Consider the following 58,457-nt stretch of genomic DNA (forward strand, 5'->3'; position numbering starts at 1 on the left):
TTCTCTCTTTAAAAACTTTATGGTAATTTCTCTAACTAAACTTGGATATAGTTTCTAATCTCTAAATTTTAATATGCTTTCTTTAAAGCTTAAAATTTGAAATAATTTCTCTCTAAATGTTTTGAGATATTTCTCTCTAAAAAATTTTAAGTAATTCTTCTTTCTAAAATTTATTGTAGTTTCTCTCTCTAAAATTTTAAGATAGTTTTTCTCTCTAAAATTTTAATATATTTTTTCTCTGTAAAATTTAATATTTGAGAGTGTCTTTCTTTGAAATTTTAATATGGTCTTCTTAAAACTTTAATTTTGAGATAGTTTCTCTTTTTAAAAATTTAAGATAGTTTCTCTCTCTAAAAAGTTTTGTATATATTTCTTTCTCTAAAAAAATTTATCTACTCTTTCTCTCTAAAATTTGATATAGTTTCCCTCTCTAAAATTTTAATATGTTTTCTCTCTTTAAAATTTGATATAGTTTTTCTCTTTAAAATTTTAATATTTTTTTATTCTTCAGCAGTAAAATGGATCATTTCCATGAAAATTCCACTTATTTTGGTGAAATTGAGATTTCCAAAATTTAAGCTTAAAATGAGTATTCAGGATTCCCACATAAATGTCAATTCTAAGCGAAGCAAACATGATTGGCTCAACTTTTTCAGAAAAAGTGACTCTTGGAAATCTGAATCCAATAAACCTAACGAGCCCTAAGAGAATATAGATAAAACAAGAGGAGATTTGAATAAAATGGCATAAAATTAAAGCATAAACTGAAAATTAATCTTAGTTTGGTTTTGATTCAGAAATTTTTGTTGGGCTTTTGTAAACCAATGCGATAAAAACATTTCTGGACAAACTTGACACAATTTGGTGAAACAATGAGACTAATCAATGATTTTCAACTTCAATTTCGAAAGGTTTCAAAATTTTAATTTCTTTATTTTTATTTGCAGTTGAAAAATGGTTGTATAGATAGGAAAAAGGGCTAAATCACTACATTTTGGCACTAATTATGAACTCTGAACCAAATAAATGAACGAATTTTTCTACAAGCATATTAAAAGCATAACAGTAGCCTATCTCCGCCATCCATTTACGAGGATAGATGGTGAACTAGTTGCACATTAACTATATATTATGTGCACAAGGTGCGTAATATTTTTTCCCTTCTTGAATAGGAACTGCTTTTCCTCATCAAATCTAAAAAGTTCCAAGTACTAGTGATTCCATTATGAAAAAAGTTTATATAAGGTTGCAATCTTAAAATGTAGAATTAAAGATGCACCTCAAACATCCATCGGAAAATGTTATTTTAATATTGAAAACCCTCTAATTGATTATCTCGACATCGAAGCGTGTATAAATATATATATATATATATATATATATAAGTAATGATCCTATAGGACCCTCCCCCAGCCATGTACTAGGTCTAATCTCCACCATCCATTGTTAGTAGGACAATATGGAGATTCGACCAATGATGATTTTAGCAAACTGGATTTATATATATATATATATATATATATATATAGAGGAAAAGATCATGTCAGTACACTAAAAAACAAATCTAGGCCGATTTGAATATTACAATTTATATTTTATATTTGAATTTCAATATTTTTTTATAAATTCAAATTACTTGAAATTTAGAGCGCTCATTTTCTTATCAAGGGGCACTTAATAAAAATATTAAAAATATTATTCGTAAAAACTAAATTAATCAAAATACTGTGATAAATTTTAGAGGTATTTTGATCATTTAATTTTTTATAAATTATTTTTTAAATATTTTTATTACTTTATCCTATTTTTAAAAAATACACGCTTAAAATTTTAAATACATTGAATTTATACAAAAAATAATCAAATACAAAATACAATCATAACTATTGGGCCAACCCATATTCAATCTAGACCATTGGGCATTTACTGTAGCTGTCAACCAACAAACCAACCTTAGACTTTTCCTAGAGGGATAGAGAATAAGACTAGATAATATGAAGAGGACTCTCTCATGGCTATCTCTTTTGGAGTAGGTGATGAAAAAGTGGATGGTGGAGTTCCTCAAAGTAATGCAAAGACTTCAATATGGTTGAGTAGCACCACAGATTCTCCTACGAAAGAGGAGAGCTTTGACAAACGGAAGGATTGTGCTCCTTACCTTCCTCTTGGGATATGAAATTCCTTCTTTAGGTCACCATACAAGAAACCGATTTCTGCATCTAATTATTTTCAAATTTAAATTAAAAATAACTACAGCTATAGGCGGCCCTCTAATAGTGAACATGCACACAATAAGAAAAGAATTTCATTTTGATCGATACCTAAATTTTGAATATAACCCTTTGTAACTTGTCAAGCTCATACCTATTCAATGACCTCATTGTAAATTTCCTTGTTCTTGAGGATTCACTTGCAACCAATTGTTCTTTCGTCAATCTCGTATTTGATTTGTTATATGGCTTCCATCTATTCCTCTATAGACCAGCTTATCGACTTAACATGCATCACATTAAAAAATTACCTCTCTCTCTCATTCGTTAGGCAGGTAAAAGACAAGACGTACTCATTGAGCCTCATAAAAGCCTTTTTAGGTCTTCCTAGACTTTTCAACTCAACACCACCAATATATTTCTCTAGATCACATACAATTTCAGGTTCTAGATATTAATCACCATCTAAGTCATGAATTTATTTTTACATCTAGCTTTTCTTTATACATCTAGCTCTTTAAATATCTAATTCATGAATGTATTTTTACATCTAGCTCTTCCTTCATACATCTAGCTCTTCCTTTAAAGTAATATCTCAGTTGACAACAATCATGGCAAATAGGATTCCATAATCTTTACCTATTTGTACCATTTGCATGGCCACACTAAATTTTCTTATGACTTTTACATCCAACTTTGTTCTATTCTCTTTTAACCAAAAACACAAAGGAAATTTACAACCTAACCCTTCCCCGCACCAAGATTTTAAAAAAAACCTCAAATACCCTCACAAATACAAAATTTACAATAACACCCGCACCCATGTTTAAAATCCATCCAAAAAGTAAATTTTGAAACCTTATGCAAATGACACCTATGTTTAAATCCCTCCAAAAGTAAATTTTAAAATTAAAAACATTATTTTGACATTTTGAATTAAATATAGGTGTACTCTAAAATCTTAAATATGCTTTTATTTGTTCATTTTGAATTAAATATAGGTGTACTCTAAAATCTTAAATATGCTTTTATTTGTTTTCAAACAAATTATTGTTACGATAAAGTATATTTGTGAGGGCATTTTGTGGTCAAAAGGTTCCATGAGGGAGTAAAAGAATGTGGTTTGCATAATGTATAACCTTAAACAATGAACGTAAGATGCACAACCAAACTTTGTCAGAAGAAACAATTTTGATCTCAAAAATTATTAAGATAGTCGGAGAATCTATTTCTATCTCTTAATTATAAATTTTAAACTCTAAAAGCAGTTCAAATCAAACAGATTTATTAACACATGAAAATCTTGAAAATAAACGATTTGGATAATGTGTTGCAAGATATACTATTTTTTAAGTTTAGAATTCTTTTTTTTTCCATATTCATCTCAACTTTGAGATAATCAATTAAATGATTTTCCAACATTAAAACAAAATTTTCCAATGAAATTTTGAAATACACTTTAATTCTACAATATAATGCATCAACCTTATATAAACCTTTTCATATAAAAGGTCATTCTATATTTTATGATCAATCTTGGAATAGGAAATTTTATGTGGATTGTTAAAAGGGTTAAACCTTTTAAATGAACAGACTCCCACACTGTTACAGGGGTTTAACCTAACCAAGCTTGGTCACCCAAGCGGTATCGCCAATGCTATCGGGATCACCAAGGAAGTCATCCATCCCCATCTAACTGCATTAGGCAATGTCAAAATAGGTTTGCCAGATGAGTGTATTTTACGGATGGCAGCACAAGCTCATCATCACCATCCATCTCAATGATGGCCGCTAGAGAGGAATGGTGGTCTCAAAGCAAAGAAACAATTCTTTGATGGAAAAATTTAAAATAAGAACTTTTATCCTTTGTACAAAGAAATCACAATTACGAGGGCCTTAAGATTTAAAATCAATCAATTACGTACATATGCCATTGATCAAGCTCAAAGTTTGAAAAAAAATTTCTCAATCTCTGCACACAATCTAGGCTTTAAGACTTAAAACCCTGATAGTTTAAAGTGATTGTAACCTCGTACCAAAGGAAAATGGCATGCAATCTCTTATTTAATTTAATGTTTGTCATCGAAAGCATGTAGTGGAGATGATTTATTAACAGGAAATATGATATGCATAGTACACCTCCCATTGCATTAGATTAGTTTTCCTGTTCTATTCTATACCATCTCAATATAACATTTCATCACCTTGTACAACCGTAACTTTAGATCTAAACTGAAAGCAGCTCAATAATAATAACTGAAACAATCAACAGAGAGGAGCTTCATTGCTCCCCGTAACTCCACTACATTACAAAGCAAACACCACATTCAAGAAGCTTGGATTTTCCTGTAGCATATATATCCATATGACCTTGCTATCAAACAAAAAGGAAATAGCGATATAACTTATGGAGCATATTATTTGCCTTGATACAAGAGAACGAGATCTAAAATCCTCGTTTGAAATTCCAGAATCAATGTCAGCTCATAGATTACCTAAATCCAACTTAAATGCTTGCCTCCTAGTGCTGTTGGCAATTTGAGCAAATCATTCTCTGCAAAACTATGATTTCAATAAACACAATGTATCTCCAATCCACTGAAAACTCTGGGTGCACCTGTGGGTGAAAGTATCCATACAAAGACCTTTGGCATAATTTTCTTTCCCGCACAAAATTTTAGCTAGAATCACGACACAGCTTTTCAGGCTTCCTCCACTGGTTTTTTCATCACTAAGTGTGAAAAACCCAACTTGGATCTAAAGACTTTTCATGAGTCACAAAAATACTTCAATCCATGGTATTAGGTAGCTATTTCTTGCCTTCTCAATTTGATCCTCTTGCCCTCATGGTCATGATGCTGTTGCCTTTTCACTTTGGATGGTTTCCTTTCCAAGGATGATGGATTGTTAGTATGATCCCCTACTGGTGCGTCACATGGTACGCCTGCAGTAGTGATCTCACCACCTACAATTCAATGATGTTAAACCCAATTCATCCCAGACTTATAGTTCATTCAAAGTAAAATTCAATTTGAAGACAAGAATGTTCAGATGAGATGGGGGAACATAGGTTGTCCTCTTCTTCCGACTTTAATAGATCAGCAAAGACAAAGAGAATCACAAAATAGGCAGCTTTAGAAATGCATAAAAGCAATGAAGCTCCACCGTAACCCCAATCAACAGCTGTAATCTAAACAAGATATACACAGTGCCTCCAATGCACTAGCTGATTATATGTGCATGTGTGCATGGGTTTTTCTATGGTTCATACCCCATAAATTTCTGTAGGTTACATTCAGAAAAAAGCAAAGTTTAAAAAAACGGATCGGTGAACCGGATCAGCCATCCAAAAATCGGGTCAGATTGGTGGATCAGCGATCTGGATCAAAGAAAAGGCCGGATCACCAGATTTGGGCTTAAAAAATTCTAAAAAATCGTTGAAGTTTCTTAAAAATCTAGTTTCTTTTTTGCCAAATAAATTGGGGCCATTAAATTGTAGATTTTCATTATTCCATCGAAAATAGGTAAATATCAGTAACTTGTTTCATGCCTTACTGTTTGTGGACCACATTCAAAATGAAGTTTAAAATGTGACTTATTGCAATAAAATAGATCTCTCTAACTCTAGTTTTATATATATATATATATATATATATATATATATATATATATATATATAATCTCCATTACCACGTGTGCTTATATAGATAAGGATCTTGCCTACTTATTTAGTATTTTTCCCTTTCTTAAATTTAGTTTATTGAATTACATATTCTTGGCCAAAGATAGCTAAAAATAACTAGAAACAGATAATCCAAATAGTACCAAACATTCAACAGAATTTTGTTATCCATATTTATTTTAGGTAAGATAGTCTATTTAGGATAAAATCAATTATCATCCAGGTCCTAAGAGAAGCTCTCAAATAATTAATATAGCATCAGAATTAGTTTTAAACATTAAACTTTTAGAGTTTGGTGGTACTTAACCAACATTTTCTGTCAAAAATATAATAAATTTGATTTTCAATGGAGATTTTTCATTAGAGATTTATCTAATAATTTATAAATCAATTGCAACTTTACATTTGCATACCAATTACTAGAAATCAAGGAATATCGAAAATGGAACAACTTTGGCTGCAACTTTTGATAGAATATTGTAAGTTAGAAGCTACCATGGTACATAGAACATCGGTTTTACATGTGTTTTTTCTATTTAATATAAAAATTTGGATTAATTTCATCAGTTGTTGTCATTTGTGCAAGGGCTGTGTGAAACTTCTTTGTATCCATCTGAATGATTTGTGCTATAATATACTTTTCCTTTCAAACGTTATGAGAGATGTTATTTTTATTGAGAGAGAGAGAGCTTTGTGAAAAATGGAAGACAGATAAGGGTAGAAATGGTAGACATTTAACTAAGTTACAAATTATCTTGAGTTAGTTGGGCAGTGGTTATTTGTCCCACATCGGGACGATAGGAACGGCATAGTGGGGGGCAAGTGTATAAAAGGGTCACGTCTCAATGGAGTGGGTATTCTCACGTCTCGCTTAAAGTGCTAAGGGTGGGCCCTTGCTACCCCCAGTTAAGTGAGTAATTATTAAAATAAAAAAATAGATATACAAATTAACAACGAAAAAAAATATAAAGGTGGGGTGGGTCGACCACTTCCATTTTGACAGAATCGGCGAACCAGCCCATTCTTTCAGAGAACCAGCCGGTTCAAGGGAGGAACCGAATCGATCTCAATGATTTCCGATCCAGATCGGTCAATTTCAATCCGGATCGTCATTTTTTAAAACACTAGAAAAAAATGTAAACTTTTAAATTTACCTAGTTGTCTATTTCTTTATTCCAATGCTATAAAATGAGTAAAGGCACTTTTGTTATAAAGAAGGGTATTATTAATATTTTCACTAAAAGACGAGCATAAATATGAAACGAAACTCTAAGTAATTTATTTCTACAAGTGCCCCTATCTTTTATTAAATATTTTAAAAATGCCCTCTAGAGATGACAAACATGCCCTTTGTCTTTTAGTGAAAATACCACCAATACCCTTCCTAATGACAAAAAATACTCCTTATTGCATACTCATCGAATAAAGAAAGGGGGTATTTTTACCATTCACACCTCTTTCTAAAGGTAACCTATAGGATTTGATGGGATGTGAACAATAGAAAAACCCTATATATATATATATATATATATATATATGTATGTATTGGAACAGGATTTATGTAGCCAACCCTTAATAAATGGACTAAGGCTTGAATGATGATGAGATAGGTGGTTATGCACAGGTATAGCCAATAGTACATGTAAATGTTTATAGGCAGAGCTGTTTATGAACATGCTGCATGAAGCAAGCCGCACATAAACAAATTCACCTATGTGAACCTCACAGAGAGTAGCATTCAGGCATTCAATTACAAGCATACGTTCATACAACTATGTGGAAATTAGGTTGAGGTCTTTCCAATGTAAAACTGTGTGTGCATGTCAAGCACACATATCACATATATGTGTCGTGCATATGACGAGTATAGTCATTGCATGTAGTGGAGAACAAGTTGCCAACAGGCAGGCATGCATAAAAGAGACAAGCCACACAGGCAAAACAGATAAAAGATACCATACAGAGAGGATAGCAGAAATGGAACAATTTCATGAAAATATCCAATGCCAAGTGCAGCAAATAAGAAACTAACCTGCATTGACCAGAGACTCCCTTGTGGCAGTTGCATCAATTACAACACTAGTAAGATGCTGTTTGAGGAAAACCTGCACAATGACATGGGTAGTAATAGTTTAGAAATATAAAATTATATACTGAAACACAAAGAAAATAATTCTGAGGAAAACATTTCAGGCTACACAAAAGAGAAAACAATAGTTATGAACCAAATATCAATGGAAAAAATAGATAAGAAAATTAGTATTACACAACGTTGGAATTATCAAGGATGCTAAAGAAAAAGAAATTTGACCTTTAGCAGGTTTTAATACACAAGGAAAATTACAGATGGCCCCATGTGGACGTATAAAGGCCAAAGAAGTTATTCCAAATACAACATCATGAAAGACAACTGAAGAAATGAGAATAAGAATACTGCTTGATAAGTGGTAGTCTTATAGCGGAGCAAGGCTGACTAGAAACTAGATTAAATTTCAGAATGCTTGGAAATATTTTTCACAAAGATGACACAGAGACCCAGAGAGAGGAAATTAACCTTTATTTCTATTATCTTCTTCTATTTTTTACTAGGAGATCCTCCATTGCAATAGTAATTGCAATATGGATACAACCCAAAAGCTAAATATAAATTTGTTTCAGTGGGCAAAACACCAATTCAGGAACATTTTATTGATACGAAATTTTTACAAAATAATCTTAATTCACCAAATGAACAATTTAAAAATAAAAAAATGAATGTGAGTTCTCAAAAACCTAGATCTAACTTGATTGCCATTCATTGTTGCAGCAGAATTCATTTGAACCATTTTTAGGGTGTGAATTTGTATTTTTTTGTAGACTGATCTCCGACATGAGTAAAGAACACTTGCAAGCTTTTTTTGGAGTTCAATAACCATAAGCAAGTTTTTTGCCCGTGTGAATAAGTGTTGAATTTGCTCCCGTGGGAGTAACAATATCCTTTCCTACAAAATATACACATGAAAGGGAGAAAATATGTCATTTACTTCAGTAGTTTGGAATATCTTTCTGAATTCTTTTCTATCTTAACATGTTTACTTAATTTTCAAGCAACAATATCCTACAAAAGGAAACTTTTTTCCTTTCTTATTTTCCTTTTCGTTCTTTTTTTTGAGAATAGAAAAAGAAGAGTAAAATTTTTGTAATAAAAACCCAGTCACTTATTAGTTACTTCACTTACCATACATAAATGTTTCTTTGTTTTTGGGTAGTTCACTAGGGAAGAGGTCCCCTACCTGTAGTAATGGAACTCAAGATGTCATGTTGTGGCACCCCACCACATTGACCACCTTGCCTTGTGCCCATTCCCACCATGCATAACTTAATGATAAGCTGCAAACCTACCTCTTTAAACTATTTTAGTTTTAGCTATCATAAATTGCACACAAATGTTAGGATTCCAGTAGTTATTATCCCGTGTGAAACATGCATAGTTCTTCATTTTCACTAAGCATGTATTAGTTCTAAATTATAAAAATTCTGCATAGTCCCATTGTCTCTCACGATCATTATATGAAACATCATATTTTATTTTACAAAGATTACCATACATAACCCTCCACTGAATCCACCATTTCGAATGAAACCTCCACTTTTTCTCTTTTCAAATCACCGAGTTCTTCAAATTAAACTTTCAGCAAACCCTTTACCATGTCCCCTCCAACTTCTCTTTTTCCTCTCGGAGCATACCCTTTTCAAACATTTTATTCCCTCCAGGTCCCCATGTCTTAACGACAAGCTGAAATTTTAGAGTATCTCTGTCAAACTTTCTAGAGCATAACCGGAAAATCACCAGTCAATGACAGGTGGGCAGTGTTCATTCTCTCTTTCTCTCTGTCAACCTCTCTCTATTCTCTCTCATTAACTGCTTCTTTGCAAACATTTTATTCCCTCCAGGTCCCAATGTCTCAACTGCTTCTTTGCATCTAAACAAACCCCCCCCCCCCCCCCCTCCCCAAAATAAAAGAAGAGAAAAAAAACCGTCAAAAAACAACTCCCCCCCCCCCCCCTTCCCCTTGAATCCGAGCTCTCTTTCTAATTGGAGCTTTCTCATGCTGTCCATGTCCCTTTTTCTCCCATAAATGGCTTCCTGTTTGCTCTCAAATCCCTGTTTAACTTCCCTCCCTATAATATTCTCTTCTCCAATGTTTTGTGGTCAAAAGCTGGTGATTCAGTGTTAACAGTGATAAAAGCACATGGCACATGGCTCTTATGAGATCATCATTAGTGCCATTGAAGAATTTTTTTAACTGAACTCACTGTAGATTCTAGGGTTTTGGAGGAATCCCACGACTATGGCACTTCAAATGGTAGAGTTGAGCAACATTCAGCCAGTCTCAAGTTAAGTATTGTGAAATTGAGTTCCAGTGAAAACGAAAACGGAAATAAAATTAAGAGGCATTTACATTCCAAAGTATCTCAAGATAGTAATCAGAGTCCACATGGCCTGCCCCTGCAAAGGTTACCACCATGTCTGCAGGCAATTTGGGGCTTCGTGTTGCAGGCCCTTATTAGTGGCATCAATGAAATCCAAAACCTGCAAATTCGCAATCCTAGTGAGAGAAACACTGAAAAGGGAGGCAATTCTAGAGAGAGAAACAGCAAGTATAGAGAGAGGCACCATCTCGAACCTGGCCCCTACGTCTATTCTCCCCATCCCCACTGTAGGCCCCTCCATTCTATAAACCCCCCTCCCTCCTCCCTCCCTGGGGCCATGTTTCCTCTTCGACTTCCCACACCATTTCCCTAATCCAAATCTTGACGTGCCTTTCCCCATCCATTTCATACCGCCCCTTCCCCTACAAAACTGCCTTTCTTCCCATACCCCTTAAATCCGAGACCCCCAATTCCTTCAATCCCCTCCCCAATCTCACTTCCACTCTTTATCTTCTAGGAAACTTTCTTTCCCCCTGCTCCAAACCAAACTTCCTTCACCACACCCCTGCCTATGGTGTTACCTGAAAACACCTTCCAGACGGAGCTTTATGCCCTGCTCCCTCCCAATCTGGTAGACAGTTCCATAGGTCTATTCACAAATTTCCTGTCACAAATACTCCTCCCCCATGAAGATCATCATCTGGAAAATTCGAGGTCTAGGACATGCCAACAAAAAGAAAGCAGCCAGAGCTTTGGCCCAAACTCGCAACCCTGACCTCGGATTAATTGAAACAAAATTGCCTAATCCCACCCTCTCCCAAATCCCGCAAGTTTGGGGGAGAAGACCTAATCAATGGGTCACTTTAGAAGCTTTAGGGGCGTCAGGAGGGATCTTGGTCGTCTAGGACACAACTACAGATGCACTTCAATGAAGCATTGCTGTTTCCTTCAGTATCACTTGCCTCTTCTCTAGGATAAAAGATCCAGAATTAAGCGGTTAAAAGCTAAAGACAAGGAAAACCTCTTTCTTCCACAAAATAGCAAGTCGTCATAAGAGGAAAAACGTGATCGCCTACATTCCTGGGGCGAATCGGACCTTTGATGACCCCCAACAAGTGAAGAGGATGGTGGCCAGATACTTCAAAGTTCAAATAGCTGTTCAGCCTAGGCCCCAAGCCTTCAATCTCCAACCTTAGCTTCAAATCCCTCTCAATAGCAGAAGAAAACTGGCTCAAAAGGCCCTTCTCAGTGGAAGAGATCAAGAAGGCAGTGGCAGATTTAGACCAAGACAAAGCACTGAACCCAATGGTTTCCCTATTGCAATTGTCAATAAACAACGGGAGGTCCTTGCCCTGGACTTGCTTAACTTTCTTCAATGAATTCTTCCACAACTGTAGTATTCATAAAGCAAAGAACGCAGCTTTCCTAGCCTTGGTCCCAAAGGTTGATGGATAACACCTGAGAGACTTCTTCCCTATTAGCCTGCTGAACAACCACTACAAAATACTAACTAAGGTCCTAGCCTTGTGACTCAAGGTAGTACTCAACATCATTTCTCACTCCCAGACAGCATTTGTAGCTAATAGACAGATCTGAACAGAATCCCCTTAGCAGCTTAGCTCATGAAACCATCCATTTCTTCCACCTCTCTACATTCCTGGTTTGGTTATCAAGTTAGACAGAGAAAAGGCATATTATCATATTAATTATTCTCGGTCGACTTGATGAAGTCCTGGCCGTACTGGCCTTTGGACAATGATGGTATTCCTGGATCCAAGGATGAAGTACCTCCCCATCATTCTCAGTCTTAATAAATGGGTTCCCAGAAGATTTCTTCAAGGCATCACAGAGGTTGCATCAAGGCATCCCCTATCCTCTTCACCATTGTTGCTGAAGTCTTCTCTCAATCCCTATCACACCTATTTGAGAGGCATATGCTATCTGGGTTCTGATCGTAGAGATGGGGGCCAGAAGCCTGTCACCTTGAATATGCAGATTTATCATTATCTTATGTGAAGCCATGCCAGAACAGTTGGACATTGTATGGCTGTTCCTCAGGTGCTTTGAAATCTCAACAGGAATATAGACAAACATGACCAAAACAAAGACTATGAAAATTGGTTGGACTGGACCTCTCAATAGTGAGGAACCTGGCTTCCAGATTGGGTTGTGGGTTTGAATCATTTCCTGCAAAATACCTGTGATTGCTTTTGTGTATAGTAAACCTAGGAAGACTTTGTGGGAACATATAGAGGAATGCTTCCACTAAAGGTTGGCATCATGGAAGTCTCGCTTCCTCTCCTTAGGGGCGTCTAACACTTCTCCAACATCCCCATTTTCCAATTGTTGTTCTCTCAGATGCCAGCTTCCATCTCCTCGGGACTCAAAAAACTGGTGTAGGATCCTTTGATCGGTGAAGAAGATAAACATAAGTTCCATTTGATTGCATGGACAAGGTGCGCAAACCCAGAATGTTTGGGGGCTCAGGTATTAGATGTCTGAAGCAGGTTTAACCTGTCCCACCTTGGGTTAGTGTTGGTGGAGATTTGCCAACCAAGAAAATACTTTTGAAGGGAACTTACGGCCTAGAGAGCTCAGGCTTGTTCCCAAACGCCCAACACAAGCCTCGGGAGCCTAGAAAAGCATAAGCTCACACATGGGAAATTTTCAAGAGACACATGACATTCTGTAATTGAAATGGAGATAAGAGTAGGTTTATGGAAGGACTTATGGTTAGGCAGTCAAACTCTGCCTGAAAGGTGGCCCGCACTTCTAATTGTTGCCCAAGGTCCTGACATCACAATCTCTAGGGTGGTGGAAAGGAATAAGGGAGCCCTCATATGGACTCTTACATTCAGGAGACCCCTCAGCAGTGCACAAGCAGAGAGTCTAGCCGAAATGCTCCTAGAATTCGAATACCACTTCCTTCCTTTGAAGAGCTGATAGGATTAGTTTGGGCACCCTCAGCCCCCAGGGACCTTTATTGGATCCTCATCCTTCAACGTCCTATCCTCTGAAACCATTAGGCCCCCAGACTCGAGCAAAGCTTGGGCCACATAAGGTTCAAGGCTTCCAATGGATTGCGCTGTTGTGTAAAACCCTTAAAGTGGATCTATTTCAGTGCAGCGGCATACAGTTAACTAACAAATGCATTATGTGCTGGATGGAGATGAAAACTTGGAGTAACTATGCTTGCACTGGGCAGTAGACTAGAGTAGTAGCCTCTAGTCTACAGTCCAAACTCCTTTAAGTAATTTGATTGGCTATGGGCCTTCCATGAGTCCATCACCCAACTATTCTAAGCTTTCCCATCCCGACCCTACCCCAAGATTGCCACATTATTATGGGGGGTCTCGGTGATGGCTACCATAAGATCTTTGTGGAAAGAGAGGAATAGATGCACTTTCCAAGGCACTAATACCTCCCTCTATAACCAATGGAACCAAATCAAGTCAAAAAGTATCCCCCAGGCAGAAGTAAGAGGGTGCTCGAGGATATATCCCTTCCAACCTTCCTCAGCAGTTCCAAACAATATTCTATTACCAATTCACCGAGGCAAGCAATTACTTCCTGTGGACCCCCCCCAAAACTAGGGACACTTGGGCTTAACGTAAATGGTGGCTCCTTGGGCAACCTGGGATGAGCTGGTATAAGGGTTATACTTAGAGACCATTTTGGAGAACTGCTACTCTCATTCTCACAATTCATGGGTATCATGGACTCCACCATAGCAGAGTCAAGAGCAATCCCAGAAGGCCTCAAAGGGTTTCTTTAAGCCCTTTCAGCATTATGGAGAATGTTTTAGTGGGAACAGTAGCAATGTCAGTGCATGAGCCCCTTTGAGGCCTCATTTGCATGGAAATGAGGGTGACATTGCACCACATCTGTACACATGCAAACCAGGCCGCAGATGCATTGGCAAAAGAAGGAAATGCCGGAGGCACAAATGAAACACATCATGCAAGCTGATACCACTTTCTTTCTTTTGTCCCTCTTTTTAATCTATTCCTCAAACTCTCCTCCATCCCCCATCTCTTTCTCAAACTTTCTCTCTGTACATTTCTGGTTACCTTCATTCAAATCCAATCCGATATAATCCATTACACTCCCACTTTCCTTGCTTTAACTCATCATTAAACAGTCACTCTCTACCATTAATCTCATTCCCTAAGTCTCATATCCCCATTTCTGACTCTACATCGCTCACTCTTATCCACCTGTTATGCTCTCCTCTCCATCTGTCAATATTATATCCTATACACTCTTTCACTCTCTCTTTATCCAACACTCCCAATCCCACTTCCAGCCCACCCTACACTCCCTTCTCTTCTAGACTATACTCTCTCTTTTTCGCCCAGTAGCTTCATCCAAGACATGCTCTCTCTCTCTCTCTCTCTCTCTCTCTCTCTCTCTCTCTCTCTCTCTCCCAATATCTTTGCCAATCCTCTGCTTCACTTACATCTTTCTCTAGGGCTCTCTCTCTAGATGTGGGCTGCCTACAACCTGCCCCAGACCTTTTGACACCATAGGGACCTCCATGGGATCCGCTCGAACAGGTAACAAGGGGCTAAGAAGATGATTCATTTAGATCTTACCTGCTCTCTCTCTCTCATGTGTTTGGATGTTGCAAAGTGTAAAACTGCAAATAAACCATTTGGTTAGCTTTTGGATGTTGTGAAGGGTGAACTTGTAAATAAAGCAGATTTTTTTCAATAAAAAAATCACTTCCCTTGTACTGTTATCAGTTATCCCAACATGCCTCATCATAATAATTTTATTCTATTTTATGAGATTATTCTTCCATAAACTACATTTCAAATGAAAATAATTATTTATTACTTAATTTTATTTAATTAATAAATAATTATTCTTTATTATTGTGTGCTCATATTTTTATTGAAATTTGTGGGATTACTTTTTTTTATTATGAAGATTTGTGGGATTATTACTTTATTAGATTTAAAAAATTACTTGTTAATTACAAGTTTGTAAAGAATGCGGGCATGGCCTAGGGAGCTTCATGCATCAATCCATCACTCCTGCTCTTGCCCCCGCTCCAAGCAACTATGATCATGAGCACCCATCATGTGGGTTGCCTTATGAGTTTTTTGTAAACAAACAATACAAATATTCTTATCATTACCCTTTCTCAGGGGAAAAAAAAGATTCGAGAGAAAAACAAAACAAACAGCCAACAAAGGGCACTTCCAAACAAACATAAAAGGCAGCCTGTTGAGACTTGAGAGACAGGTGATAAAGAGAGAGAAGGGAGGCAATTCTAGAGAGAAATAAAAAGACCAATCAGGAAAGAGGTAAATCTAAAGAAATAAAAACATAAGTGATAAAAATTCTAGATAGACAAAATGGGGCAAGAGAGGCAGAACCAAGATGGAGAAACAAATAGGGGGCAATTTCTAGTGATAAAAACAAAAAGACAAGCCAATAAGAAAGGGGAAAAGCATGAGAAACACCAAAGGGGGAATATTCTAGAGAGACAACAGGGGCACTAAGAATGGTTCACTCTATCTCTTTCTCTCTCTAGATAGGGAACTAAAAGGAAAGTTATATAAGAAACTGTTTAAGAGAAACAAAGTCAAGGGAACATGTTTTTGCTTGAATTTCTCTCTTTGTAGTTTTGGTTGTTTAAGGAATAAAAGACACAGGAAGAAGAAACTTAAAAAACCCAAATTATAGAACTAAATTTTTGTGTGAATGTCCTCTTCCGTTTCACTCTTACATTTTTGCAGTTACCAAAACATAAGAGAACATGACAAAAAAGCAAGTCAAGGAACTCAAGAACAATGCTGTCAGTGGAGATACGTCTTTCTATAGGTGTAAAAGGCAGCCTCTCATTTCTCGCCTTTGTTTGGCTCAGAGATTCCAGCCAAGTTCACTTGAATCTTTACATTCTGGCGAGGTTCCAGCCAATCTGAGGAGCCCAAGTATATTCTGCTGAAAAATTGATTTTCAGGCCAGATTCAAGGGTACTTTCAGCTTAGGACTTCTCGAGAAAAAGGTAGTTGTGAAGTTCTTATTTGGAGGAAAAAAAAGGCGGGGAGGGGAGTTGTATCAAAGCGGGTAGTTGAAGGTGTAATGAAAAGAAATATGCCCACTTGAAACAATGAAGGAGAGGTTTTGCATGAAATGTTGGACTTTGGAAGGGTTTATATGATATTTTCCCTTTATGTCATGCTTCACAAGTAACTTTCCACAAAGCAAATCAATGTCCAACAATTATCCGTTAGAAACTTAGAATTCAAACTCGGTGCTCGGGAACTACTCCCAGGAAATAAAGATGTACATGCTGGAGTTGCATAGATTTCTGCTCTTCTCTAAACAACCTTTTGAGATACTAAATGATCCATTTCATGGAAAAAATAATCAGAAATAACTATAATGAAGTTAAATTTTTCATATATTTATTATATTATTTTGCATTTTCTGCAGTAACTCCCACAAAATTTTGCAAGCCCAGGGATATTTTCTGAAGAAGGATCAGCCGCCATGAAGAAGGCCTTCCTTTAATATCTTTTCCCTCAACTGGCCAGAAGATTCATCACAAAACGGAGCAATCATCCATGGAAAAAGATCGATGCACTGGCCCTAAGTTGGCAACTACTTCATATATACAGGGGGATTTGGGTGGTTTAAACAACAAAAGTGAGGTAAAGTGAACAAACTAGCAACAAAGAATGAACTATAAGAAACTGTGTCATACCCTCACTCCTTTTTAAGTTTTTGCATGCTCAAAGCAGGTAACTAGCTTAAATATTATAACCAAAGTCGGGGACATGATGTTAAAAACAGTAAGCAAAAAGGCTTATTCCCAACACATGTACACAAGCACATGTCACATAGATATGCACCACAAAGAGAGAATGGAGAGAACAAAAGAGAACCTCAATATGGTAGATGTTTGATTATAATGAAACAAGATATCAAGGAGAAATAACTACGAAAGAAAATAACTCCAAGAGTTCATGAAAGCATTTTACAGCATAGCCATGAACTTGCTAAGAGAATAGCTTGTCATATCCAGATAAATGTGATCCCTAGATAATTTTCACGCACCGCAGAAAGAAGTTGCCTAGTCTTCACATCCCAAAAACGCATATAGCCATCCAATCCTAAAGATAAGAATATCTTGAATCAGTTAAGATAGAAAATTCCAAAATATGTTCTGCAGTATTCTTGGAGAACATATTTCAAATTTGAAACTTATAACTTTGAAATAAAAATGGAAGGAAGGTATGCAAAATGAAATTGATATGTAACAGAAGTTAGGAACTTTGACAAGTGCAATGCACATGCACCAAATCAGACATGATCACCAAATTGTCCATGAGCTGTGAAACTGGCTAAACATATACCAATCCACGTGTAACAATCAACAAAAAAACACATGCACATCACTTTCTACCTATTTTGACAACAAAATAATAAATCGCTATGCACAAGACGAATTAGAGAACATGGGGAAATAAACAGCCCAAACTATAAGAACCAGAGATGCAGAGACATAAAACATGTGATAAAATCCTCATGAAAGTGTTTCTGCCTTCGATTTCTTGTCCTATCACTCTGAGGAATAGACATATCCTCGGTTTAGATTTTGCCAAAAAACTAACAAATAAAAAGATTCATGGAATATTAACATTAGCCAACATGAATGCTAATTAGAGTGGCAAGTATGGCAGTGTTCAGCTCCCTCCCTCCGTCCAAGCAAATAAAACGTTTTAAGTGCAGGTATTAAACCCTAAGGCAAGGCCCTACTATTTATTTGGTGGATATGCTCATCTCTCCTCTGGTCCTGCTTATGACATTACTGATCCCTCTGCTTGTATAGCAGCTGGGGATATTGATGATGCTAATGTCAGAGCCAATGCACAGCAGCCAAAGCTCTTTGTGGATATGAATGTTATTCTGATCTTTACTGAAGTGCTTAGCCCTTTGCCTCATCATTGGCACCATACTTTCCTCTCAGGGTGGCCTCTCCAGCAGAATGAGGAGAGAGAAAACCATGGCTCTCTTTGCATCATATGTTACAATATTAGAACATCTGATTCCTCTGGAAAACGAAATAAAATGGTCCGCCAACCGTTGAACATTCAACTCCAATTTTCCCATTTTGTTTGTTGAATTAATTGAGAACCTTTATTCTTGCAACTTGACGAATTTTTGCTCTGTGGAATTTAGTCCTCCACTTGCAATCCTACATGGTAAGACAATTGAGGGCTTTGTACTAAAAGTAACTACAGTATCATTCATTTCTCAAGATTTCATAAAATAAACCATTATGCGTCTTGAACACCTGCTCTTCAAACTCACCGTGTAATTTCCTTGTTTACAGTCTGCTTGGCACGATGAGAGACCTCATACAAAGCCAACTGTGGTTGGAACCTCCACGAACAGCATTTTTACGAGAATACATCCCACCTTATTTCGTTAAAAGCTCGACTAAACTTGGATATAAAATGCATACATCACCATTAAAATATGCATCACGAGAATGTACTTGTGTACTATAACTATATGGAAAAAGATAGAGCTACATTTGTATATTGTTAGTATCAGGGTAGTTTAAAAGTTATGTATGTTTCTCAACCTTTTCATCCCATTATTTTTTGGAACAGAACTATGCACCATATGACCCTAATGCATTTGTATATAAATATAATGGTCTTCATATTGTTCTCAATGAAATTTTTTGACTTCTTCCAAAGATTAAGAGCACCAAAACTAAGTTCTACAAAACCCCCTTCTTTCTGATCTTCTGTCAGAAATTTTGAGTAAGGATTCCTTTAGGCATAAACGACGCCCCAGTAAACACATCATGAGAATAATCAAAGAAGTATATAAAATAAGTCCATGACTGTAGGCCCATGTGTCCGTTTATCCATGTGTCTAGACTTTCAGCATCTCACAGTACATGCATAACTACTTATGGATGCCACTCAACCAAATTCAAGCTCAAATAATAATGACCTTTCTAATTAAAACCAGCAAGACCATTCCTCCATCACAAGCAACAGCAACACACTGCGCTTAAAGATTGCAACCCAGTTAGGGCAAACCTCCAGGAGTGTCAAAAGTCATTCAAGCATTTGGAATTTCAAACAAACAAATGCATAGAGCATACCAGGCAGAAAATTTGAATTGTACAAGTAGCAGAAAAAATTGAAGCACGAAAACACATGTACATGGATGCATGCATACAAGTACGCGCATACACACACACACCCACCTCACACATACACACACACCACACACACACACACACACCCTCCTAATGAAATGATGGCACTCACCACAAGATGTAAGAACAGGTAGCTCAGGATGCCTTGCTATAGATTTTATGCTCCCAGAACACTTTCCATTAAAGGATCCAACGGATTTTCCTGTTATGCAACAGAGTTGAGTCCAAAATGAAGGATATGAGTCCAAAATGAAGGATACAGAACATATAAATCTTTGAGTAAGACTAGTAAACCATTACAAAGCTCAGGAATGCAAGAAAATGCACTACATTGACAGGAAAAGTCCAAAGCATACATAAAAGAAAGAGAATACATAGTAAACACGTGAAGAAGCGAACCCCAAACTCAATTGTCCAAAACTTAGCTTGTCATCTAGTTACCTCCACATGACTCTCACCCAAAACTCTCTATCTAGATGGAGTATTGTAGAGGGAGTCGTGCCGTGTGATCCTATGGCTACATATTTTTGTTACATAGGGAAATTTATAAAACTGAAAAATACATCAGTTACAGCTATGAGATAGTAATCTACAAGTTACGTTAGCAATCCTCTGTGAAGTAAGAATTGGTTACAAAAGTAGTGATTGTAAGAAATGTAAGCACAGAGAAGTAATACAAAAATCAACACTTCTTTTGAGCAAATGACTTACATGCCATGACACAGACACTATGGACCAGCTAAAAGAGTCGCTTAAAGTTTAAAGTATTTTACAGCACATAGCCTGATGTAGGAAGCATTACTTGTTCTTCTTTCTTTTTTTTTTTGTTTTTTTGGATAAGTAGAAGCAAGACATAAGCAGCAAATTTTTCCACCTGAAATAATAGTGGCAGATGGAATGGAGTTACAAGAGGAAGGCAACTATTTCCTTGGACATGAATGCTTGCTGATCAGTAATCAGGATGATTGAAAATTTTCAATAATTCAAGTCCACAACAGGATAGCACAACTTCAGCCGGCTATGTGTGACAGTGGGAATATACACCACCATCAGACACAAACATTGGGTTCTATAGTCACTGTAACCCACCAATAGGCATTATAATGATGGGGCATCAGCCTACTCATCACTCCAATATTAAGTACTCTAGTGAGTGGAATTAAGATCATCCACTCCACTGTTGCAAAGTAGGAAACATTTCAGGTCACAAAATCCATACAAGCGGGCATGACAAGGCCAAATGCTGGGGGGGGGGAAGAGAAAGAGAGAGAGAGGAACTGCAGATCCATGTGATGAAAATGGAGAGCAAATATCATTTATCACCTTAGATTTGGCCCAGAGTGCAAAATTGGAACTCAGGTTTACTTTTCTATGAGCTACACAAATTACCAGTCGGTCTCCGAGGTGTCAAGACTCAAGAAACAAAAATTAAAAGGAGTATTGAGTTCAGCAACAAAAATTTGGGAAACAAAGTTAAACCAGAAATTAAATCAGATTAAATATTGGATAAACAACAGGGAAATTTCCTTTATTCATATGAGGGATTGCTTCTTTTTTCTTTATGGCACCCAAAAGTACGGGTAAAAGGGCCTATTGTGATTCCGGTTTGCACTGGCTTGGTTGCAAGAGACGTCCCTTGTTTCTTTATTACCTAACTGGTGGACCTCCTTCTCACCTCACGTTAGGGGAAGAGCATGGTACAGGCTACAAACCAATATCCAGCTCCTAAAAAATTCCCTCAAAACCTGGAGCAAAGCCTCCCCGGCAATTACTCCAAAACCAAATCTCTCCTCTTGGACTCTATCCAGAGCCTTGACCTCATTGAAGAAACAAGAGCCTTAGATTCCTCGGAACTTGACCTCAGAGCTCAAACCAAACTAGACTACCTGGCTACCCTCAAAAAAGAAGAGATCTTTTGGCACCAGAGATCCCGAATCAAGTGGTTAAAAGTCAGAGACTCCAACACTGCTTTCTTCCACCGCATTGCCAACTGTCACGGAAGGGACAACTCTGTTCTGACTCTCAAAGTTAACAACCGTCTTCTGGACCAACCAGCACAAATCGAGCAAGCCATTCTAGTTTTTTTTCCAAACCTTATACTCTGCCCTGGCTGGCCCCAGGCTTAGAATGGCCGACCTTGATTTCCTGCCTCTCTCAAATGATTTAGCTGCCTCTTTAGAACTTCCTTTCTCCAAAGCCGAAATCTTACTAGCTATTAAAGCCCTTGCCAGTGACAAAGCCCTTGGACCTGACGGCTTTCCGATTGCACCCTTCCAAACTTTCTGGAGCACTTTTCGAAGAATTTTTCCATAGAGGGATCATCCATAAAGCTCTTAACACCACCTTTATTGCCCTAGTTCCCAAAGTACAAGGGGCAGAGGAGATCAAGGATTTTCGCCCTATCAGCCTTCTAAAGTCTTCTCACAAAATCCTTGCAAAGGTCCTAGCCTCTAGACTCAGGCTTGTCCTCCCCACTGTTATCTCTCCCTCTCAATCCGCCTTCATTCAAAACAGATAGATTAGGATGGGGTAGCCAACGAGTGCCTTCCCTCCAGACACTTAGCCAAGAAACCGGGACTCATTTTCAAAATTGACTGGGAAAAAGCTTACGACCACGTTGACTGGTCCATCTTGGACAAAACCATGGGGAGAATGGGTTTCAGTAATCGATGGAGGAATTGGATGAGAGGTTGTTACTCTCATCCCTATCTGTCCATCCTCATAAATGGGTCTCTAAAAGGATTCTTCCCTGCCAACAAGGGACTCTGACAAGGGGACCCTCTCTCCCCATTCCTCTTCGCCATTGCAACTAGATCCCTCCCACGCCTTTACCAGTCTGGTCTCCTCTCAGGCTTCTCTACCACTCCACAAGGCCCCATGGTATCACACCTGCAATACGCAGATGATACCCTCGTCTTCCTCGACACCTCCCGAGAAGAACTCGACACAATCAAACTCTTCCTCCTATACTTTCAAAAAACTACGTGGTTCAAGGTTAACATGCTGAAATCTAAAATGATGGGGGTAGCCACGCCAAAAAACAAAAGTTGTTGCGCTCATCTCCGAGAATGTTCAGTGGAAGACCTTCCTTCCACTTACCTGGGCCTCCCTCTGGGATTGGGGAAACCCAAAAAGAGACTCTGGTCTCGAGTCTTAGATAAGGTAGAGAGACGCCTGGCAACTTGGAAAGGTCGATACCTCTCTCCTGCATGAAGAATTACACTCATCAAAGCGACTATGGCATACATTCCAGTCTACTTCTTGTCCCTGTTTCATATGCCAGTACACGTGTCTAACCGCATAGAACAACTTATGCATAATTTTTTCTGGTCGGGACAGGCAAAGAAGATCAGGTCTCACCTAGTTGCCTGGGACATTGTTTGCCTACCTAGAAAGCAAGGGGTCTTGGCATTCGGACCCTCAGAAATCAAAACACTGCCCTCTTAGGCAAATGATGGTGGCAGCTAGCCACTCAACCAGATTCCCTTTGGGCCCAGGTGCTACGCAGCAAATACCGAATTCAAGATGATACGTGGGTGCCAGAGAGAATACAGAGACACAGGGCTTCAGGAGTGTGGCTGTCTTTAGCCTCTTCTCTGCCTCAGTTTAGAAGGCACCTTAGATTCCATGCCCGAGAAAGCCGTAGGGTCAACTTCTGGACTGATCTCTGGCTCAGTTGCTCCCCTTTGAGCAAGGCCTTCCCCACCCTTTTCTCTCTCACTTCCATAACTAACTCTTCAGTCACCAACGAATTGCCTCTCTCAGGGGGATGGAGAACCTGGACTCCCTCCTTTGGTAGAAACCTCTCGGAAGAAGAAAGCTCGCTTCTTCAACAACTTCTGGGTGTCCTTTCTTCCCACTTCCTCCTGCTTTCTGGGAGTGATAGTCTTGTCTAGTGCCTTTCCCCCTCTGGTCTTTTTACCGTAACCTCTTTCTACACGAATCTTACCCAATCCCCAACCTTTCCCCTTAACCCCACTTCTACCTCGTCAAGAGTATGGTCCACCATTTCCCCACCTAAAATTCAGTTTTTCAATTGGATCGCACGCTCTCAGAGAGCCCTCACAATCGACCGACTAAAAAAACATGGTCTCTCTACACCCAATAGATGCGCCCTCTATCTTTGTGAGGAGGAATCCAACCCTCACATTTTCATTTATTGCGTTTTCTCGCATAATCTCTGGTCACTCTTGCTTCAATTATTTGGTATCCAATGGGTCTCGCCACCCACGGTCCGAGCCTTGATCTCCTTTAACTTCAAGGCCCAGTGGCCTCTGGCTGGAAAAACCCTCTGAAAGGCCGCAGTGGCCACAACCATTTGGACCTTATGGCTTGAAAGGAACAACCGTATCTTCAACAATGCCCACCTTACCGTACAAGCTCTATTCCACAAGGTGGTCTCGCTAACGACCTTTTGGGCTTCCAATCACAAGACTTTCTCTGGCCTTTCTAAGAACACCCTTCTCTGCCGCTGGAAAAATGCCATCATCCACAAGCCCCCAAAACCCTCAAGAGCAAGCAACTGGAAGCCTCCACCTGAAGGCAGCATCAAGTTAAACTTTGATGGCTGCTCTTTGGGCGTGTTTGATAACATGAAGTTAGAAGAGGAAGAAGGAACTTTACCTATGACTGCTCATGTTATGTGTTTGATAACAAGTGGAAGATAATTTGAGAACTCCCCTTTACTGTTGAAGTTCCCACCTTTTAAGCTCAAGTACAGTTCCATGGTAAACCATGGAACTTGAAAAGGGAACTTTTTATTTTGTCCATGATATATATATATATATATATATATATATATAGATATTTATAATATTTTATTTATATAATATATATTTATAATATTATATAATAAAAATATATACAATGTATAATATATTATATATAATAAATATATTATATTATATTATATTATATTATATTATATTATATATTATATTATATTATATTATATTATATTATATTATATATTATATTATATTATATTATATATTATATATTACATTATTTATATTATATTATATTATATTTTATATTATATATTATTATATATATTATATATTATTATATATATAATACAATATATATATTATTATATTATAATATATACAATGTATAATATATTATAATATATTATATATAATAAAAATATATTATAATATATTATATTATTTTATGTAATATAAGATAATTTTATATATATATATATAAATATATACATATATATATTAAAAATAAATATAAAATACAGTATATCATATATTATAGTATGTTATAAATATTATATATTTTAAATTATTATCTATGTAAATATAAATATAAGATATTTACCATTTATCCCAGGAGTTATCAAACACAGAAACTATGAACTTCTTAACTTCCCAATGAGGTTATCAAACACAGAAACCATTAACATCTTAAGTAACTTCTAATTTACAGTTCTTCAGTAACTTCTAATTTCCAGTTCATGCTCTTGGTTCCTGTTATCAAACACGCCGTTTAGGTAACCGAAGCCCTTCAGGCGCTAGGGGGGCATTCTCCTCACCTTCTCTATGCACCTTGGGACCTTTGACTCGCAATATGCTGAAGCTTCGGCCCTTCATCTAGGGTTGAGATTTTGTGACCCGTCCTAGGGCAATCATTTGATTGTGGAAGGAGACTCCCTGAACACCATCTCTTGGGCCAGCGGTTTATTCCCCCCACCTTGGTATTTGTCTTCCATTTTTGATGAAATTACCCACCTTTGTAGGGATACGAGCATCTCATGGCAGCATATCTGGAGGACCTCCAACGATCTCGCCGACCTTTTGGCGAAGGAGGGAGCTAGCCTACACACGGACATCCAGGCCACGTCCAACTCCTTTTTTGTTATGGACCACAGCCTCTCAAGATAGCCCACCTTCTATCGCGCCAGCCACTGTTTTGGACCTTTCTTTTTTTCTCTTAATTTCTTTCTTTCTTTCTTCTCTCTATAAATCTTGACTGTAGGGCGAATCTTATAAGCCCATGTGCATGTAATCGACTGATGTATTTTTTACTGATTGCTACCCAGTGAGGGTGCCTACACTTTTTGTAATCCCGGACTCTCTTTAGTAATACAATTTTAACAATTGTCAAAAAAAAAGGGCCTATTGTGATTCAAAATAAATGTCGATGATGATACAGAAAGTAGTACAACAAATAAAAGATGAAAGTGGCGTGCACCATATTTCATGAATCATGAAAAATCAGAGATGAAATTGGATAATTGATATTCCTTTAAATTGAAATACAAAAGCCTCTCTGAAAATTCTGAAACACAATAATGTTCTTGAAAATCTAAGAGCTTTTAAGGAAGGATGAATCATTGAAGCTTCATTAGCACATGTTACAGGTAGTATCACTGTCCTCTTGTTTCAAAAGTCAAAACAAAGCAAATGGTTTCATGCATGGTCATCAAATTGGGAGTAAGTAAATCTAATCATATTTGCAGTTAATGCATGATTTGGAAACTTCAGAAACTAAAAATACTTAAAGGGATCAGGTTGGCATTTGAGAAGTATTATATTACATAAGCATGTCCTTAGTGTATATTGCTTTGCATATGTAATTATGAACATTAACGGGCCTACAAGACTTAACAATCATAAGCATCCAAAAGTTTCATGACTTCATTTCATGTCACAAGCTTAGTAATTTTTGCTGTTGCATGCATTTTAGCAGGTCCAATAAGGTGCTCTTATGGGTATAGAAAGGATCAGCATGGACAATTTGGCAAAGAGGTCCAGTTATTCTACATTATAGGAAGGACAATAGGGCTTCTTTAGGGGTGGGAATGAGTTGGGTTGACCAGTGGGCCCAACGGGTCAACCCGACCAGGTTCGGGTCTAGACCTAGACATTGGACCCAACAGGTCCGGACTGGGTCCACATGACCATGACCAAAACCAGGCAGGATCCGGGTCTGAGTCCAGCTTAAATCATGTCGAGAAGGGTTGAGCCCAGGTTTGAGTCAACCTGACCCGATCAACCCAGCATATATCAACATAAATACATATCACTAATGTTAAGTATAGCATAAAATAAATAATATAGTTTTATACATATTAGTTTTATTTACAGACCTGGACCCGGATACCCAACCTGGTGGATCGGGGTCCAATTAAACTTGGCCCGATAAGGGTAAGGGTCAAGCGTATACCTAGTCAAGTCAGGTCCAGGTCAGGATCGACCATGACCCAACCAACCCATTCCCACCTCTAGCCTTCTTCACCACCATCTCTGAAGCTTAACCCTGATGGTCGCAAAACCTAGAATACAGTGTGTCAGCGTCATCTAGGACCATAACAGTTTTCACTCGCAAGACAGAGAACAGCATGCTGCTGATCCCACTGCATTATCAGGGGTGCTACTTTCCTTCTGAGTAATTTCTAGTCATTCGAATGAAAGGGCCAAAAGGTAAATACTGTGTGTTTGGGCCACTCATATTGCCAACTCATAAGGTTTATTCAACTATTCAGGGGCGAATCTGGATGGACCAAGAAAGTCTATTCTCGACTAGCATTAAGCATGACTTAAAGAAAGACAAGTACTTTTTGTTGCGAGGACATTCGAGATTTAGCAGCTCTTTGAAGTGTTTTCCATTAAACCAAGGCTTGGAAATGGATAAGGGCAATTGTGGCCCAGTTCCTCACATAGTGCATAAAAAATAGTGGTCCATCCAAACTGGTCCTGAGAATTTAAATAAATAACAACTACTACATGTGGTGTCTCCATTACTGCATAGTAACAACATAAATTAAACTCAAAAGGAATTACTTACAAAAACAACTAACAACTACAAGTTCAGATTTCAGATTTCAGAAGCAAACAAAGTTCTAGAGAAAGAAACATAAGCAAATATCTCATATCCCAGCCATTCAATCTCAAACACACCAGAAAGCATTCACAAAAAGCAAGAAAAAACTACAACAAAAGGAACACAATGTTAATGCGGATGGAAATGGCATGGAACCGAACGAACTAGGAAAGCAGTATGGAGGCCCGAAGTTGAGCCACTGGTGGGATTGGCTTCCCTTTCACTCGACATGGCTCACAAACACAACCCTGCGTGAATCACACGAATTGGCCCGAGATTTTCTAATTGTCGGGGACCCGAAAGATGAGAGGGCTCAAGCCTCATTTGGGAGAGCAGTCAAAAACACCGGAGCTCAGGTGGAAGAGGGGTTCGAGGCGTGAGACCGGTTGCCTCACCTCGCCGCACAGAATCCTTCGGGATCATCGATTCGAAGGCGGGATCGAACTCAAACTATTAGACCGGTGCAGAAAAAGTCAAATGTTTTAGGGCTGCATTTTCTAGCCCACTCGCAACTGAACTATTCTATTCGAACATATCGGCAAGCCTAAGATCTGAGAGAATCTACGCTGTCTACGTATGCTAACAATAATATGACAAATTGTTGAACCTACGTTTGTTTGATAGCAGTCTGACATACGTCATAGCCATTGTCATTCGTCTATTAGGATGGGAAGAAATCGTGAGCCGGATCTGCAGTGCTCCTTATCCATGTGTACTGGTCCACATAATTCCCTTTTGGGTACAGTAAGATTCGAGCAAGATGGAACCTCCATCCTCCATCCTTTGTTTTTATGGCTGTGGGCCATAAATGTGGTAGAGAAGGCGAAGCCCAAGAATCTTGTGAGGGCAATTACCAAATGTAAAGGATTAACCTAATCCACACGAAGTACAATCAAACACAAGAATCTATATGGAAGTTTGTGAGGGCAATTACAAAATGTAAAGGATTACCCTAATCCACACGAAGTACAATCAAACACCAGAATCTATCTGGACACTGTTCGCATACATTGGGGTGAAAGCGACAAGGGAGAAGATATTCAAATGTCAAAAGAAAAATCAACAGGGGGAAGAGAAAGTCATTGCACTTATGATATCAAATAAGATCATCAGAAGTACCTGTGCGCATGTCAAAATTAGCAATATCTCCAGATCCAGTTCCTATATAGACAGTGTGGCCATCTGGATCCTTGGTAACGACTTTAATAGGGGACTCCCGAAAATCAAAAGCAATAACAGGTCTTCTTTGTGCGGAAATATCATAGAGTCGCACCTGAAATAGACAGAAGTTTAATGGAAGTATCAGCTATGTCAATTTAGCGGACAATATCAAGGAGAGGGCATAGCAGCAGTTACAACAATGATGACATACTGCAAGTTTGCAAGTTACCTGATGCTGGTTTGTGCCTGTCACAATTTTATGATGATCCTCATCATTAAGGAATGTTACAGCAGTAAACCATGTTGGAGTGAATAGGCCAATGCTGTTACGGCGAGGCTTCCAAGCAATCAAATAAGAAGTAATGAGTATCATATCTATTTATAAAAGGGAAAAGTTCCCATCCATATAAGCTGATCCAATGTCAAACTCTATAAACTCGGTAAGAAAGGCATAAGACAGATTATACTTACTGCCTTCGCAGTCCACATCTTATTACATGTCTCAAGATCCCAGACACCAAGTTCAACACCTTTACTGATAAAAAGAATAGTGAAATGGTCACTTTCCACATGATCACTCAGATGAAACGTCTCTACTGTAAACCAAAAGATGAGCTAGGCCAATAAAAACACACACTTGAAACCTGCATCAGCTTCATAGTAGGAATGATACAAAATAATTTTAACATTAACAAGTTAATAAACTGACCCTCCATATACGGCATACTTCTCATTTCCATCAACAGAGCAACATGCCACTTTGCCAGAACCACATACTCGCCAAGAGCTTGGGGTATCACTTGGAGTTGAATCCATTGCTGCATCGCTGATCTTAATGGACCTCAAACATGAGTTTCCGTTCTCAGTGCAAAAAAGAAGAGCACTTGACCTGTAAAGAGACGGAGATATCAGATGTAGAGGACTAAATGTTTCCCAGAAAAACACAAATTACGTTAAGTATTTCTAAATAAACAATGGAAACAATACATGAAATTATTTTAGAACTCATTGTAAGGGGGGTAACCAAGGAATTTTATGATATCAGACCAACACAGTGCAAAGCTCAATAACATACTTTTGCAACATAAATTTCTGAAGCTGGACACAGGAAGAATCACAAGACTTGAAACTCAACCCTACAATTCAGCCAGACAACACTTGAGCAACCAGTAATATGCATTCAAGGACTTTTAAAACTTTTAAGAATTATCTAGATAACTATTTGGGGCACCTCTTTAAGAAATTCTATTCAGGGATGAGGAATATTGGATGAAGTGATTCTCAATCCAACCTATAAGAACAAACTATACCTGTGAAGCTTGGATTGGCTGGAACAGGTCAAACTACTATATACATGAGTGTACCCAAAGCCCCAAGTTTGTCCCTCAGACCATTGGGAATTTATCAGGTGTCTTATTGAAGAACACACAAAGAAATAAAATTAAGCTTTTTCCTGTTTCCCAAAAACACAGATGCAAAGTGACAGGAACCTTCCAACCTAGATGTTGATCCTGCTCTGGGATCTCGCTCCAGCACTCCTGGATAGTGACCTCGGTCCACACTTTTTAGGGATGGCTCCTAGCCACTTGGAGGCACAACAAAAGTCCAAGAACATGATTTATTTGCATCTCAGTTGCATTGTACTCTCTTTCTCGCTTTTGAATGTTGTAAATTACAAATAAAGCAGCTTGTTGTATTTGGATTTCTTAATGTCTGAAGTTGTAAATAAAGCAGTTTTTTTTTAGGAAATATCATTAAAAAATCAAATCCCTTGTATGGTTATCGATAATATCGACATGCATCACCATAATATTTTTAGCATTGTTTTAGGATTATTGTTACATAAAATACACCTCAAAGGAATTTAAAATACTATTTATTAATTAAATAAAAATTTCTTTAATAAATAATTGATTTCATAGCCCATTTTGGTGTGCCCATTTTTTATTCTTTGGGATTATTAGATTTTTTATTTTTAACCAATTTATAATTTTTAAAAGTTTATTTAATAATTCAATAATTGCACAGAATGCGCTTCCAACCTAGGAAGCATCCTGTATGTGATGATCCATTGCTCCTGCTCCTGTTCCCGGTCCCCTCCAGCTCCAAGCAATTATGCACAGATGTAAATTAAGTTATAATACCAAGCTGAATGCATGTATCAAAGCTCAAATGAGCCACAAGCAATAAAACATCTGCCCACTTAAGGGATTCTCTGATAAAAGACATAATGTTTCTCTTTTATTTAAGATCGTAGGGTTTAACATTCGTGCGTAGAAAACTAGCAAGGGCAATAACCATTCCTTCCAGGGTTTGAAGTTTTTTGGTTTGCCATAGAAAGTTCACATCAATCACAATGTCCAAGCTTAAAATCCCAGCAAAATATGGAATAAATTAATATAAGATATATTGCACATGTTTGAAAGCCAATGCATGCTTGTATTCCATGAAGGAAATGGAGCACGGCAATAGGTATGACCCATCAAGGAAAAATCAAACCGGAATGGGTAACCGAACATGGGGCTAGAAGCAGTTCAACCGGCCTAACCGGACAAGTCCCAGGCAGACAAAAAAGTGTTAAAAAAATAATAATAATACAAAAAAAATCTTGTCAAATATGAAAAGTATATTTAAAGCATGATCAAACAAAGCACATCCAAATGAAGTTGAAAATTAATGAAAAAAATGGATTTTAAAGAATCGATTTGTGCCCAGACGTATTTTTGAAATTTTCCATAAAAGTGGCAAAATGTAAAAATAAGTATTAATGGCCAAAACAATTCCCAATCTTTGCCAAAATGATGAAAAACATTAAAAAATGCATTAAAAACAAAATCCCTTATTTTTTGGGATTTTATATATTTTTTAATTTTTTAAAATACCTAGCCGGTTCACTAAAACGAGCGGAAAACAGAACCAGCCAGTGGCCGGTTCCGATCTAACCGGGTCTAACCAAGCGCTTCAAATTCTGAACCACCCCATTTTTCCTACACTGGGTATGACAAAGGCCAATGCATTACCCTGCTTCTTTTCATTGACAAGTAAACTGCAAAAGAAAGCATAGGAAAGAAATAGATGAACTTCACATAGGAAAGAAATAGATGAACCTCAGAAGGCTAAGAGGGTCACACCTGTGACAGGTGATCAAAGAATCACCAACTCCAGGTTCTCTATAGCCTCCTAAGCCAAGATATCAGCAGCCCACCTGGAATCCCTCACAACAAAGGAAAAGGAACCAAGTGACTCGCACAACTTAGAGATCTCTCCATGAATCAACAGACAAGATCACGGGTAGGACATGAAATCCTGAGTCAGATTGAGGACAGACAGGCTTCTGTAATCGTGGTAATAAGTTGGAAGAGTCCATGGAAAAGACATCATTGTTACAGCTAGGAAATCACAAATCGGCCACCCATTGAATCGTCTCTTTGTACAATAATACATACGTGATTTTATGATTGCTGAGGTTTCCACACTTCACAAAACACAAAAGCAGACTGTGGTATGTTTTCTTATATCACAGTTGTAATCTGACAGCTGGGTGATATGTTTTCTCATACAGTCCCATAACTGCACCTGTCGAATACTTTCCTATTGAGTGTTCGTGCCTGCATGCACGTCTCTGTGCATGTGTATGTGCATCTGCGTGGAAAGAGAGGGAGAGAGAGACCTTGGTAGAGCGGTTGCATTCATTAGAAACCTTCTTATGCATTAGCACATCTACCGTTGATAGAGATATAGAGCTCCTTATTTGGTGTTTGCAGGTGTAATATGATAATAGAACATTTCAAAGATATGTAAACAAGTCATGTGATCATTAATGATATAGGTTATTTATTAATATGAAATGACTTAAGTTATAGAAGTTGCTGAGGAATCAGAATGCTCCTCCGTAGTGAGTCATTAGGCAAGTTATCGATACATTATGATTCAAAAGCAATAAGACATCCTGATTATGACACAAATTCAACAGTCAATGCTATAGGGGAGCACAAATTGCCTAGCACACATACTATTTCTTCGATGCAAGGAACATTGACCAGACAAGCCTAGGGCACAGAACTACAGATCATTGCCAGCACATTGGAGCAGGATTGACTTGTTGTCCAACACGTGGAAGCCACATCAATTTCCACCAAAGTGGGCTAGAACTTTAAACACCTTGCAAAAGTCTATGCCGAGTTTGGATGCATGTACAAGCACTACATAAAGCAAGCTTATACACATTTGCTGCGATTCTCCCTACCAAGTGCCAACATGAACAGAGTTCTGCCTATTTTTGGCCAAAAAGGGCACACATTCATGAAGCTAACATTTTCTAAAAAAGCAGCATTTTGCTTCCATCACTGATAAGCCCCTCTTGAGCAGCACCTTATTAGCACATTCATATGGTGCCTAGTAACAGTAATGTTATCAGCAACTAACTGAACTAGACCTTTTAACCATTGGGAGAAAACTTTCATCAATGCTTCACTGCTAGATATTATCCCAATCTCATGATAAACACCTAAACCTAATTATTTCATCATATAACAGATAACTAGAAGGGGGAGGTGAACCCTTCGATGTGATATTCTCTTTGGGACTTGGGAAGAGAGATTCAAAACTCTCCAAAGAAATTATTACCTAAATATCTTTTCAAATATTGCTGCCCCTAGCTTTCATTAGTGTCGCGGTTCATGTCGGAGTTTGTGGCCTTTAAAGGCCTGGACACTTGGTTTTTTGACAAAAGCTCTTCACATATTCCCGGTTTATTTTTATTTTTCTATTTTTGACAAGTAACTAAGTTGCATCAATGATGTCAAAATCTACAATTTATTTAGTGCGACAAAACACACCACCAAGAATAGGTCATTGCAAAATGGGTACAACAATGGCTACTAATCAGTAACAAGGGCTGGACTGGGGCTACGCAAAATTTGGGAAGTTTTAAAACATACAAAAGATGTGCAGTGCAGACCTAATACAGCGCCAATGAGGAGGGGCAATTCGTTTCACATGGAATGCTCTAAAAGGGCAAATGGAAGGCCCAAAAAGACATGGATGGAAGTAGTGAGAAGAGATATAGTGACTTGTGGTCTAATTGACGATATGAGCCTGGATAGAGCAGAATGGCGAAACAAGATTCATGTAGCCGCCACCATATGGAACAAAGGATTCTACCAGAAGCTAGTACCTGCAGAGAACAATGTTATTTGTAAAGTCTTCCTTTGTCAGGGGGATAACCCAAGATGGGCCAAAAAGGTTCAGAAAATATGCCCAAATGATGGCTGATTGGGGACACAGCAAAAAGAGGTAGGGGTAGGATTCCTCTTTGGTACCACACATGGCAAATCTACTGGATAGATGCAACCCTCTTTTTTTCACTTTGTCCACTGTTAAAACTATGCCCAAAATGGAAAGCCAAGAGAAGCTTGCACTTTAGCTGGGACTGAGGGGAACCAAGCTCTATTTTATGTCACAGGATTGGGGGTGAAGATTGTCAGGGTTTTGAAGAAAGAAGAGGCTGAAAAAATCCATTTGGGAATGGGGCCCAAACTATTCTGTCAGCACGCAAAAGGGGTAAGAAAAAAGCCTCTACCCGAGCAACAAGGGAAACAAACTGCTAGGCCTCAGTCTCCATGAAGTCTTAGCAGAGGAGAGATGACCAACTGTACTGTCAACCACTCAAGAAGCATAGTCAGCTATCAAAGCCTCCCTATTTATAGTAGTGTAGTAGAAAGCAAAGACGGATACATCAAGGGTTTGATCTCCAAGCCAGAGGTGCATCAAGAATCTAGTACAGTTCTCAGACTAGATTTGTACTCATGCATGCTATATTTGTATGTATGCAAGCATGTTATATTTATAGAACACTTTCAGAATGGGTGGAGTGCTAGACTACATTGATGAAAGAGGCTATGTAAGCCTACCCTACTTATATGAAAGAGGCATTATGGTAGGTGAGCCTACTTGGATAAAAGAGGTCACTTGAGATGAGCTTTACTTGGGTAAAAGAGACCATTAGATCAAGCATGAGTAGCCTCGCTCTACTTAGATGAAAGAGGCCTTTAGAGCTGAAATCTATTTGGGTGAAAGAAACCATCAGAGCCAGTTAGAGTTGTTCCCAATTCCTATCTAGGACCTAGTGGGCCCATCACTCTCGCTTTGGTGGCGGAGATATGTTTGGGACAGTCAAATCTAAATGTTTAGGATTTGAATTCTGAATAGAAATATAATTCTAATTATAGTTATGAGAATCAAATTAGAGACACAAGATTCTGCGTAAGGTTCTATGAACATTACTTAGAATTAGCAGAGTTTTTGGAGTCAGAATCCTCCTAGAGATAATAGTTCCATGATGGCTGGCGTAACGATGGATGGTAGAGATCAACCCTTTCACTCCATCAATCTCCTAATACAAGTACCCGGCTAACTCACTTTCTCTATGTTTTAGGCATGTTTCACACCCTAGGTGTTGCTGGTAACAGAAGTTTCCTATCTCTACTTAAATCTCTCAAACAATGAGCTAGAAGAACTCAAAATCCTATCTCTAACTCTCTCTTTAGCAAGAAAGCATGTATGACATAAAGGGTAAACTTTACAGTTTATAGAGAGATCTATATAGGTAGAAATAAAATAAGTGAACTAGCCTCCTGTAAGGTGTCCCATCAATCCAAGGGGATTGTATGGGCTATGCAAAGTCCTAGAAGTTGGTTCAAGGCAAATTTCTAGGTACTTGATCTGTGGAGTTTTCCTATTTCTGCAAAACCCGTTTGACGACAGGGCAACAACTTCTCTAGGGCCAAGGCATGTTCTTCCTTAATGGTTTTGTGGCTACTTTCTTGTGTTAAAATTTTAGGGCAGGCATGTGTAAGACCAAGATGTGGCAGGGGCTTTAATAGAAGTCGTGCAGCAAGTTTGCTGAAAACATTAACATTTGCATCCTGTATCACTTGGTCATTGCCCCTCATTTTGGGCTATCAAAAGCATGGATTTTAGGGTACACATATTTCCTATTTAAAATATCCAGCTTCATAGTCTTATTACCTTTGACACTGAAGATGTCACCCCGCCTTCCCCAAAAGAGAAAAAAGAAAAGAAAAGTTATATATGAAGAATATAAGATTGAAATAATTTAACAAAAGTATGCATGGCGAATGGAGAGAAAGGCGAAGGTACAAATGAGTGCATTATAAATATTGGAAAGGATGAACGTACGAACCTGAATAAATGCAAACCAACAATAGGATCGGATTCAAGCTTTAGGTCACTGAGCTTTCCCAGAGTACCACATTCACCAACTTCTGTTGAAGCACACTCCTTTCCATTATATGCATCAAGCACCTCAATCTGCTTTGTGCCCCCATAGCAAATTCGATCATATAAGTGCATTAACAAGTTGGGAAAGGTATCAGCATATCTACACTGAAGCAACTTTAAAAAATGTACAGAAAAAGTAGACGGATATACCTTACCAGTTTTTCTTGCAACAGCCAAAATCTGCACAAAAGTTTCCAAAATTTAAAAAATAACCAAGTGGAGCAAGAACATGTATTTTAGTAGAAAGAATGACAATAATCTTTTGCTACAATAAGCTAGTATGTATTCAATTATTTGGGAGCTTTACTAGCTTGCTAAGTAATCAATAGTTGCAATACAAATCAATAATAGCAACATAAATTCTATGAGATACAATAGCAACTCAGGCATATATCTGCATGAGAAAACAAGCAAATTGGCAAGCTTTTGACAAAAAGGACTTTTAAGTAGAAGACCACCAATAACATGTGCTACACTACATTGAAAGAATAACATATTCAGTTCTATTTATTCAATTTTAGTGAGTAATGTCTTAATTTACATAGGAATACATAATTTTCATACCAATTCTAGAAATTGCAAGTGCAAGCAGAGCATACATCCACGAGAAATAGAAAACAAATCCAAATGATCAAATTTTCATCATGTCGATGATATGTTGAAGCTGTGCGCTTGCAGTTCATTAAGCTATATATCATTTTTATTTTATTCAGGTAAATTATATTCTGGCTATCGTATTTTTACCAATAGTTCAAGGTCATCTATAGGGCTATGTTACATTGCAATTCTTTTATTCCTATACATGCAAAAGAACAAGTAAACCACCATAACCTGTAAAAATTTGAAGGAATCTTTCTAAAGTGGGTAAGTAAAATGCAAACCCGAAATTAATACTTAAGATAATAAAAAATATAAAAAAATTGGATTCAGCCATAATGCTTAGTCCAAGAAGTTTCTAAAGCGTTAAATATAATAATGAATATAAAATTAAAGCACTAGAGAGAGACGGAGAAAAAAAACCTTGATTTCTCAACACAGCAGATTTCTCCATATATCGGATTCAATTTGCTAATAAAACAGAAAAATAAATAAAAAATAAAAAATAATATATATATATATATATATATATATATATATATATATATATATATATGACCAAAATCATAGGGAGAAAGAAATTAGGGTTAGCAAATCAGTAACAAGTTACTTACTGGTTTAGAGTTATGAATGGAAAGGGAAGAGGCAAGCACAGAGAGACGAGGATCAGGCTCACCCCATCTCTCCACAACTTGGGGAGCTCCTCTTTCAGCACGACCTTCAACAACTGCAACAAAACCCAAACCCAGAAAAAAGTTGGAATACGATCCTGAAAAAAGTAAGAGAGAGAGGTTTTGGAGGTATTTAGTTTGGTGAAGGAACATACCTTTGACTAGGCCCAGAACATCGGTGGATAGAGCTCTGAGAGGAGGACAACCAGGGGACTCGACTGCACTGGTGCGGGGCATCCTTGCTTTCCTTCGCTGCCTCTGTGCGCAGAGACTCGATGATAACCAACCCTCAAAACCCCAGTACCTTCCAGCCTCTTCTTTTGCACTTAGGCAAGGGGTTTTGTCGCGGTCGATGTTTGAAAATCCGGATATCAAACCCGGAATGGTCACCCTAAATACCGATTAGGACAATTGAATCGGCCATCGGGATGGTTTGGATCCCACTTTTGAAAATTTTAAAAGAACACGTAGAATTTTTTAGAAGTACAGCTTTTTAGGCTTCCAAAAAATTAGTATTGTATAATATTTTTCAAAAATATGCAAGTACTAAGAATATGTCTCATGTCTAAGTGTTTATTGTCTACTACATTTATTTTATCATCAAATAGTGAATTTATAATAAATAAATAAATACTTTTGGAAATTAAGAAAAGATTGAACTATGAGAGCAAAATAAATATTTTTGAAACAGAAAAAATATTTTGAGGCATGGATGTGGACGAAGATATTGACATAAATAAAATATTTATTTAATCAACTTGGGATTCCAAATCAATTGGGGAAATAAACTAACAATTTATTTAATTAAGAAGTCTAAGTATATTGTAGAAGACAAATAGTGTAATAATATAATGATTAAATAAAGGGATTGTATATAATGGGACCATTTACCTTTGGAATAGGGAGGCCACAATTACTTACAAACATCCGATGTGAAGTTTGATAGCTTCCATGTGTCACAAAGTTTGAGAAAAAATCTTTTGAACTTTGAGCTTGATCAATAAAATAAATGTAGCCACCCAATTTCACATCTAATGATTATGATTATTGTAACCACCTTGTATCAAAAGTAAATGGTCTCATCATATACTTTCCCTTAAATAAAAATAAATATACGATAAACATTTGCAAGGTTTCTTTGAAGGTAGAGTTTGAAAAAGGGAAGAGGAGAGAGGAAAATTTTGAATTTGGAGAGAGAGAAGAGGGGGGAAGAGGGTGGTTTTGATAAGGGAGTAGCGGACTATTTGAGAAGGTGAGCGTAGTTAAAAGAGCTACAAGAGAAGAGGATTGCAAAGTCAGCAAGCTTGGGTAGAGCATGATGTAGGGGTGGTACAGATGTTTTTCGCTCTGGTTTCGATTGATCAAGAGCTGTGGAACAATGGTCTTTTTGTTGTTAAGAGCTGTGTGGTGGGTTCCTTTTCACTTCCCTCCAATGACTTATTTGGTCTTGGAGTTTGGGCCAATAGAAGGTAGCCTCTAAACTACATTATACAAGTGAAGATTATTAGAGAGAATACAGTTGCTTCTGTGCTTCATTCTGAAGTGGATGTTAGTCATGCGCTGCGTTTTAGATTCCCAAGAGTCCGAGGTAGACTCCTCTCCTTGGATCTAGGGAAACCATAAGATCACTCGTCCTCCTTGGATCTATGAAAACCATAAGATCACTCGTCCTTGGCTCAGAGAGTTTACTCCTGGGTGAGATTTTGGGATATTCCTTTTCATGTCTGGAAGCTATTGGTCATCAAGTGTTTAGCGAATAGTTATCGTAAGTATTGTGATCTGGATTGGAAGTCCTTTGTAGGTGTTAACCAATGCTCGGTCAGGGTTAAGGTCTGGATGGTGGTGGGCCAGCCTCTCCCTACAACTGTCCAGTTATGTGTGGGTATGGATATTTTTCTTATTAAAGTTTCGGCTAATGATAAGACTTCTATGTCCTCCTCGATGATGGATGGTCTGCATTCTAGGAATGTGGTAGATGGCAGGGAGGCTACCTTGCATCGTAATGGTGGGGTGACTGTGCAAAAGGGGGTTGAACCCAAATAGCCAATGGATGGGAATTCTGGTGGCCATCGTCAGAATCATCATTTCAAACATAAGATCACTAGTGGAAAATTTTTTAATTTACCGGTTACTAATTTGAAAAGGAGATCAGTGTCGATAGGTAAACTGTATGATTTTACTGGTAATTTTTCAAGAGATGTGCCTTTTAAGGAGACTTTGATTGCAAAAAAAAAAAAAAAGGGATTGGGCTCCACTAGTGATTCTTCTAAATTGGTAATTGTTGTGGTTTTTAGGGAGCATGAGGAGCCTTTATTTGGGGAGATTCCAGCTACTTTGAAAGGGAGTCAGTTGTCGTTGAAAGTTCAAATTTTGAATCGAAGGGAGCGGTCATTGATCTTAAGAATGGTAGTCATGCAGGTTCACCACACAGGGTGTTTGGATCCTGTAAATCTGGGGATGAGTTCGACAACGCTGACTGGCCACGTGGCTTAGGGTATTGATATTTATCTTGAATTCTTAAATACCTAATTTTAAGGGATTTGTTTCCTCTAATTTAGGTTTCTATTTATTTGGGTAAAGCCTATTATTTAAGATCTAAGTTTATGGATAAGTCCTACTTGGATTAGGATAGAGCATTAGGTCCACATGGATAGGGATAAAGTTCTTTGTTAATAAAGTTAGGAGAGTTGAGATTGGTTTGACGTACTTGTTTTGGGGTTTTATTCTCTTTATAAAAAGATGTTTTTCTAGAGAGAGAAAGTGCGTGTGGAAAAGTAGGCCATACGTATGTGCACTTTTGGGTTTGTCCTCACTTGTAGATAGAGAAAGTGCATAAAGAAAAATAGAGAGAAACTTTGGGGGTTTTTTACAGAGAGCGAAAATTGTAGAGAATATGGCATTGTGGAAGATTGAGTCTCTGGTTCTCTCAAGTAAATTGTCTTGTAATTTTTATTTTTATTTTTATCGTCTTCACCTGTGGATGTAGTCACAATTGTGACGAACCACCTAAATCCTAGTGTTCTTTTTTCTGTTATTTATTTTCTGCTTTATTTTTGTTGCTTGTTGCTTGTTTTTTATGTCAATTCTTTTTCTCATACTTTATTTGCCAAAAAATTAACCTATCGGGTTTAGAGCTTCTGCGCACAACAAGTGGTATCAGAGCCTGGTTTGGGGTTGTCGATATGGCAGTAAAAGTTTTGAATCCAAAATTCGAGGTAGAAAACTTTGATGGCAAAAATAATTTTGGAATTTGGCAAATTAATATTCAGGATATGCTAGTGCAACAAGGTTTACATAAAGCTCTGAAAGGCAAGTCGAAGAAACTAGAATCCATGTCTGATGAGGACTGGGAAGACTTAGATAAGAGGGCTATGAGCATTATTCAATTGTGCTTATCGCTCGAAGTGTTATTTAATATTGTCAATGACGATTCAGCATCAAATATTTGGTCGAAGCTTGAGAGTTTGTATATGACGAAGTCCCTCATAAATCGATTGTTTTTTAAGCAAAAATTGTACACCCTGCGGATGGATGAAGGTACAAATATCCATGAACACCTGAATTATTTTAATAAAATTATTTGCGAATTATTGAATATTAGTGTTAAGATGGATGATGAGGATAAGGCCATAATTCTATTATCATCACTCCCTCATTCATATGAATATCTAGTGACAACATTGCTCTATGGAAAAAATACCATAGAGATGGAGGATGTAATTTCGACTCTTCTCTCTAACAATTTGAGAAAGAGACAGTATAATGCTTAGCCACATGCAGATGGTCCAGTGGCTAGAGGGAGATCTGTTGAGAGAAGTGGAAAGAGACACGAAAAACAAGACTCGTCTAGATCCAAATCTAGATCAAGAAAAAGTAATATTTATTGTTATTACTACAAGAGAAAAATGGCATGTTAAGAATCATTGTTAGAAACTCATAGGGAAAGAAAGATGAACTTCTGAAGCAGTCAATACAGTCGATGGAAGCTCGATAAGTGGAACAAATAATATGTTGTCAGTCTCGACAAATTGCGACAACTTTAAAGACTCGTGGGTTCTTGATTCTGAACGTTCCTATCATATGTGCCCTCTTCGGGATTGGTTCGCCACATCTAAGAGCATTGATGGGGAATCAATTTGATGGGGAATGATGCAACTTGCAAGACCATTGGTGTTGGGATAATTACTATTAAAAGGTATGATGGAGTTATTAGAACCTTGGCTGATGTGAGATACGTTTTAGATTTGAAGAAAAATCTTATTTATTTGGGTACTTTAGACTCCAATGGCTGCAAATTTGCTAGAGAATGTGGAGTTTTAAAGATTTTTAAAGGTGCTCTGGTTGTGCTAAAAGGCAAGAAGATCAAATTGAATTTATAAGTGCTGCTTGGGAATACTATTATAGATAGAGCAACAATTTCTGCATCTAATGATTGTGATTCTAACTTGACTTAGTTGTAGTATATGCGATTGGGCCATATGGGTGAAAAAGGTTTAGTATAACTTAACAAACACAAATTGATCAATGATGTGAAGAAGTGCAAGTTGGACTTCTGTGAGCACTATATTTATGGTAAGCAGTGTAGGATACAGTTTCGCACGTCAGAACATACCACAAAAGGTATTCTTGACTATATTCATTCAGATATTTGGGGCCCTGCATCGGTTGTGTCAAAAGGTGGATCCCTATATTTTGTTTCTTTCATAGATGATTTCTCTAAGAATGTGTGGATTTACACATTAAAGAAAAATACAGATATATTTAACACATTCAAGCAGTGGAAAGCAATGGTTGAAAGGCAGACTAGAAATAATGTCAAGTGCTTGAGGACTGATAATGCTAGAGAGTACACTTCAACGGAGTTTGTGAATTTTTGCAAGAGTGAAGGAATTGTTCATCACTTGACCACTCCAAAGACGCCGCAACATAATGGAGTTGCTGAGCGCATGAATATGACACTTCTAGAGAAGGCCCACAACATGTTGAGTAATGCTGGTTTGTCAAATGACTTTTGGGCTGAGGCGATCAATACGATGTATTACCTCGTCAACAGGTCACCATCTACAATAATAGATTACAAAACACTATAAGAGGTATGGTCCGATAAACCTGCTGTTTATTCTCATTTAAGAATTTTTTGTTGTCCTCTTTATGTTTATATGAATGATGATAAGCTAAGTCCAAGGTCAAAGAAGTGCATTTTCCTTGGTTATGCGAATGGGTTAAGGGTTATAGAATGTGGTGCCCAAATCTTAAATCGTCTAAGTTTATTGTCAGATGTGATGTTAAGTATGATGAATCTGTCATGTTAATAAAGCACATTCAAAGTGGTGCAGTTGAGGTGGAGTTGACAACTTCATAAAATACTCCAAATTATGTGCTAGAAATTCCCTGTGAGAGAGTGAAGGAAAATGTTGACCATGAGGAGGTCATTGAACTACTCCACTTGAGGAAGAGCCTCAGTTTGGAAAGGGAAAGAGAATAAAAAAGCCAGTTGTGAGGTACGGTTTTGAGGACATGGTGGCTTATGCATTGGCTGCCACAAGCCAAGAGCCATCAACTTTTAAGGAAGCTATACATGATAATGATAGTATCAGGCGCAGTGAAGCCATGGATGAAGAAATATAATCTCTTCAAAAGAATCATACTTGAGATCTTGTAAAGTTGCCTAAAGGAAAGAGAGCCATTTATTGTAAATGAGTTTATAAAAAGAAAGATGGGTCACTTGAGACTGGTAGTGATCGATTTAAGGCACGTTAGGTTGCAAAGGCTATGCGTAGAAAGAAGGTATTAACTATAATGAGATTTTCTCCCCTGATGTGAAGCACACTTATATTCGGGTTTTATTAGCCAATGTTGCATTGTTTGATTTGGAGTTAAAGTAGCTTGATGCCAAGACTGCATTCCTTCATGGAGAGTTAGAAGAACAGATTTATATGACTCAGTTAGAAGGGTTTGTTGTTAAAGGAAATGATGACCATATCTGCACGTTGAAGAAGTCGTTATACGGCCTAAAGCAGTCTCTTAGGCAGTGGTACAAACGTTTTGATACATTCATGATTGTACACGGGTATGTCAGAAGTAAGAATGACAATTGTGTATATTTTATTAAATTTACCGAGGGTTCGTTCATCTATTTATTGATTTTATGTGGATGATATGCTTATTGCTGCAAATAATTCTTTAGAAATCTGTAAATTGAAAACTCAGCTTGCTAGAGAATTTGAAATGGAAGATTTTCAAAGATTTAGGTTCAGCAAAGAAAATTTTGGGTATGGAGATTCGTAGAGATCGAAAGTTGGGTAAATTATGGCTATCTCAGAAGGAGTATATTGAGAAGGTCATCACTAGATTCGGGATAAAAAATTCAAAGCCCGTGGGTACTCATCTTGCTGCAAATTTCATATTGTTGGCAGCATTATCTCCAAGTTCAGATGCTGAAAAGAAATACATGTCACGTGTTCCCTATGCAAGTGCAGTTAGAAGTCTTATGTATGCAATGGTTTGCACTTGTCCAGATATTTCTCATGCCATTAGTGTTGTTAGCAAGTATATGGTTAATCCAGGAAAAGAGTATTAGCATGCGGTGAAATGAATTATGCGTTATCTAAAGGGTACATCAAATGTAGGTCTGATATTTGATAGAGATAGCAAGTTTGGTGACAAGGTTGTTGGTTATGTTGATGCTGACTTTACAGGTGAATTAGACTGTAGGATATCTACTACAGGTTATGTGCTTACACTTGTAGGAGCTCCAATCAGTTGGAGGTTGATGCTACAAACTATTGTTGCCTTGTTTATGACTGAAGCAGAATACATGATTGTTACTGAGGCAGTAAAAGAGGCCATTTGCCTTAGATGGCTTCTAAGCGATTTGGGCTTACGACAGGATGTGACTGTCATTTATTATTACAGTCAGAGTGCAATACATTTGGCGAAGAACTAGGTATATCATGCAATGACGAAGCATATTGATGCCAGATACCATTTTATTCATGAGATCATAGCTAAAGGTGATATCTTGTTCTGAATATTGACACCAAGAAGAATGTTGCAGATATATTGACAAAGTCGGTTCCATTATAGAAGTTCAAGCTATCCTTGGACTTGACTAATGTGTTGCCCAAGTGATCACCTGTGGAGGCACGTGTGGAGAAAACGGTCGATGTGAATTTCTTTTGAAATTCAAGCTAAGGTGGAGATTTGTTGATATTTATCTTGAATTCTTGAATTCCTAATTTTAAGGGATTTATTTCCTCTAATTTAGGTTTCCTATTTATTTGGGTAGTGCTTATAATTTAAGATCTAAGTTTTTGGATCAGTTCTACCTAGATTAGGATAGACCCTTAGGTCCACATAGATAGGGATAAAGTTCTTTGTTGATAAATTTTTTGGGGCTTTATTCTCTCTATAAAAATACGTTTTTCTCGAGAGAGAAAGTGCGTGCGGAAAAGTAGGCCATACATAGGTGCACTTTTGGGTTTGTCCTCTCTGGTAGAGAGAGAAAGTGCATAAAGAAAAATAGAGGGAAACTTTGGGGGTTTTACAGAGAGAGAAAATTGTAGAGAAAATTGCTTTGTGGGAGATTGAGTCTCTAGTTCTCTCAAGTAAGTTGTCTTGTAATTTTCTTTCCTTGATTTAGTAAAAAACATCGATCGTCTTCGCCTGTGGATGTAGACATAATTGTGACGAACCACGTAAATCCTGGTGTTCTTTTTTCTGTTGTTTATTTTCTGTTTTATTTTTGTTGCTTGTTTTTTTTGTCGATTTTTTTTCTCATACTTTATTTGACAAAAAATCAACCCATTGGGTTTAGAGCTTCTACGCACAACATAGGGAGGCCTTCCGTGGAAGGTATCCACAATCCCTTGGAAAATGCACCATTGTCCTTGATGGCGGCAACCTTCCCTATCGCTTTTCCACCTTCTCACTGAAATCTACTCATTCATATTCTTTGAAAGGCCCATCTCTTGAGGAGTCCCTTTTATTGAAGAGTTGCTTGCTAGGAAAGGTGCCAGTTTTGCTTTCCAATATTAGCATCCTTTGCCATCAAGACTACCTTGAGGCATTGTGGTTGTTGTGCTTTGTGATTATCAAAGATAAGATAAAAATTTTACCTCATAAGCATGCTGCCAAAATGGAGCCACCTGCTACCCCTAGACCTATGTTTGAACCCTCTTGAAGTTGATCCCATGGCTATCATCCTAGTTGAATCTGACGACGATGCGGTGCCTATTGAATCCATGGTTGATGAACAGTTATGAGAGAATGAGGGGGAGAAGGAAGATTTCTACGATGCTCAGCGTGCCCTGGTGGAGTTGGCTACTCAGGACTCGTTGGATGTTCAACCGGTGGTGGAGCCTCCTTTGATGTTGCCTGATGTGGAAGATATTAATCAGAGTATGGTTGAAGAAGAGAAGTTAGAAGAAAGTAATGTGGGTAGGATGTTCAATGATATGGGGACTAACTTTGAAGTTCCCCTCGGGGTTATCTACAATGAATTGAAAGAAAAGAAGAAAGCCATAAAGGAGGCTGAGGCATCAAAGAACAGGGCATTGATGGATGATTCTGGTCCACATAAGACCCCTGCTAGAAATGGTGGTAAAACAAAGGCTAAAGGTGTCACAAAACCCTTTAGGTCATCCATTAGACAAGCTTCGAGGGGTATTTCCCGTGGTCGCATTCCAGTGACATCAGTTGCTGCAGTGGATGAGATTGCATTGGTGGATCTGTATAGTGACTCCTCCTCTTCAGATACTTCGACAGATGCCACAATGGATTCTTCAGACTCTGCTACACTTAAGGAGGCCCCGACGCTCGAAGAAATCTATTTCAAACCTTGTGTTGACGGTCCAGGTGTTTCATCCTCTAACCCTTTTTAATGTTTCTTTTCTCTTGGAATGTGAGGGGCCTTGGGGATCCCAGAAGAAAACATTATGTTTCTCTTTTAGTTAGGAAGTTTTGACCAACTGTTCTCATTTTGCAAGAGAACAAACTTCCCTATCCCTAGATTTCGGGGTTAGGGAAATTTGAGGCCTAAGGGCAGTTACCTTTTTTGGTACTGATGATGTGGGGGTTGCTACCTTTTTTGGTACTGATGATGTGGGGGTTGCTACCTTTTTTGGTACTGATGATGTGGGGGTTGCTAGTGGTTTATGGATTTTGTGGGACCCTCTTATTATCTAGAAATTTGATTCTGCTTTTAGGGATAGACTTCTTTTGGTGGGTTTTCGGGGGGTCTATGCTGGGTTTTTCTTGGGGTTTATTAAATGTGCATGGGCCACATATTTATGCTTTAAATGAATTGTTTGTGAATGATATGGCTGAAATTCTGTATAGCTATAATATTCCTTTTTGTATTGGGGGTGATTTTACCCTCATTAGGTGGTTGGATGAATCTTTATCTGAGGGATCTATACCTACTGCCATGAGGTTTTTTAATCGTTTTATTGAAGGGAATTCTTTGATGGATTTTCCTATTTTGGATGCATTTTATACTTAGTCAAATGGTAGCTTGTCTCATTTGTCGATGTCAAAGTTAGACAGATTTCTAGCCTCTATTAGTTGGGTGGATGCTTTTCTGTTAACATCGGTTAGAGTCCTACCTCGTCTATCTTCGGACCATATGCCCATTCTTCTCCAAACAGCCTGTTCTAGTGGGAGAGCTAAGCCTTTTCGTATGGAGATTAGGTGGCTCAAGGAGGTTGTTGATTTAAATCTACTTAGGCTAACACAATTACTTTTGGTTCTATGGATTTTCAAATGCATAAAAAACTTCTCAATATTAAGCATAGGCTGATCTTATGGAAGAAAGATAATAAGTTTAATATGAATGCCAATATTGAGGCGATTTTGTTAGTTATTGAGTCCATTGATTACTCTGCTCAAATCAATGGAGTCTTAACAAAGGATTTGGTGACCGAAAGAAATACTAATCTTAAGGACATTGGTGACTTTCCAAGAATGGAGGAGATCTATTGGAAGCGGTGACATAGGTTCAAGTGGCTTATGGAGGGTAACTTAAATACAAAGTACTTTTATGCTATTGCTAGTGCGAGGAGAATATAAAATAATATTTCAAGCTTGTCTATACATGGTGTGGATGATGATAGCAATAGAGTAGAGTTGGCAATCATTAATCATTTCAAAAAGGCCTTTTCATCGGAAGTAAGATTTACTCATAGGCTAGACAAAGTTCTTTTTAACGTTCTTTCGGTTGATACTTCGTAAAACTTGGAAGCATTGGTATGTATGAGAGAAATGAAATGAGTTGTCTTTACACTTCCAGGTGATAAAGCCCTCTTTTCTTATTCCAAAAGTTTTGGGATCTAGTGAACGTGGAGCTCTTGGAAACAGCTAGGGGTTTTTATTGAGGGGGAGCTTAGTGGGTAAATTTGACCTTCATTTCCCTGATTAAAAAAAAAATCACAATTATAGTGTTATCTGATCTTCGACCTATTAACCTTCTCACAAGTCTGTATAAGATTATTGCCAAAATCTTGTCAGAGAGGTTAAAAAGGGTAATTCCATTGATTATTTTTTGTCCCCAATCAGCTTTCATCCAAAGACCACTTCATCACATACAATGTGTTGGTGGCACAAGAATGTGTTCACTCCAGGGTGTTGAGTCAGTTATCAGGTGTAGTGATTAAATTGGATATGAAGAAGACCTACGATAGAGTTTTGGTGATAAATGGAGGAATTGGATTTTTGGTTGTTTATCATTGACCCATTTCTTTATTCTTATAAATGGCAATTCCAAAGGTCTTTTCCTCCAGGGGTTTGTGCCAAGGTGACCCTTTGTCCCCACTTCTATTTATGATTTTATGTAAAATGTTTTAGTTTGATGATAAAAAATGTGGAGAATACAGGTAACTTTGAGGGATTCTAGGTGGGGATTAACGAGCGTAGTGTCTCTCTTATCTAATATGCTAACGACACACTTATTTTTTGCCAAACTAATATTGACCAAGTTTCTAACATTGCTCGTTTCTTAAGTTATTGCGCGGTAGCTGTGGGTTTGAAAGTTAATTTGATAAGACTGTCCTTGTTGGTATTAATTGTAGTGAGGGGTTGGTGAAGGAATTAGCTAATGCCATGGGTTGTAAACTGGGCTCTTTTCCCTTTACTGATTTGAGGATTTCAATATCTAATGATTGGGTTCCAATTTCAGTTTGGGATACAGTGTTGTAAAGGGTTCAAGTAAATTTGGACTTGTGGACGTTGAAATATTTATCTTTGGGGGGTAGAGTTACTCTTTTATGCTCTTGCCTAGCCAATTCACCCATTTATCAGATGTTAGTTATGGAGATGCCTGCTTCTATTGTTGAAAAAATAGAGAAATTGGTGAGAGGCTTCCTATGGGGATCGGATGAGAGGCTTATATATCAGATATGGTATCATATTCTCTCTCATAAGTATGATATGGATATGCATGATTTGTGGATTAGGGGAGGTGGTGGTAGTGACTGTCGTTCTGTTTTTTAACGGGCTATTTATCTATGTAAACTGCTGCTCCATCACAATATTAGGTGGCTTGTTAGTAATGGCTACAATATTTACTTCTGGCACTAAAAATGGCTTGCAGATCGACCATTAAAATTGCTTTTCTAAATATTTATAATAGGATGGTGCATCCTAACGCCAAAGTCTCAGAGTTGTTTGAGTTTAGGGGTAATGAAGTGGTGTGGGAAATTCATTTTCAATATAATAGATTTAACGAAAACACCATCTCTAATTACCTGGCTTTTTTGGAGTTGTTAAATCAGGTGTTTATTCCTAGGGGTGTTGTTGATGAAGTGGTTTGAGATATCAAATCAAATGGCATGTTTTCGATAAAGTCAGTCTACCGTCTTCTCTTCTATGATCGAGTTAGATGGTCTCTACCCCAAGTGGCTATTTTTTGGAAGTGGCCTATCCTTCATAAGGTTCAAGTATTCTTTTGGTTGGCTGCCCAAAATAAGATTCTAACTATGGATCTAATTAAGAGGGTGAAGATTTTAACTAATATTTGCTTGATGTGTAAAGAGCAAGGTGAATCAAGGGCCCATCTGTTTTTACACTTCCCTTTCGTTTCAAGGATTTGGTTTGGTTCCTTCTGGGTTTGGGAATATCTATGACTATGTCCGAAAGTGTCTTCGGTGTGCTGCCAATCTTGCTTTTCCCCATCTCCTTAAGGCTGGTAAGAAGGTGTAGCAAATTACTTTAGCTTCGATTTAGTGGGAAGTGTGGAAAGAAAGGAACTTAAAAACATTTGAGGGTGTTTGTTTGCCTTATTATAAACTCCTCAATGTCATTAAGCATACAATCTGGTGTTGGTTCTCTGTTATATCTGAGGGATAAGGTATCATCGAAGTGGATGTGGCTCTAAATCTGGATAATCTTTATCGAATAACTTTGTTAAGTATAGACTGAGATCATTGTGGATCCCACCTTCTATGGGAGGCTTAAAACTTAACTTTGATGATAGCTCCTTTGGGAATCCTGGTGTGGCAGGTTTTGGTGGGGTAGTGAGAGATTGGAATCGAGGGATTATATTTTCATATGTTGGTCCAGCTGGAGAGACTACTGCTAACCATGCTGAGCTTCTTGCTCTGCTACAAGGGTGGATGATTTATCGTGACAAAAATCTGGGTGCTCCCTTTACTGTTGAAGGAGATTCTTTGTATGTTATTAATTGGTGCAAGAGAGAACAAGGGGTACCATGGGTACTTCGGTCTCTTTAGCTACAAGTTCTCCATATTGCGGATTTGATCCCAATCTCTTTCATCCATGTCTATCGAGAGGCGAATCCTACGTCTTATTCTTTGGCTAAATATGGGGTGTCTTGTTCCACTATTATGGCTGTTGATGATGTAATGATATAGTTGTATTTTTCTTTCATTAATAAATTTGTTAACATTCGTCAAAAAAAATATAAGGGAGTAGTGTACTTCTATTAGGGCCCGTTTGATTCCCTGAGAGTGGATGACTTGGGGAGAAGCCTCGCCCTACATGGTTCCTTATAAATGGGTGCCTTGGGGAGATGTCTCGCCGAGAATTGGTATCTCCCGTGAAAACAATGTAAATAGTAGTATGCATAATTATTATGCATTGCATATAATCTATGCATTATCAAATTAATATAGATAAATTAATTATCATTATAATTTTTATTATAGTATAATAATTTATTTTTAATTATTAATTTCTATCACTATTTATATAATTATAATTATAAATTATACTACTTATTATATATATATTAATAAATACATATTAATTATTATAATTATACATAATTATTATAATATATTAATTATTACATATATTTATACTAACTATTAAGTTTTACTAATTATTATACATAATTAATATATTTATTTTATATATTATAATATATAATTAAATTTATAATTATTATATGTATATATATATATATATATATTATATTAATATGTTAATTATATCATTACTTTGGTAGAATACACATCTCCTGGTAAAATATAGATCTTCATGTTTTGGCCTCGAAGTGTATAAATCTATATTCCACGTATTTTAGTAGAGTATAGATTTCCACATTTTAGGCTTTGACCTCAAAACATGAATACAAATATCCACTTGGAGATTGAAATCCCATCTTTAGACTACATCCAAACTGCAGAAATACATATTATCCATGGAAATGTGTCTCCAAGATACCAATTTCTAGGTAATCTTTAGACTACATCCAAACTGCAGAAACACATGTTATCCATGAATATGTGTCTCCAAGATACCAATTTCCAGGTACCAAATGCCCCCTTTGGAGAAAGAGAGAGAGAGAGGTTTTTATAATAATAGAGTAGCTCATGTCTATTACAAAGATAGGATTGGATGACGTTTGTACAAGGCTTAGGCTTTATAAAAACAAAATAAAACCTCATATCAAATCCTCGTCTAGAGAGCATTTTCGACAAGAGAAATCTCCATGATAATTCTAAAACCAATTTTAACTACTGATAATAAAATTTAAACTAAAAAAATATAAAAATATTGCTGATATGTGAATACTTATTTTTAAAAGCAAAATGGACGGTCTAGATAAGTTGTTACAATAGACATTATTTTTTTTGAAATCTTAAGTTTTTTTATCATATGTAAAAGTTTTCCAAATACTTAGAATTACAATTTTCGATGAATTATGAGGTGAGACTTTACTTATTTTGATTGGGTTGCAGCCTATCAAACTATTTTAGTTTTTAGATTTACTCCTTCATCGAGGCAATTGCAATAAATAGGTCATACATCCAAGGACATAGGCAATCATTCATGCATTTCATGATTGGGCATATAGCGTTTCTCAATTGCATGGATTGTGAGGGTTTTGTCATAAAAAGAATTTGAAATAAAAATAAATATTAAAAAACAAATGCAAAAAAATTGTAAACAACAACCAAAAAAAAAAAAAAAAAATGAAGGGGGGAACTAGCCAATTCTTATTCGAAACAACCCAATTGCTGATATATAGAAGGAAGTGGATATGCTTCCCTTAAAATCGATCGAGATTGGGTGATCCCAATGTGGGTCGATCTTTTTCTAAACCTTGATCGAGTATTATCAAGTTTTCAATTTGGTCCCCATTTTAGCATAAAATTACATTTGAGATTATAATATATTGAATTAAATATATTATTTACTAGAAAAATCATCTAACTAATTAAATAATTTGCACAATTTTAGTTGTTCCAACTCATGATCATTTATATTTTGATTAAAATTTTGAAATTAAAACAAAATTGTTGGTTAATGCTAAATACGTAATCTCTTGTGGGTAATTTAATAAATTTCTCATATGTCATCTCTTAGGTATGTTATACTAAATTTCCCTATTTATCATGACAATTTTTTATGAGAAATTGATTAAATTACTCACAAGAGATTACAAATTTAATAGTTGCCTATATCTTTTGATTTAATTTTAAAGTCTCTCTTTCTCTCTCTCTCTCTCTCTCTCTATATATATATATATATATATATATATATATATATATATATATATATATATATATATATATATATATATATAGAATATGTACCGAGTTAGAATAATGGCAATTAGGCTAAATGTTAAAGGAAAATGTAGAATTACAGATGCACCTGAAAAATCCATCAAAGAATGTTGTTTTAATGTTCAAAAATCATCTAATTAATCATCTCAACATCGAGATGTATGAATATAAAAAACACAAAAAAGATTTTGAGTCTCAGAAATAGTGCATCTTGCAAACACATTATCTAGACCATCCATTTTCATGATTTTCATATATTTATAGATCTACTTGATTTTGACCATTTTTGGACTTTAAAATTTTATAATTAGATATGAAAATATATTTTGAGATAATCTTAAGAATTTTTTACACCAAAATTATATGTTACGATAAAATTTGGACGTGCGCCTTAATTGGATTGTTTAAGGTTGCAACCTTATAGAAACCACACCCAATGTCAAATACTTTATCTCTTTCGATTATTTTGACAAATTTCTCAATTTTTTTGATATTAATGAATCTAAATTCAATTCTACACAATAAAATACTAGTGATATACATGTGTGTTGCACATGTGCTAAATATTAATCATTAAAATAAATTTGATATCATAAATTGGCATATTCGATTATAGGGAGAGTTATAGAAAGAGAGAAAATTTGTTGGATCCATCTTAACATATTGGCTTCTATTAAATAATAATTTTATAATTTAATTGTAATATTTTCTAACCCACTCTAAAATTATTATTAATCATATTAGCAAATTTATTATTAACTTATAAGTAAAATATTATTCAAGAGAATTAGAAAAATAAAAATGTAAAAACATATCATAGAGGTTTGTTAGTTAATAATTAGATGATAACGTCATTCAATATTTTTGTTAACATATGAAATATCACATATTTAATATTTAAAAACAAATAAATTTACAAAATCCATAGATATTCTTAGATATTTTGAAATATGCCAACAATTATAATCCATTATCGAAAACTCAAGACTTCAACTTACAACCAATAGTCACATGAGAACAAACAAACAAAAAAATTTAAGTACAAATTTAGGTTTATCATTTTTCACGCCTCAATTTTTTTTTCAACCAGGTTTGTAAACCCTTCTTCTTCGCATGACACTATCATGAGATGCCCAAACTCGACCCTCAAGTCGCATTTCATAGACTTGGGATAGACCCATCTTTTAATCCCGTGAAGCAAAAGTCAAGAAGATTCTGAGCTGAACCTTGAGGTACAAATTGATGCCAAAGTAATCAAGCTCAAGGCAGCATGTTTCATCAAAGAAGTCAAATACCCAAAATGGCCAGTCAAGAAGAAAAATGTATAATTTGGGTACGTATCGACTTTCGTGACTTAAATGCCGCATATCCAAAAGATGACTTCCCACTTTCATTCACCAATATGCTCATTGATTCGACAACCAGTTGCCAAGCCTTTTCCTTCATGGATGGTTAATCGGGGTATAACCAGATAATAATGGCTCATGAAGATGAAGAAGCTACAGCCTTCTTAACTCCCAAAGGGGTTTTTTGCTACACCGTGATGTTATTTGGCCTAAAAACCACGGGGGCCACTTATCAGCAGGCTATGACCATTGTCCTAGAAGATATGTTGCATGAAGAGGTAGAATACTACACAGATGATCTCGTAGTAAAATCAAGAGAGAGAAGCGGCCACATCCAGAATCTTGAGCTAATTTTTTAGTGGTTCCATCTTCATCAACTCAAGATGAACCCCCTAAAGTGTGCCTTCGGCACACGGTCAGGGAAATTCTTGGGATTTGTTGTCAGGTATGAATGCTTGGAGATTGAGCTTGTCAAGATTACAGCTATTCAAGAGATGACATCTTTAAGGAATTTGCGAGAGCTAGGATCTCTTCAAGGCAAGCTTGCCTACATCTAGAGATTCATCTCTAATTTTTTAGGAAGGTGTAACCCCTTTACTCACCTATTAAAGAAGGATACGCCATTCAAATGGGACGAAGCATGTTAGGTAGCCTTTGAAGACATCAAGACCTATCTCTTAAACCCCTTCGTGCTCTCCACTCCTATTCCTGGGAAGTCCCTCATTTTCTATATGACGGCTCTTGATGAGTTGCTCGGTGCATTACTCGTATAAAATAATGAAGAGGAAAAAGAGACAATCGTGTACTATCTCAGCCGAAGGATACAAGGAGCTGAAGATAACTATTCTCCCATCAAACAGATGTATTTGTCCTTGATCTTTGCAGTTCAAAAGGTTATATACTATTTATTGGTACACCCAATTTGGATTATTTCACGAGCTAACCCTATTAAATTTCTCATGTCGTGCCCTTGTCTATTGGGACGCCTTGCGAAATGGTCACGACTGAGTAGTTATTTTTTGGAAGGTGCATAAGAATAAGAGATAAGGGTATAATTTGTTAGTTGGTAAGTTAAATACTTTGGTGTTAATTGGTAGGGTATTAATTTGTAGGTTCCTTTTATTAGGAAAATATGTATTTATTGGGGTGATGTGGTTATCCAAGGAAGTAAAGGAAATAGAGTTATAAAAGGAGGTGGAACGTACCATGTAATGGAATTAATTATTAGTTAGTGAAAAAAAAAGTACTTTGTAGAGAGTGAGAGCCTTTTATGGGTCTTTTTTTTTCTCTTTTGTTTATGGGCTCATCCTGGACGACTCGGATCTGCACATTTGTTCATTTCGCTTGCGATTTTCTTTTTGATTTTTATTTTTTTTTCTAAAACGGGGTTGTTTTTGTCGGGTATTGGTTGCCGATAATTTTGTTCTATGTCACCGTGGCGCTTGAGAAAAAATTGGATCATTATTATGGATCAATGTGCTTTATTTCAAATTTCTTTTCTGCATCTATATGAGGAGTCAAATGAAATTGCGGATGATATTGCAAAACGAGGAGTTAAGCTACTGTCTCTTGTTTCTCATGTACTCAGTTCTTGAGTTGCACTCTTTTAATGTTCTTGACGTACTCATCTTTTAACGCTATAAATCTTCAGTGATTAATAAAAGTAAGCGATTTTGTAAAAAAAGGAAAAAAAAAGTATTTTAAATTTAAATTTTAATTTTTATATTCTATGATCACCTTGACATAACATAACGAAGGAAAAAGTTTATATAAGGATGCTACCTCATAGTGTAGAACTACGGATGCCCCTCAAAAATCCATCGGAAAAGATAGTTTTAATGTTGAAAAACCCTTTGATTGATTATCTCGACATCGAGATGTACGTCTATGAAAAATAAAAAAGATTTAAAGTCTAAAAAATAGTGTATTTTACAACATATTATCTACACCGTCCATTTTCAAGATTTTCATATGTTTATAGACCTACTTGATTTTAACCATTTTTAAAATTTAAAATTTTATAATTAAACATAAAATTATTTTACATCAAAATTACGTACCACGATAAAATCTAGGTGCACCTTACCTGTACACACCTACGGATGCACATGCAAGCTGCACCCCAGCTAACTAATGGAGGCCTCCCTTCATAAATGTCCCTTAAATAACCAGAAACGATGGGTCCTTCGGTCTTTTGTAGCAGTTTAAATAGTAGGTGACCCCAGTAACCATTCTTTACACCATGGAAACCAGCAGCCATCGTCCCGAAGAGAGTCCATACGTCCCCATGGATGCACGCATGAAGCAGCAGCACCGCTTTAAAGAAGCAACGCCCGAGGCCACAAGCTCAAGCCCAAGCCCAAGCCCAAGCCCAAGCCCAAGCCCAAGCCCAAAGCGAGCCTCCAATTTCTCCCTGGTGATGTCGCCCTGTAGCTCGCCCGAGTCACCTTGGTCCCTCTCACCATTGCACCGCCACCCCGCACCACCACACCTCCTCTTTCGCTGTGTGGCCACACTTAGCGCCAAAGACGGCAACGTGTTGGCCATTGCAGTGGCCAAAGGCGCCGTTTTCACTGGGTCGGAGAGCAAGCGAGTCAGGGTCTGGCAGCACCCAGATTGTCTCGAGAGGGGCAGCCTCAGGTCGAGCTCTGGCGGTGTTAGGTCGATCCATGCAGTTGGAGACAGGGTCTTCACCGCCCATGATGACTGTAGGATTCGGGTGTGGCGTGTGCCGAAGCCGAATCTCCCGTTCCGTCAGGAGAGGCTGGCGACCCTGCCAACGACATCGTTCTTTCCCCGCCTCCGCCCCCACAACCTTCACCGAGCCCCCATCACGAGCTTGGCGTACCACCAAGCTGAAGGCCTTCTATATTCAGGTTCGGTCGACTGTACGGTGCGGTCGTGGTGTGCAGCGGATGCGCGGTGCATCGACTGCATCGCTGCACATGACGATGCAGTAACTGCAGTGGCTTTGAACCCGGAGGACGGGACTTTGTTTACTGCTTCTTCAGATGGCACAATCAAGCTCTGGAAGCGAGTGTGGGGTCAGAGCGCACACACTCTAACCATGACTCTGCGTTTCCAAGCTTCACCAGTGAACGCACTAGCGCTCGCGCCCCGGGGGCGGTTCCTGTACTCGGGCTCATCAGATGGGTTTGTGAATTTTTGGGAGAAGGAGGGGACCTCCTGTCGGTACAATCACGGCGGGCTTTTACAGGGCCACAGGTTTGCAGTGCTCTGTCTCGCATGTGCAGAGAGGATCGTGGTGAGTGGGTCAGAGGACGCAACTATTAGGGTTTGGAGGAGGGAGGGGGGAAGCTTGCATGAATGCTTGGCGGTGCTTGAGGGACACAGGGGTCCGGTGGGGTGCGTGGCTGCGTGGTTGGAGGCCGAGGGAGGGGCGGTGGGCGTGGTTGTGTATAGTGGGAGTTTGGATAGGACTGTGAAGGTGTGGAGGTTGAGTATTGTGAATGGAGGAGGAGAGATGAAGGTTGAGGGAGAGGAGCGAGTGGTGGAGTTTGAGACCAGCCCTGTGCTATCGCCTTCATGGGTGGAGAAGAAGTTACAGGCGGCGTACATGCAGTAGTTGGGAGGATTAATATTAAACATACTCCACCTCCTCACTTGATCTCTCTTTCAATAAAAATGGTGATCTCTCTCTGTAAGGGTTCATTTTCGAAACCTTTCTTTGTCTTAAATACCTCTCTCTCTCTCTCCTCTCTCTCTTGTTTTTGGAGGTTTAGGTCTCTCTCTCATCATGGGTTTCTCAGGATTCACACTAGACTTCTCTCTCTCTCTCTTATCAGTCATTTGGAGTTCTCAAACTGAGATTATAGCTTGAACTGGTGCGGTTCGGATGGTGTCTTTGAGATTTTGATAAATAGTAGAGTTACGGAGCTTCTTTTTTTTTTTAAAAAAAAAGAAATGTTTCATTTATAGACAGAAATTACGTCATCCTATAAGTTTTGTATTTTTTTTTCAAAATTGTCTCTTGGTAGGACGATAGAATTGTCAATCCGAATTTAATTTAATTATTATTATTATTATTATTATTATTTTTCAGTAGGACGATGCTCCAAGCTTTAAGGCAGTGCCCTACAAAAAAAGCTAAAAAAAATAAAAAATAAAATTTGGTCTGAAAATATCTTCGAACCAAATGATAATTTTAGAAAAAAAAAATTGACCCATTTTTTTTGGATTTTCAACCGAAGCATTTCGTATTTAAAAAAACTCTTTAAAGGGCCGTACGAAGATCCCTCTAAATTGAATTGAGCATGGGAGAATTCAAGTTTGGGTGTTAGCTTGTACGATATATGCTTTTAACTCTATTTATGCAACTCCCTTTAACGTGGTATTAATTCATGGGTACGGATTAGAGCGTAACTTCAAATAGTATCGTAGAATATGGTTTCAATATTGAAAATCTTTGTAATAGCCTTAACATATATTTTCATATTTATTTATAAATTTTAAAGCTTAAAAAATAGTATAGATCGATAAATTTATCAAAACTTGAAAATCTTGAAAATTGACGATCCAAAAATACCTTACAAAATACACTATTTCAAAAACTTGAAATCTATTTTTTCTCATGTCTATACATCTTGATGTCGAGATGACCGATTTGAAGATATTTGAGCATTAAAACAGCTTTTTTTAATGAAAATTTTGAAATAGACTCGAATTTGATTGTTTAGAACTCGACTCGATATAAACTTTTGCCCTTTATGGTCATAGCATTGAAGTTTCTACACTCTGAGTAGGACTTTTGAAGACAGTAGTGAAGGTGACAGTGGTGTGCAACATTTAACTTTTTCACGCACTTCGTATTAACAAAGTGAATTGAAATGGGGCTGGGTCGTGGTCAGAGTACCATAAGAGCCCCTTGTGAATAAGATCTTAACTATCGGTCTCACGCATTCAAACATTAATTATTTTAAAAAATGGGTAGGTACTCATCTACCCTACTCATTTATAGGTAGAAATTACAAAGAATGTGATCAATATATATTTA

General features: G+C 37.3%; 2 protein-coding genes across 5 annotated transcripts; one reads left to right on the plus strand and one right to left on the minus strand.

Annotated features, from left to right (window-relative positions):
* Positions 1-4,430: 4,430 nt before the first annotated feature.
* On the minus strand, positions 4,431-37,383 carry LOC18995753 (Transducin/WD40 repeat-like superfamily protein). 4 transcript variants are annotated; one of them, XM_088865363.1, is made up of 12 exons: positions 37,224-37,383; positions 37,012-37,124; positions 35,956-35,980; positions 35,703-35,830; positions 29,208-29,387; positions 28,970-29,033; positions 28,728-28,835; positions 28,457-28,610; positions 19,614-19,703; positions 17,377-17,432; positions 7,925-7,997; positions 4,431-5,175 (listed from the first exon to the last, which is right to left on the minus strand). In XM_088865363.1, the coding sequence occupies exons 5-12, from the start codon at positions 29,312-29,314 to the stop codon at positions 5,012-5,014; spliced, it is 816 nt and encodes a 271-aa protein (XP_088721489.1). In that variant the 5' UTR covers positions 29,315-29,387; positions 35,703-35,830; positions 35,956-35,980; positions 37,012-37,124; positions 37,224-37,383; the 3' UTR covers positions 4,431-5,011. The 4 variants fall into 4 exon arrangements, with proteins under 4 accessions (XP_088721489.1, XP_088721488.1, XP_006846637.1 ...); XM_088865362.1 differs by having other exon boundaries at positions 28,970-29,094; XM_006846574.4 differs by having other exon boundaries at positions 35,951-35,980.
* Positions 37,384-53,044: 15,661 nt separating this feature from the next.
* On the plus strand, positions 53,045-57,368 carry LOC18995755 (protein JINGUBANG). The gene has a single exon (XM_020668628.2). The coding sequence runs from the start codon at positions 55,686-55,688 to the stop codon at positions 57,027-57,029; it is 1,344 nt and encodes a 447-aa protein (XP_020524287.2). The 5' UTR covers positions 53,045-55,685; the 3' UTR covers positions 57,030-57,368.
* Positions 57,369-58,457: the final 1,089 nt, after the last annotated feature.

This window comes from Amborella trichopoda, chromosome 4 (genome assembly GCF_054954075.1).
Source record: "Amborella trichopoda isolate Santa Cruz 75 chromosome 4, AtrichopodaSantaCruz75HAP2 v2.0, whole genome shotgun sequence".
In the NCBI taxonomy this organism is placed as follows: domain Eukaryota; kingdom Viridiplantae; phylum Streptophyta; class Magnoliopsida; order Amborellales; family Amborellaceae; genus Amborella; species Amborella trichopoda.

What these genes read in the sequence shown, in the direction of transcription:
- LOC18995755 (XM_020668628.2), top strand. Translation starts at nt 55,686, where the DNA reads ATGGAAACCAGCAGCCATCGTCCCGAAGAGAGTCCATACGTCCCCATG.
- LOC18995753 (XM_006846574.4), bottom strand. Translation starts at nt 37,305, where the DNA reads ATGCCCCGCACCAGTGCAGTCGAGTCCCCTGGTTGTCCTCCTCTCAGA. An exon ending in CAGGCACAAACCAGCATCAG is followed by an intron (nt 28,611 to 28,727) that starts GTAACTTGCAAA and finishes TGTCTATTTCAG; the next exon opens with GTGCGACTCTATGATATTTC. An exon ending in GGAGTCTCTGGTCAATGCAG is followed by an intron (nt 5,176 to 7,924) that starts GTTAGTTTCTTA and finishes ATTGAATTGTAG; the next exon opens with GTGGTGAGATCACTACTGCA.